Source organism: Rhineura floridana, chromosome 11, assembly GCF_030035675.1.
Source record: "Rhineura floridana isolate rRhiFlo1 chromosome 11, rRhiFlo1.hap2, whole genome shotgun sequence".
Lineage (NCBI taxonomy): Eukaryota > Metazoa > Chordata > Lepidosauria > Squamata > Rhineuridae > Rhineura > Rhineura floridana.
Genome location: NC_084490.1, coordinates 31,914,197 through 31,986,285, shown reverse-complemented (window position 1 = coordinate 31,986,285; position 72,089 = coordinate 31,914,197). Strand labels below are relative to the sequence as shown.

The window sequence follows — 72,089 nt, the reverse complement described above, 5'->3', positions numbered from 1 at the left end:
CGCTACTGTCACTTTTGATCACCACCTACACACACCTATGTACTTCTTCCTGATGAACTTGGCCATCCAGGACCTTGGCTCTGTTTCTGCCATTATACCCAAAGCCATGGCCAATTCTTTCAACAATACTAGAAACATTTCCTATTCTGGATGTATCGCTCAAGTTTTCTCTTTTGTCTTCTTTGTAGGATCTGATTTCTTTCTCCTCACTGTCATGGCCTATGATCGGTATGTTGCAATTTGCAATCCTTTACGATATGAAATGGTTATGAACAGGCAAGCATGCACACATATGGTTGCTGGTGTTTGGATCACTGGCCTTTTCTATGGTGCAATGCACACGGGAGGTACCTTCTCTGTCACTTTTTGCTCCAATATGGTCAATCAGTTCTACTGTGATATTCCACAATTGCTAAAACTCTCCTGCTCTGACTCATACTTAACTGAAGTTGTCATTCTTGCAATCAGTGCGGCTATAGAGTTTGGGTGTTTTGTCTTTATCATTGTAACATATGTGCTGATCTTCACTGCAGTGCTGAGAATCCCGTCTGTCCAGGGCAGGCAAAAGGCCTTCTCTACCTGCCTCCCACACCTCATTGTGTTTTCTATATTTATATTCACTATATGGTTTGCCTATCTGAGACCTCCTTCTAACACGCTATCTGATCTGGATTTGGCATTAACTATGATATATACCTTTGTTCCACCCATGTTAAATCCAATTATCTATAGCATGAGAAACAAAGAGATCAAGGTTGCCCTAGCAAAGCTATTAGCTGCTGTGTCCTCTTTTTATGTGTAACTGTGGATCTTGGGTTTCCTTAATTACCTTCCTTTATGTGGAAGAAAGTAAAAACAAACAAATAAAAATACTTCAACCAGGTAAGGAGGCAAAACCTGGCTTTATCATTCCAGAATCTGTTGACTTTTGTATTGGGAGAGTTTGAGACCACATAAATAGTGACCTTCAGCTATTGTGCTATGTAAATTTTGAGGCTGTGCACCAGATTCAGCTGAGTCCCAAACTGAGGTGATTTGGAGGGATCCAGGTACAGGGTCGAGTCGGGTTTAGAAAGCTTTGGATAACCACAGGTCATGTTGGGCAGCACAGTGTGATCTGTGGCTGGAATCATGGAGGCTCACTGCATATTTTAGAATCCTGGTCTTCCAAGGATCTAAAGCACAGAGATACATCATTAGTACAGGAGGATCCATACTTCAGTAGGGCTAAAGTCTTCAACAGACCTCAGTGAAAAGGTGATGGTTGCAAAGGCATTGTCTGGGCAGTGCCTACAGCAGTAACACACTCAATTGTGAACACTGTGAAGTGATTCTGCACAAAGAGAAACAGATTGCTTTCCCTTCCTGCCCCATTATCTTTGTGACACTGAGCTTCTTGTGTGCACTTCTACAGGAATGCAGTGGACATTTTACCAAATACCTAGCATTACGAAAAGATGTTCTATTACCTAGTGCTTATTGATATGATTAGGAAAAGTTTCGGGGAACTTTGTGGATGTTTGTGGAGTGTGGACTGATAAGAGGGGTTCATTTCCTTTCCTCTGAATAAATGAATTCAGCAATTCACTATAGTAAACTCTTACTAATAAGGCAGGACTAAACCAGTTCCTCCTTGCTGCAGCATTGATCAAATGTGTTCCTGCCTAAATTCTTGTTTATGGTCAGAATGTTGAAGTCCATGCAAATGCACATACTTGGTCATGTAAAACTAATTCTAAAATGATACATACAGAATATTGTGTCAAACTCTGAAATGACACATTAAATATAACCAAAGCTAAAAGATTTTTTTTCTTTTTGCTCATCCCCTATCAATATACTGGAGACATTTAACACTGAACTAGATTTGTGATAAACCCACTAGTGCCCCCTCCCTCTTTAGAGGAACTCGGCACATGTATATCAGTATACTCATGGAGCCCCTTCACATGCCAACCAAACACACAGATGATGGACAATGTAGTCATGGTGAATGCTGGGAGTGGGGTACAGGCTTAGCCCATATTTCTCCATAGCCCCCCCTCACATTTTCTTTCATTATGTAGGATGGGTTCATTGGATCTCCTTAATAATCTGTGAAACTGGTGGATTTAGACAAAAGGGGGTAACATGAAACATAAAGGGCAAGGTTTGTCAGTACCTTCTATTTTTGTTTTAGGAATGACTGATTGCTTTCAATAGCTGGATCTTCCTTAAGTCTTCTGTACATGGCAAAGACATACTTTTCCTTCCCCTAAACAAGAGTGATATAATCTATGTAAGTGAGGAAAAGAACCAATAAGAACTACAGTTTGAATTCAGATGTGAGACAAGCACATACAGGAAGATGTAGAGTTTGGCACTTTTTAAGCATTTTGGGGTTCTGCCTGCCTTTCTCTGGAGATCTTAATGGGGCTCAGTGGAATTTGCTGTTGCAGTATTTAAGTTATGTGCCTTCATCTCTATGCTTGACTTGTGTATTTATAAATAAACTCAATTATGACATAACACCTTAGTCAGTTTGCAATATTGGCATTCCTGGAACTCTGTGTCTTTTGATGCCAATGACAATGGCATTTTTTTGAATGCATTGGACTGGGAACACACAGTGTTATGGTGCCTCAGGTTCTTATTGAAAGGTTGGTCTCAGGAGGCAATTCCACTCAATCATCCTACTGGAGTGTTGGGGCAATGTTGGAAGTTTCATTTCAATCAATGCATTCTCTTGTTGTGTGCTCTGAATCTATTGACCATTAGGGGCAATAAATGCAGTTAGTTGAAAGGGCCCCTGCTTGAATTCTTGTTACTTTCCTCAAATTTAAGCATGCCTCTGATTGGTGAGACTGATATCCTTAGGACTATCATCACTTCCAATTTCTCCTACAACTTCTCACAATTCTCTCTCTCCCTGCCCTCTTGAATTCAGCTAGTGTAGAAGCTTAGGCTTTCCTATCCCTGTGTACTTCTTAATAAAATGAGTTCATCGTGTTTAAGATAAACACCAACTTTAATGCTGCACAAAGCGACTTTCTTTATAGGGTTATAGGTAGAGCTTGGAAAAGTTACTTCTTTGAACTACAACTCCCATCAGCCCAATCCAGTGGCCATGCTGGCTGGGGCTGATGGGAGTTGTAGTTTAAGAAAGTATCTTTTCCAAGCTCTGGTTATAGGCCCAGATATTGGAAATTTATAAAAGGAAAAGGAAAAAGGATTCTGTGGAGCCTGTAATACAGACAGATTAGGTAAGAAAGAATGGCTACTTCTGAATCTTCTAGGAGGTCTGATGCCGCTGAACTGTTAAATGACTCAAAGAAGATGGTCCTTTCACATAAAAATGCTGCTGAATACTTTGGGGTTAGCCTTTTCCCTCAAAGAACCATGGCCAGAGGTGTCTGGAAAGAAACAATGGGATGCTGCAAACAGGAAAGCCATGGGACATGTATCTCTAGCTTTAACTGATAGTTTAATTTACCATGTTGAAGATGAGTAAACAGCAAGGGAAATATGGGAATGGCTGAGACAAGTTTTTTCAACAAAACACAATTAATACTCAAGTTTCCTTGATGCTAAATCTCTGTAACAAGAGGCTTAAAGATCCAAATAATCTGTCAGAGTTTATGAGCTCTTTCCCAGAAATAGTAAGAGAAGTGGAGCAACAGGACATAAATTTACCTGAGGCAGCTAAGGTTGACCTTTTGCTCAGTACTTTGCCTCCAGAATGTGAAGAAATAATTAATTTACACTGAGTTAGGAAAATGTACCTTTGAGTTTTGACCAGGAAGTTTTACAAGAATTTAAGCCATATACAGAGTGAGGAAATTAAAAACCAAGCCTACAGACTGATTCAAGGTAAGCATTGTTTCTTTTGTGGAAATAATTAGCATTGGAATAGCTATAGCCCTTGCCTAAGAAAACCCCTTAAGGGCAAATTCCAAGGAAATGAGTCAGCAAGACTAAAATACAAAGTAAAGGGGGATGCCTCTCCATGAAATAATTTTGGAAAAGGAAATAACGTATGTACTGCAAAAGAAAAAAAATGTAAAGTTGACTCAAACCAAGTCCACAACAAGGCTTACATAGACATTTCTTCAACAATTTGGATGTATTCTCATATATAGATATAGATTGTAAAGTCCCAATTTATCTTGCTGATTGTCAACATATTTATATATGTAAAAGGGACAGTCCATTTAAAATGCAAACTGGATGAAAAGAACACCAGTGAGGTGTGCATTCCTGAAGCTTACTATGTGTCATCTCTACAGAACAACTTAATGAGTGTGAAAACAGCCACAAGGCGAGGATGCAGAGTTTTCTGTAGGAGAGATTGTTGTTATGTATTCAAAGGCAGAGAACTACTTATGAGAGGGGTTTTAAGTAATGAAGACCTTTATGAAGTAGACTGTGTGAGACAGTAAGCTAAGGCTACTAAAGAGTGTCTTCCTAAAGACTGCATGGGCTTGTGGCATCACAGATTTGGCCACATTAATCTTGAAAGCATTTCAAAACTTGTGAAAGACAATTTAACAATGAATTTAGACATAAAATATGCAAACTTCAGTTCAGGTGGGTTTATTGTGTTAAAGCAAATGCCACCAATGAAGTGCAATCAGAAAAACACCTGGATTTAATCCACAGTGACATCTGTGAACCTACCTGTAATGGCATCAGGAAGGAATGTTTAGTTCCTTACTTTTATAGACGATTTTTCAAGATATGTCTACACTTACCTCCCACAAGAGAAAAATGAAGTGTTACAAAAGTTTAAAGAGCATGTGACCAGAGAGAGCAATTTGGGAGAAAAATCAAGTCTCTGTGCACTGACACTGGTGGTGAATACTTAGGAAAAGATATTGAAGAATGCCTAAAGGATGATTCCTCATATTAAATGCACAGCACTGTGATTGCAAATCTTTCTCTTAACCACTTCTGCTTTTTAGCAGACACAGTATTGGCTTGCACAGGATGTTCCCTTGACCCCTTCCTTATGTCCTAATCAAGTGCAATAATAAATGCTTAACTGCAAAACATTTCAAGCTGGATTAATATGTAATGCAATAATTAATATTTAGGGTATGGACCTACAGGAATGTCGAGGCTTCCTTCCTCAATTCTGCCCTTCGAGGCCATTCTCAGGTTTCACTGAGGGTCCCACTTGCAATGGACAGGTTCAGATTGGAATCTGCAAATTCTAGTTCACCTCCTCCTGCTGGGAGAAGTCATATCCTTCTCATTACCAAATGCACACCCACCTCTGATTCATCGTTGCTCATTTTTCCTGCCTGTGCAACAGATTTCTTCAAATGATAAGTAAGGCAAACCCAACATAAGTAAATAGAGAGCAAAACCGGCAAAAATCTTAATAAGCCATGGATTATTGTTGAACCCAAGGAGCCAAATATGTTGGTGAACCATTCTCCCACATCCCAAGACTCTTCTCCATCTGTATGTACCTGTGTCTCAAGGTCTTTTATGTGGTTAGCCAACTCATGTATCTGGGTAAAATTATTTGGGATGTATACACAACAATGGGCTTTAGTAATTACACATATCTGCCTTTGGATGCCAGAATAAAATCCAGAAGCCATTCTATTCTGTAGGATCATTGTCCTCATTGCAATCATTTCAACACTTATAACATCCAAAGCATGGGCAGTACTATTAGACATGGCTTCCATTATATTAGAAAGTTGCTGAATCTCATATAAACCATATGGCAGACCAAGATTTGGAAATAAGAAACCAAAAAATGACTCAGCTATGAGAGAGACCTCTGTCTGTTTCTACCCACCAAGAGCAAAGTGGGTACATGTATCATGGCCAGTATGATATAGCCCTCATAACAAGAGCCACTCCACTTTACTGGAAACCATTAGTAGGCATATTGACCACATATGAAATAAATACCATTCCATGTTTTGAGACCATTATATTCAAAACTACAGTTCCCCTCAACCAATTTTAAGTCCAATTATCCATTTTCCTTTGAATTTGAATTAGGAAAGGATACAATGTTGGAGCAATTTAGATAATAACCACAGGTAATTTCCCTCATAAATTTCTGTCATTTTTAGGTGAAACATACCAAACTCTTGGTTTGTTCACCCAACCTAATTGGAGATGAAGGTAACTAGGGAAATGTGTATAAGTTCAAACCAAATTCATCCCACCAGTTGTCTCATTTTTTTTTTAAATCAGGGTATGGATGTGGGAACCACGGGCAGCCATCCCATGCGGTTCAGCATCTATCCATATTTCTTAAACATTCTATCCCCAAAATTTAGAATTTTATATATATCAATTCAGACAAACCCACTCTACTTGAGTTCACTTAATCATATGGCTACAAGACAACTAAGACACTACACAAAACACAAACCATAAACAAAATCTCTTTCATTGATCTTAAAACAGGAGACCTACAACAGGAAATCATGCAGGTCAATAACCCCCCCCCCCAAAAAAAGATAGTCTTCCCTACTGACCTACACGTTCCTTCATCTTAAACAAAACAAATACATAACATAAAACACAAAGCATAAAACACAATAATACCAATTCGTCTTAAGCCTTCTAGTACCACTCCTGATGACATTCCAGTTTCCAGTTTTTTTCTCTTTCTAGTTTCCTGATTTTATACTTTAATTGTTCAATCTCTTCTGACATCCTTTCATATGCAAGAAAGGGTATGCATTCAATTTCAGTCGAGCACTCTGATAAATCATCCATGGTCTTACTATGGAGAATAAAAATCTTATGAATACTATATACAAAAGAAAAATAAGCTTCTAATATCCTATATACAATAATTACAATTCCAATGAATCTATCTGATGTTATACCTTTCATTTTAACTGTAGGAGCCTTTACCCTTTTGTTTTTACCAGTATTTTACCATTTTCCAGATCTTCAGGCTTGGCACTCTATCTCTATAATCTTGTTCATCAGTTGTGACCACCCACCTAGGGTTCAACCCCATATTATTTTCTCTAATTCATTGACCTCTTGAGTCAATTGAGCTAGCTGGCTACGCATGTTCTTGTTCTGAATCCTCAACTGCTCATTAAGCACAGCTGAATACCTATCTCTAGATGTTTGTTTCTGTATTGGAAACAAAGATATAAAAATGCTTTGTCAAAGTTGTTGGGTTTGAGGCACTCTTCGGGGTCATTTACAACGTTGCAAATTGGTCTTCTTGAATTCCTTCAGCTCAGTTACATGATTCACATTTTTGTTGGTCACGTCACATGGCTTGGATATCAATCATGTATGTATTTATTTATTTTGAAGTTTATACCCCACTGTTGAGTTCAGTGATTCTCAAGGTAGCCTGCAACAGGCTGAATACCCACGTAATATAGCAACCCTGAATCCTCTGGTTGACGGATGATGGATACGACTAGGCTGATCTTCCCACTGTGCTGGTGTGTTTTCTGGGTGGCAAATGCTACCTCCCACAAACAACTTACATATTATACTAAGAAGAAAGAAAGGAAAGAAGGAAGAAAGGAAGAACATTTGTGGCCGAGGATTGAAATAAAATGCAGACATAGCAAACTGGGTTGAATAAAGGGCCACTTTATTAAACTTCAAACAAGCCCCTTAAACTAAACCTGCAGACGGGAAACATAGGTGTGAGAACTGTTTATAAGCAAGCAGTTGCAATAGAGCTATCAGGAGACAAGCCCCTACTCAGCCCTGAAGTGACACCATAGCAACGGGAGGGCAGGGTGGGCGACATGCACCAAGATGAGGATTAGGGGGCAGCACATGCTTAAATAAGACCCAATGCCCTGCCCCCACACAGATACCACAGACGCACTCCACATGAGATATGCGACTGTTGCCCACCTCCAAAAATGGTGGCCAGGGTTTCAATCCCTGGCTGCAACTATGCTCTGCCCGCCTAGGCAGAGTAGGAGGCACAGCCACTCCGTCCCCATCTAGCAACCTACCAAAAACAAAAATAATTGCAAACAGTTAGTCTGCTAGACCTCCAGGCTCACCAAAGGGGTGAATATAGCTCTTGTATGCCCCAGATTTTCACCTTCCAACAGCCTGCACCAGCATCTGCAAAAACCCAAGATTAGCTGCCCTGAAGCTCCAATTCTAAAACAGTGGGTCCCAAACCCCATGGGGTCCACTCCCAGGCCTTGAAGTGCTAGTTTGGTGATTGCCCAAAATTGAAATTTTGTGAGGGGAGACCCCCAATTCATGAATAAACAAATAGCCTAGCCCCAAGTCCCATGCCTCCAAGAATCATTGGAACACCCTCACTGGGCAGATGTCCGGTGTTGGGGAAGGAGATAACAAGATGGTGTGCCCCTTGCACCTCTGCTCCATCTTGGACCATCGGAACCTATTAGTGACACAAACCCCATAAACGCAAACATTGGTAGTATGACAGTAAAGTGTATAACTAGAGGAGGGCACACAAGGAAGGGGCCAACTTGGACCCAGCAACCACGTCCCCAATCCAGAAAGCTCCAAAAAATAGCATGAGGGCCACTATGTGAAACAGCTGAACCTCATAAGGTGAAGAGCATATGGCAACCCACTGACCTAATAATCCCGTTAGCACCTCCCTAATCTTGATCTGCAAAAGGCCATACTTTTCCCTGGACAGCCTGCAGCACTGGACCTGAGTCAATTTCAATACCCAGGATGGTTAATACAGGGGCAGGACCCTTCATTTTCTCCATAGTGAAGGAAACCCCCAGCTCCCCAGCCAAGCTATAAAATTGTGACATCAGGTGCTGGCTTTCACCAAGACCTGCCCTCCCCATGAACAGGAAATCGTCCAGATAGTGTACCACTGCTTTCAAGCCTGCTCATCTTCTGACTGCCCATTCCAAAAAGGAGCAGAAGCACTCAAATACCGCACAAGAAATAGAGCAGCTCATAGGTAATGCTGTATCTGCATAGAATTGGCCTAAAAATGCAAAACCCAGCGGCTTAAAATCTGCCAGGTGTACAGGCAGGAGACAAAAAGCAGACTTGATGTTACACTTGCCCATAAGGCCAACTCTGCTGCAGGCACACACCATGTGCGCTGCAGAGTCAAATGAGGTATAGCAGACTGCACACAGACTATCTGGTATGAAGTCAATAGTTGACTGAGCCCATGGGTATGACAGGTGGTAAATCAGGTGGAATTCACCAGCTGCCTTCTTGGGGACTATACCAAGGAAGGACACCCAGAGAGCTGAGGTAGGGGGTGATGGGAAGGGGCCAAGAACCCTGCCCACCTGTAGTTTATCCATTTTTCCTTGGACAATCACCTCTATGCCCAAGACAGAGTTAAGCTTGTGGGACATGAAGGCAACCCGGAGGCCAGAGTATGGTATCCTGAAACCAAAAGAAAATCCTTGTATAAAAAAAGGCCTTCCCATAAATGTGTAGCCTGTAAGCAAGTTTAGTAGTACCTCCAGCTTAACTGGGGAGGGACTCATTTCCTTGAGCAGCTCCTGCTGGGGGCTGCTTCTTACCCCTTGGTGGTCTCTGGCTCAGCCCCTAAAGGGCCTGCCCTAAGGGCAATTAGTACATGAGTGTGAGGCACCACAGATCGAGCATTCATACCTGAAATGGCAGGGATTGCAATGACAGATGCCCTGGTAGCTAAATTCCCAGCATAGCAGCTGATGTTGAATCCCTGCCCTGTGTTCAAGTGGGGAAGGGTAGCTGTTGACTTCCTGCTGAATAAATGCCCACTGTTGCTTCATTATGGCCCAAGCCGCTATCATAAACTACAGCCATAACTCTGGCTCCTTTTTGTTCCATGGCAAGGCTTCATCAATTGCTGCCCTCATATGGAAGACCTCATCATATGATAGCCATGCAGGGCCAGAAAATTCCATGTAACCCCTGTATATTATGTCAAAGTATTTCAAAAGCAGCTGCCGCCTCTGTGGTTGTTTTTGCATTATGCCTCCCGCATAAATCAAGGAGGGTGGCAACCAGTTGGCCCATGTCCGCTCAACTTTCTTGTGCCTGGGCCTATCCTGATCCTTATCTTCTCCCTTCTCCTTACCTTTTTTGGGGGGGTTCCAATAAAAGAAAGATTTCTGCTTGTGGATGGAACCTTGTGACACAGCGGTATTGTTTAGCCTATATCTGTGCTGATTAGCATGGTATCGTGGCTGACAACCCTCTCATTATCCTTTGTCTCTGTCTGTAAGATAAAGAATGGGGAGTGGGCAGTGCAAGGATTTTTCACTCTGCTAAAGGGCACTCCTCCATACTATATGTACATGTATTATGGTAATAGGGCTTGCAAGTATTTGGATACTTTGAATTTTTTGATGATCCATCCAAACAGTTCCCATCTATAGGGACCTTTGATTTAGACAAGGTAGCACATTTAAGAGGCACCTTGGAGTCTAGAGACAGCAAGACTCCTGATGGACAAAGGCAGGCCTATTTTCATTTGTAGGAAGAGACTTCAGAGAGACTCCATCAGTCTCGAGTGAGGAGTATGAAGGACTCCCAAGACAAACTGAAGTCTCAAGTGTGAAAATTAAAAACTAAATGTACGATAGTGGGCTGCCTTAATTCCCTTCCTTCTGCTCCCTTATATCTCAGATTGATAATGAAGGCTGAAAGTAATGGGGAAATAGTGGAGGATGTTGTTGATTTCTTGAGTCAAACCAGTCCCTCCACTGCCTCCGCCACCTCCACTGCTGCCCCAGTAGCCACTACTAGTGGCAGAATTAAGAACAGGAGAGATACATGAGGACCTTCCACTTACCAGCAGTCTGGTGCTCCTTATGGGTCAGACATTTTCGGGACTCTTAGTCCATCCCATACTAGGAATATTTGGGACTATTCTTCAGGGGTGATTCAAGTCCCCTTAAGACAATTACTTGGACAAGGTGCTAAGTCAGAAACATGTGGGCAAACATTGCTTACTTTTTTAATATAGCACAGCTCTGGATGCTGTGGTAGCTGGATTTCCCCCTTGCCTTCGAGCTGTAGTGGCAGCAGCTTTGGCTGTCAAATAGCCTGATTCCATAGCCTAGAGATCCCCTCTGACTGTTACAGTTCCTCATGCTGTGGCTGCCCTCTTGCTTGAAAGTAAAACTCAACACCTTTCTACTGCTCGCCTTACCAAATATGAGCTACTTTTGTTGTCTTCTTCACACAGTACCCTAACTCATCCCATCTTGAATCCAACCATTCTCATGCCTAGACCTCAAGATGGTGAGCTCCATGATTGTGTGTCTGTAACATCTGCCCTCAGCTGTATGTGTTACAACCATTTTGATATGCCTTTGCAAAACCCTGACCTTATATATTTTATAGATATCTCCTGACTCTGGAATCATAAAAGTCAACTGGTTGCCAGCTATGCTTTTTGCACCCCACATTCTATTATTGAAAGTGTCCCTGTTCCCTCTGTGTTCTCAGCCCAAGTCGCTAAGCTTATTGCCCTAACATGAACTGCACTTTGGCACAAGGCCAAACTGTCACCATTTAAACTGACTCCAGTTATGCCTTTGGAGTGGTGCAGAATTATGGCCACATCTGGACACAAAGAGGTTTCCTCACTTCCTCTGGTTCCTCTATCAAGAATGGCCCCTATGTGCGTGCTCTTCCAGATGCATTTCTGTTGCCTAAAGCTATTACTGTTGTCAGGGCCAGCTCTAAAAGCAGCCAGGTGGGGCCCTGGCTGAGGGCCCCATGGCCCACAGGGAACCTTAAAGGGCCCCTTGTTATGGTGGGAGAGTAGCACTCCCCTTCTGCAGCAGGCTCCCTGTTGCAGATTGCAGGGAGGGAGCTTCCCGCCCACTCACCGGGCCACCCGCACTCTCATAATGGTGGGGGAGTAGCACTCCCCTTCTGTGATTGCAGGGAGGGTGCTGCCCACCCACTCACCAGCCCACCCATGCCCACTTGCTCACTTGCCAGCTCCCTTGCTCGCCTTCCCCCCACCTGCTTCCTCACTTGCCCTCCCCCGCCTACTTGTTCGCTCACCCTCTCCCCCCACTTGCTCGGTGGCCCGCCATCCTGCCCCCACTCATTTCCTCACTCGCCCGCCATCCAAAGGGCCCTCATTATGCTGGTGGTGTAGCGCTCCCCTTCTGATTGCAGGGAGGGAGCTGCGCACCTGCTCACCGGCCTGCTCACCCTCTCCCCCCACTTGCTCGCTCGACCTCCCACCCAACTTCCCACTCCTCCACCTGCCTGCCTGGTAGGTGGGGCATACTTGAGTATGCCAGGGCCCAGGGCAAGCTGGTGGCCAAGGGCCTCGGCATGCCTGGGGCCTGCCCTGGCTGTTGTGAAGTGCATTACTCACCAAAACTTCATGATGAAGTTACACATGGAAATGCCTTGGCTGATTCTGCAGCCAAGGCTGCAACCCTTTCCCACACTCCTCAGGCTATTTACACCATTCCTTTGATAGAGCAACCTCCACTGACCTCTCTAGAGGACCTTGCAAAGCTTCAGGAGACTGCTTCAGAAATAGAAAAAAACATTCGTGGAGTGTTGCTGGGTGCATTTTGCATCCTGATCACCTGGATGTGCCTAATATGCTCTTCTCATATCTTCTTTATGTGCACCATGGAGTGGCACACATGAGCAAAGGGGGGATGATTGCTGTCATCAAATGTGAATGGTATGCACCAAAATTCTCACAATTAGCCCAACAGTATGTATGTATGCATGTATGTATGTATGAATGTATTTATTTGATTTATATCCCACTCTTCCGTCCAACAGCAGCCCAGAGAGGCATTGTCAACAGCATTGTCAACACTGTATAATTTGTCAGCAGCAGCATGTTGGGAAAACAGTTAAAGCTAAGAGCACAGTGCATCCTCCTCCTTGGGAACCTTGTGTAAATATTCAGATTGATGTTATACAAATGCCAAAATGTTGTGGTTTTGAATTTGTTTTAGTGTTAGTTGACATGTTTTCAGGATGAGTCTATCAGGATGACCCATCCGTGTAGGAAGGCTGATGTGAAAGCTGTTGTTAAGATTTTACTTAAAGACTTTGTACCAAGAACTGGCATACCTATCACCATTAACAGTGACAAAGACACACACTTTACTGGACGGATGGTTAAAGAATTGTGTGCAGCCATGCAAATCCAACAGAACTTCCATTGCCCCCAACATCCACAGTCCGCAGATGCAGTGGAACCTCAAAATAGAATTTTGAACGATTTGGACAAGATTTGTGTAGTGACTAGTTTACAATGGCCAGAAGCTCTTCCGCTGGCATTAATGAGTATGAGAGCAACCTCAAATTGAAAAACTGGACTCAGCCCTCATGAGGTTCTGACTAGGCATACAATGTGCCTCCCAGCATCACCTTCACTGAATTTGGCACAAGTGGACATACATTTGATGGATGATGTGATGCTACATTATTGTCAAGCATTAATGAAATGTGTTAAGTCACTGTATCCACAGGTTAAAGAAGGATTGACCAAAGACCTTGAGAGGCCATGCGACTCATTGAAACCTGGGTGAGACTGGGTGTGCTTGAATGTTCACCAGCCAAAGACAGCCTTAGCCCCTCATTGCTAACCACCAATTGCTGACCACCAATACTGCTGTCAAGTGCCAAGTATTGCCTACTTCGATCCATGCATCCCACTGCAAGAAAACCACTGCTCCAAGAGATTTCTCTCTCAGGATGATGATGAACCTGTTTCTCCTTCTGGCGGGACTCCTTCATCTACTGGACCCCTTCAAATTCAGCAATGAACAGGGTGAAGTGCTGGTAACCTCTCCCCTGTGAGCTCCATGAGACTGGAGAAATAGCCCAGCCCTTAATTTAGCCACTTTCAATCCTGACCCAGACCCCCTTCAAGCTCAATTAAGAGCAGGCAAGAATCAACGACTATGACATACTTCCCCCACCAAGAAGTATTTGACCACTGCAGATGTACAAAATTTGCCTTGGTGGAAGAAAAGAAAAATAATTAGTTTGCAAGGAGAGAACTGTGCATATGAAGGAGCATGGCCATGTGAGATAGACTGGATTTTAGGGTTTATATCATAGAAAGCCCAATGCTCTTTTGGACAGGTACCCCCTTGGGTGTACAGCTCTCCCTAATTGGATATTGGATGAAGAGTATCAAAAGATGCTCATTACTTCTACCCCACCTCCAATCCCCACTATTGGAACAGTCACCATTCCTGATACTTTGAAACCTTTGAACGTGTGGTCTATGAGAATGATACTAAGTGACTGAGGCCATCCCACCTCACCAATTTGCTTAAATATTGTTCTGAAAATCTATTCTTTCAAGTGTAAGGGATTATTAGAATGGAAAATAGATGGGTCTGTAAAAGCTGAAATGTACAGATTACCCACCAAGTCTACGCCCTCTCAGGAGTTTATCAAAATAATAGATGGATGGCATATCGACCGAGCTACAATAGCCATTTTAGGTCTGAGATCCACAGGGTTTCAGAGGTCTGAGATCCATACGGCTTCAGTATTACCTTGTTACCCAACTAATGAATAATCAGACTCACCAAGAGGGTGTGCCTTGATGGTACCTGTATAACATGTACAGAAAAAAATCCAGTAACCAATAATATAGCTTGTACATTGTTCCAATATTCCCCGTCCAATGATGTTGATATCACCAGTTTTAAGAATCTCATAAGCAACATTTGTGGTATACCACACCTCTGCAAACAAATATACTAGGACAAAAATGGACAGTGTTAAATGGTACTTTGGGGACAATTAAGTTTTCCTTGCCCTTTACCAGTTTTCAGATTACTCCTCACTACCCTAATTGCTCCCAGGGAGCCACCATCCACCTAGGTCAACAAAAGTCTTGGGTCTCACGGAGAAAGAAAAGAGATTTAGTTGGACATCTGTGGGATGGAGCAAATACTGCTGTTGCAGCATGGAGCACATAAAAGAACAAGTACATGCTGAAAGATTAGATCAGTTGGAAAAGTCCACAGGTTTTTTAATTGGGGCACAGTTGACCCACATATAGGCACGACTTGGCAAATTACATCTTGTCTCTGCCTTGTGTACAATGACCAGAGATTTGTTAACAAATGTAGTTTCTAACATTTCCTCTCTCGCCAAGAAGATTCAGTGGGAATGCTTAGAAGTCCAGGACTTTCTCAGTGATCAACTGAGAGCCCTACATAATGACATTGAGTATCAGGCTTAGCCTAGAGTACTTATAAAGGATACTGGAGTCCCAAATGATCTATGGTCATGGTGTCACCCCGGAGATTCTCTGGATGGGAATATGGACACTTACATTGCTCCTTTCAAGCTTATGGTCTGGTAATATTGCTAGGACCTTTTGTGGGATGCCTGTAGGATTGGGTAATGCACCAAGACATTTGGGAAATTAACCTGCCCAGTGGTCAAAGCTGATTTATGGTAAGTGCTCAGGGATAATGCCTGATGTCTAGTTCTGTTTAGGAAATCTGAGAATTTTGGCCCATGGAACCCTTCAACTACAACTAATTTGTAAGTTAAATCAAGGAGGGATTGTTACTGTATGTGATGTTTGCTGGAATGGGCCAGGAAAAGGAGTCACCTTAGTAGGGGAAAGAAATATTCAAAGCAAATAGCAGTTGTCTCTGGCCCAGAGCTTGGAAAAGTTACTTTTTTAAACTACAGCTCCCATCAGCCCCAGCCAGCACGGCCACTGGATTGGGCTGATGGGAGTTGTAGTTCAAAAAAGTAACTTTTCCAAGCTCTGCTGTGGCCCTTCAACACCATTATAAGGGATACCCATTTCACATTAATTACAGAGTCACAAAACAACACCATTTACAAAGTCACAAAGTCACAAAGCAATACCCTTTATTGGTCTGCTGATCAAGTTTGGCAGTCCATCATCAGTAATCATGTTCCATTTAATAGGACCTCCTAAGTGCCTAACCAATTCTGAAATCTCCTTGTTTTGCTACCAGAAATACAGACAAATTCTAAATTGATCACTCAGGTACATGTGCTTCAAAATATATATCAAGCTGAAGAACATGCTTTCCAAACTGCCTATAAGACTGCCACAATATGTACCAAATATGATGTGCTATGCTGTGTAACTAAAACCATAGAAGAGCCACACTATATAATATAGCCTGTTTCACTTGCAAAAATATTGTTTCTCATTATTATATTCTATTGTTGCTGTAAGAAGTGTTGTCATAACAAACATGCTGTGCATACCCACACTAACCATACAATACCCTCATCTCAAAAATTGCAGAAGTACCCTAAGGCTTGGACTGAGTATACCAAGATTAGTTTTACAGATGTGGAAACACAAATACAAACATTGATGGATATAGGGATGTGAGTATGTTTGTTGTGCCAAAAGTACAAAAGGGAGGACTGTGGAAGTAAAAGAAAATGAATTAACTAGATAAAAGCCATCTTGAGTGCATGTAAAAATGTAGCCATGTTGGTAAAGGAAGTTCATGGCAGAAACTGGGTGTTTGAGAGGACGAGAAACAAACTGTGTATATCAGAATGTTCAAGGATGTAGGGAAGTAATGGCCAACTAGATGTGTGTTATTAGTCACTAACTGTCTTTGTGTTTAATAGTTGCATAGCTCACTAAGGTATAAAGTAAATACTTGCTGAAATCCTCTTTTGTTTGGAGATCTACCCAAGGACTGGGGGCTCTCTGTCCTGTTGCTGTCTTCCCTTGCATTTGCTCAAAAAAACTTGTCTCTGACATTGCAAGCTACCTTTCCTACGCTACCTATGTCAGTTGTATAGGAAGCATACTTCCTGGTAATTTACATAAGCCTCACCCCCTTCTGCTTAATGACATTACTATATTCCCCATTCCAGATGTTCCAACCCTGAATGTGGATTCCTGGACAAGAAAGGCATGTTTCCCCTCTATGAGCATGTAGTCCCCAGTGAACCCATGAGGTTTTAGTTCCCTAAGTCAATATGGGGTGCAAGATATGGAAGCCAAATAATTCCATTTCCACTCCTTTCTTCAGATTGTCTCCATAGAGATATGTGATCCCTCTAAGGATACATCACCCAACAGTGGAACAATAAGGAGAGGTTATAAGCCCTTAAACCACAGATATGAGTAGACATGGTCCCTGAAGTAATCCATTTCCATCCTCCTCATTAACTATGTGTCACAGTGGACAAATAGGCTTAGGTTTGACTCCCAGAAATGTTCCCTAGCCAATCAGGAAAGGGGACTAGGAATAAAAAAGGGGACATTGTTTATAAATACGGATAAAAATCAGTAAAATGTTTAAATTTAATACTTAAGGATTTTTTAAAAAAAAATACATGTTAAAAACAGTCATTGGGAAGACAATTCTGTTCATGTGTGCTTTGTCATTCTCATGTACCTACAAACACTGAGCTAGTAGCTGGCTACTACTATTAGCAGAAGTAGAGTCCAGAAAGTTAACTTTGCTCAGCATGCCTTAATTGTTAATTTGTCTTGGACTCCTGAGTCTGTCTCAAGGAACACAATTGTTGTGCTGGCTTGGACTCCTGAGACCAAGCCACTGGGAACGAAAAATCTTATATTCTCCACCCCATTGTAAAAACTTCATATTGCAAGGGTATACAAACATTTCCAGCTGCAAGGGTTACACAAACCTTTTCATGGTCTCAAAAAGAAAAGGACTTACTTATTTGTTCATTCATTTAAAAATAGTTTCATTGGTGACTTGAGGAATGCAGAGTACTCTAAAGAAGCTGAAGCGTAAAGAAGAAATTACATTTGGAAATGTACTTTCCATGAAGAAAAAAAGTAAGTTGTTTTCAGCATTATAACGTAAGTGGTCACCTGGGTAATATTCTGAGGATTGTATGCAAACAACAGTACTACATTACATCTGTGCAGGCAAGGACATCCTGCATGTTATATGGTCGCTCCTGGAATCAATATAATCCACACCTGGTGTACAGAATGGCTTAGCAAGACTGCACAAACTCCCTGCCTATTGACATCAGGCAAGCCCCTTTGCTGTACTTTTTCCAGTGCCTGCTTAAAACATTTTTGTTTAGAAAAGCCTATCCAGGCATACAGAAGCTACATGTATATATAACTGTTTTTAGCTTATTATTGAAGATAATCAGTTTTTGAATGTTTTTAAATAGCTATGTTTCTTTATTTATAATTTTAATGTTTTATTTGATTGTAAACGGCTTTGAGGTTTTGTTACAATCAAGAGTTATATACATTTTGATAAATAAATTTAAAAAAATTATTCAGCAGTTTTACAGCATCACTGTTTAAGGGCAGTATTATATCTCTTCCCCCAACAAAAATAGGGGACATTCTTTCTTCAGTAGCTTGTGACAACTGAGTAGACATACTGTTGTAAGAAAATGGGCCGTGCCTTGCTCTGGTCGGTAAGGAGAAGCCAGACAGCAGTTTAGAAGAAAAATGCAAAACGTTTATTAGAAAAGGCACTCACATGCATAGCTTGCATGGTGGGTGCAGTTGACAAAAGCAACTGCCTTTGTGTTAGGGTTTTCATACCCCCAAGTAAACAAGTTACAGGAAGAACTCCACATATGGCAATACTACAGTAATTCACATTCTCATCGGCTAACTTCTAGCTTACAGCAGCTCTGTCTGTTCAGAAGACCTGGCACACTTCTGGTCATACACGGATCACTCCCTGATCACTCCCTGAGTACATGACCAGCTTGTTCTGCTGAGATGGTGGATACAGAACATCCATTGCAAATGGAGGTGCTAAGTCAAAGGAATAGCCCTCGGGGGCGTGTGCTGTGTTAGAGAGGAAATAACTTCTAACAATACTGTAAGTTTGTTCTGGCCATTAATTTCAGTGGGTTTGCTCTAAGGAGAACTGAGTAGAGTCAACACATAAAACATAAAATAAAAATCATATTCTACCTACCTACCTACCTACCATCTATCTATCTATCTATCTATCTATCTATCTATCTATCTATCTATCTATCTATCTATCTATCTATCTATCTATCTATCTATCTATCTATCTATCTATCTATCTATCTATCATCTCTCTCCTCTTTCTCTCTCTGTCTCTTACTGCATTTTAGACTGCATTTCTGCCAAAGGCAGTTTACAATTTCAAAATGTAAAATGTATATATTTCAACAATTTAAATACTGCTTGACACCATAGCTTCTGAATGCTCTGCAGTATGTCTGGAAAGTCTCAATGAAGATAAAGTAAGTTAAAACAAAACCAGGAAGTTAATTAAAATCCCTGCTGAAAAAAGTCTTCATTAGGTGCCACAGGTTTAATAGGGAGGGGGGCTCTCTGATCTCAGCTGGAATGGGGCTCAACAGAATTGGGCCTGCAGTACTGAATTCATGCCCCTTGGTGGATATGAGCCATGCTTCTGAGTCATGGGAAACTCTCCTGAAGATTGCAGGGATCAGACAGGGATTTAAGGAATTGGACATCCTTAATGTATCCTGGGACCTTGTATCTTGTAAATTAGTAAAATGATAGTTAAACTGGCCATGAAGCAATGAGCTGCGAGGTTTCCCCTTATACTAAAGACCTAGTTACTTTAATTCTTATGGTGAATTACCATTTAAAATATTTGTCCTCCAGTCCTGAGTTCAAATCCATCTGCCATTATAGTAGTGGAGTGACAAATTCAGAAGTGCAGGGTCCTTTCATGATAGTCACAGCCACATACTCTCCCCCCCTTTTTTTGTTTTTGCTAAGTTGAGAATGACATCCTTGTTAATGCCTTCTTCCTCAATAATAAACACCTCTAGGAGCCATAAGCCCTCTTTTCTCACCCTTCCTTTGAAAACCAATTAAAAATGTATTAAATAATGGTAGAGATGGTGAAGAATATACAAAAAACTGGATTTAATACAGAACTCTGATTCAATCCTCATTCCCAGTTTTCCTTCAGATTAGCTCTGCCTCTTTGCATGCATTTGCGACTTTCAAAAATACCAGCTTTTTTTTTTAAAAAAAAGTCTACCCTGAAATTTACGTAATTATCTTTGTAATCAGCTTTCCTCTGAACTGCTGAGGTGTTTACAATGTCCAACATCCATTAATCACTCTCTAACTTTTTCTTTGTTTTGTTAATTATTGCTGTAATGGCCTTTCAAATGAACGTGTTTTTTTTAACTTGGTCTATTTCTTTTCTGCCAGGTATTTGCCTCTCTCATAAACCCTAGAAAGGTTGCCCAAAAAGCCTTTTATTGAGTATATATTGAAATGTGATAACTCTTTTTTTTTGGTGGGGGGGGTGATTTGAAAACCTTTCCATTTGAACTGATAAAGTTGATTTTTATATCATTTATAACATTTGTGCCAATGAGACTGTAATGTTTAGCTTTAATATTTCTGTATATAAATAAATTGTTTATTTCATTTCCATCATATATATGGGTATGAGTTATTATTACATTAGTTCTCAATCAATTCACAAGCACTGCAGAATACAGAATATTTATTTTTCCAAAAGCAATGTATTTCTTTGAATATGTGTTAGGTTTAACTTATTAATTAAGTAATTGGAAGCACAGCAAATGCTTTATTCCTGTCCTCAACAAACTACAAGAATTTGTGTCGGTTCCTTGGGGAAATCAGAGGGGCCAGGTAGTGTGGTGTTTGTTCCATCAGTGGTGCCTGCCTGCAAGTTCCTACTGCCTAGACTATTATGCAATCCAATACACACTCACTGGGAATAAGTGCCATTGGACTCAATGGAGTTTACTTCTGAGTAGACATGTATTGGACTGAAGCCTTAGTCAAACCACATAGCTTCATTGACCAGAAGGACTCTTTTCCTCCAGGCCTCTTTTGCCTTTACTTCCCTGCCAAACTGACCATGTGAGTTATTGTCTAATTTCGATGGATGAGATTATTTCCCCAACCCTGTGCTTTGGCTTTAATCCTGTGTTTTCATGCTGCTTATATCTGAAAGTATGTGTTCCTCCCTCTCCACTCCCTCCTACCTCCTGCACCCCCTCTCTTGATCAAGCATGGCTGTAAAAAGGTTGCACAGCAGAGGAGACTTATGTGTCCCTTCATAACCATTAATTGGTCTCTTTTGAAGAGTACTTTATGTGATTGACCTAAATATTTTTAACCAGAAAATCCTTGGTTAAACACTAAGGAAAAGCAGCAGGCCAAAGCAATCTATGACGAGCAATGAACAGTAACTAAATACATAGATATTAACATAATTAGGATTCTGCTAGCAACACCTTTTCTGCATTTTACTTCTGGCTGCAAAGCTAGCAATACTGCTCAGCAACCACACTTGCCTTGGTGTGGTGCTGCTGTTTACGTTAAACTTGAACTAGAAATATGTGTGCAGCATTGTTTAGCCCCTCCCAGCCCATAAAATCTTACTTTGAGAATGCAAGCATGTCGGAGCTCAGTGAACTAAGAGGCTTGCACTTCAATGGCTTCCTCACAGATTTAACATCATCAACAACATGGCAGAATTAGGTTCATTTTAATTGAAATTGATGTCTTGGGTGCATATTCGTCATGCTCTCAAACCCAGACCCTAAGACCCAGACCCACTCCCACACCTCATCTTAAAAACATACAGCAGCACCGTCCTGGATGGCCAGTGGCTGAGTGAGCATTTTCTACACCCCAAATTGGGCTTCATTAGATTGTGGGGCAAGCTGCTGTCAGTTACAGCAGCTTGACTTTCATCTCACCATATCTTTTTTTAAAAATAATAGTCACGTATTTTAAAACATTAATTTTAAAAAGACTAAATTGCAGCAGCTTGTGCTTGTCTAGTGGTCTTATAATAATAATAATAATAATAATAATAATAATAACAATAATAATAATAATAATAATAATTTAAAAAAAAATTTAGGCCGCCTATCTGGCCGAATAAACGGCCACTCTAGGCGGCGTACATAATTAAATTAAAATACAACATACATAAATTTATTTAGCTAGAATTTGACCATAAAAATATTAAGCACACAGTATAGAACAGTCTGTTTTGGCTGAAAATCTATCAGACTTGTCCAGACTTAAGGTACCTGTGAGCAAGCATGTGTGTGTGACTGTGTGTGTTGTGTGAATCTGTGACTGTGCACTTTGGGATAGTCCTTCACATTGACATCATTATGAAATAATGGAAGGAAATGTGAAATTCAGTGAGTCAAATGAAAAGCAGATGTTCCTGTGTGGGCATAACTACACAAAAGGTTTATCTCTCCCCCCCCCATATTAATTGTGGAAAACACTGCAATTTTTGGAGGGTACTGAGAATTCACCAGTGGAATAAACAGACAAAGACTCAAACATCAATTCAGCAAGCAGGCAGGAGAAGAAATAAAACCTTACTCCCACTCCCTAACGAATCATTAAGCAGCACATCTGTTAGCCCAAGGCAAGAGATAGGCTCAAAGAACGATGGACTATCAGAATACAAGTGGACCTGAACTAGGCAGAGAACCCCATCCCAAAATATGGGTTACCAGAACATAATTTGGTTTAGCATTCATTGTTCTCTTTTCTTCCACAGGCAGGAAGCACTTCAGTAATGAATGAAAATGTAGACAACAAATCCTATGTCTCTGAGTTTCTGCTCCTTGAATTCTCAGCAATCCGGGAACTGCAGATTCTACACTTTCTTCTCTTCCTGGGATTGTACCTGATGATTGTATCAGGGAATCTTCTCATCATCTCTGCAGTAGCCATTGATCATCACCTTCACACTCCCATGTACTTCTTTCTGATGAACTTGGCCATCCAGGACATAGGCACTGCTTCAGTATTTATTCTCAAATCCATGGTCAATTCCCTGATGAATACTAGGCACATTTCCTATGCTGGATGTGTGGTCCAGGTTTTTGCATACGTCTTCTTTGCAGGCTCTGATTTCTTTCTCCTCACAGTCATGGCATATGATCGGTATGTTGCCATTTGCAATCCATTGCAATATGAAATGGTGATGAACAGGACAGCATGCATTCAAAGGGTTGCTGCTGTGTGGGTTGCTGGCTTTCTTTATGCAGTGCTGCACACTGGTGGAACTTTCACAACTCCTTTCTGCTCAAATGTTATCAATCAGTTTTTCTGTGAGATCCCCCAGTTACTTACACTTGCCTGCTCTAACTTATACCTAGAAACTGGGGTTGTTGTGATGAGTGTTATACTTGTGTTTAGCTGCTTTGTGTACATTGTTGTCACTTATGTCCACATCTTCAGTGCTGTTCTGAAAATCCCTTCCATTCAAGCAAGGAAAAAGGCCTTCTCTACTTGCCTACCCCACCTCATTGTCTTCTCCATTCTTTGCTTCACTGCATCTTTTGCTTACCTCAGGCCTCCCTCTAACACTCCATCTCATCTGGACTTTGTATTAACTGTGATGTATACTATTGTTCCTCCCATGTTCAATCCAATAATCTACAGCATGAGAAACAAAGATATCAAAAATGCTTTGTCAAAATTGTTGGGTTTGAGGCACTCTTCTGGGTCATTTGCAACATCCACAGGTATGTACTACAGATAACTTCTACATTTTACTCAGAGAGAAAGCAAGAATATATATATATTATTGAGTTCCTCAAATGCCAAGATGCATGGCGTGAATTCAGTGTTTTGCCATTTCTTTCTTTTTATGTTTCCTATATTGTTTCTTCCTTTGATCATGGCAATCGTTTTTAGGGAAATTCTCTAATATGCATATTTGTATTTGACTTTGTATTAACTGTGATGTATACTATTGTTCCTCCCATGTTCAATCCAATAATCTACAGCATGAGAAACAAAGATATAAAAAATGCTTTGTTAAAATTGTTGTGTTTGAGGCACTCTTCAGGGTCATTTACAACATCCATAGGCATGTAGATAACATATACTGAGAAAGAAAGAAAGAAAGAAAGAAAGAAAGAAAGAAAGAAAGAAAGAAAGAAAGAAAGAAAGAAAGAAAGAAAGAAAGAAGATATATTTTACTGAGTTCCTCAAATGCCATGATGCATGGGGTGAATTCAGTGTTCAGAATAGCTAGGATAGGCCCTATTCCCCTCACAGAGATACAATCCACAGAAGAGCAGCTGTCTGTTAAACCACTCTGGCCACTGGACCTCTGTCAGAGGAGCAGGACTCTCCTAACAACTCTCAGCACCCTTCACAAATGACACTTCCCAGGATTCTTTGGGGGAAGCCATGACTGTCTATAGTGAAATAAAGGTCTGGTGTGGGTGTGGCCCCCTGATTAGCGAAGACAAACAGGTTTGAGTCTTGCTTTTAGGACAGTGACAGTTGGTTCTTACTGAGCATGCCTGATTTTATAATATACTTAATGTTAAATTTCTTAAATTAATTAAAAATCAGCTAGGCATTTTTTTAACATTTAAACTGCAGACGATGAAGGTCAGAATATGAGGCAAGATCAGTAACAGGATTACAGGTTGTCTGAGAACATGGCTGTTTTTTAATTAATTTCAAGAAATGAACTCTGACAAAAAAGTCCCAAAAAACAAGGGTCTGTTTTTTCTCTCTCTCTTTTTAAACTTTGAACTCTCTATTCTCTCTGACTGTTTTGTGTATCACCATGAAAACATAGAGGGTTGTTAAGCAAGCATTTAAAATATGCTTATGGGAAGCAGCAGCATGGTATAGGGGGTATTTTCAATTTAACATTGCAGAATGCAACAAATCCATGCTGGTTATAATATACAGCCACTCAAGTGGCACTATAATAAAAATCACATACATGTTTTAAATTCAACACTAATACTGTTTACAATTCATAGCTCCTTATGAAAGGATAACAAGAATGAATGACGCCCCACTCGTCGCACAGCTGACGATCGGGGCATAGTTGCAGATGGGGGTGAAGCAGTTGCGCCCATCTCGAAAGAGGGCAGAGTCGCGCGTCGTGCCTGTGACGTGAGCGCGACTTGGTGAGGGGAGGGGGTGGAGGCTGGAGAGCTTATTTAAGCCCGGCAGCCCCTCCTACCTTCCTCTTTTCGTCGTGACAGACAGCGAGGGACGTTGGCAGAGACAACGAGAGCGGTGGCCATTTGCATCGCGGCGTGTTCGGCGCCATTTTAAGGCGCTTTGTGGCTGCGTAGTCAGCCTCATTCTAGGCTGTGGCCTTTGAGTGTGGGCTGTTTCAGCCCTCAGATCTCCCCGGATGGGGAAGATTATAGAGGCTGTTCGCTGGTGTAGCAGCCAGACTGTTTCGACTACCCCCCCCTTGGCTGGTGGAAGGGAGGAGGTTTTCCTAGGCCTCCGGCTGCGCTGCCTCCTGGTGGCTGCTGCAGCCATTTGAGTGTGGTTTAAGCAAGAGCCAGTTTAAGCAAGATTTCATCATTAAGCTCCTGTTATCCCCTTTTACTGTGCAGTCATAATCATATTGATAATATAATCATATTGATAATTACTTGGGGGACCTATATTATTTGGCAAGGGATTCATTGATATTACCATTAATAATATTGATAATATTCTCGAATAATAATGCCATCAAAAAAGGGAAAAGGGGGTGCAAAAGGTAAAGGGAAGGCTTGTCAGCCTCCACCAAAGCACCCCTCCCGCCACCTGGCTCTTCAGATGATGATGAGGCCCTCCCTTGGGCAGCTATTTTTGCTCACCTGGAGGCTTTGGAGTGGGGGAGGAGGGTTTCACCCACTCCTGGGATACCCACAAGGGAGTTAGTGGGGGCTCCACCCCGAGAACCTGAAGCCAGCACTGGACCCTCTGCCGGGGTTATGGCTGGGCAGCGACGCACCTTGGCTAAGTCTCGGGGTATGTCAAGTTCAAGGCATCAGGGTACTAATACTGATGTGCTTATGTTGATTTTAGCGCGACTGGATGCTCTGGAGACTCCCACTGACACAAGCCAGATAGTGAGCGAAGGGCCAGCTGCTACTTTAACAGCAGCAGCAGCAGCAGGGACTATATCACCTGCAGCTAGCGACAGCCAGGCTCCATGCGCTCCTGGGCCACTGACGGGTGCAGGTGAGTCTGCCCAGCCTGCTCAGTCTGCTGGGGGGTTAACCTGGGGGTTGAGGCCATGGGGGCCATATGTTAACACTCCGCTGACAGTATCATCTACTCCAGGAGGACCATCCCAGCCACCACTCCAGGCTGCATGCAACCAAGTCTGGCAGCATGCCGGCACTGGACAAGTGCTGACATCAGCTATGTCAGCTGAGGGACTTGAACCCGCAGCCACACTTTATTTATTATTATTATTTATTATTTCAATTTATATACCGCCCTTAGCAGAATAGCTCTCAGGGCGGTGAACAAACAAGATAAAATACAATATATCATAATAAAAATCATAAAAACGTATACAAACAAACAACAAAAAACACTACAAAAACACAATACGACAAAAATTAAAAATACGGATTAAAATATTAAAATGGTTAAGAAAATTAAAATGCCTGGGAGCATAAAAAGGTCTTTACCTGGCGCCGAAAAGATAAAAGTGTAGGCGCCAGGCGTACCTCTTCGGGGAGGCTGTTCCACAACTCAGGGGCCACCACAGAAAAGGCCCTAGATCTAGTAACCACCCTCCGGGCTTCCCGATGGGTTGGTACCTGGAGGAGGGCCTTAGATTATGAACGAAGTGAACGGGTAGGTTCGTATCGAGAGAGGCGTTCCACAAGGTATTGAGGTCCCACGCCGTGTAAGGCTTTATAGGTAAGAACCAGCACCTTGAATCTCGCCCGGAAGCAAATAGGAAGCCAGTGCAGACGCGCCAAGACAGGTGTTATATGCGAAGACTGACTGGTCCTCGTCAGTAGTCTGGCAGCTGCGTTCTGCACCAGCTGAAGCTTCCGAATTGTCTTCAGGGGCAGCCCTACGTAGAGCGCATTACAGTAATCCAATCTTGAAGTTACCAGAGCGTGAACAACGGAGGCGAGGTCGTCCCTGTCCAGATAGGGGCGTAGTTGGGCTACCAGATGAAGATGGTAAAACGCATTCCGTGCCACCGAGGCCACTTGGGCCTCGAGAGACAGGGAAGAGTCGAGAAGAACCCCCAAACTACATACCTGTTCCTTCAGGGGGAGTGTAACCCCATCCAGAACAGGGTTAACATCCACCATCTGAGCAGGGAAGGCATTCACCAACAATGTCTCGGTCTTGTCTGGATTGAGTCTCAGTTTATTAGCTCTCATCCAGTCCATTATCGCGGTCAGGCAACGGTTCAGCACATCAACAGACTCACCTGAAGAAGATGAAAAGGAGAAATAGAGCTGCGTGTCATCAGCATACTGATGGCAACGCACTCCAAAACTCCTGATGACTGCACCCAGCGGCTGCATGTAGATGTTGAAAAGCATGGGGGACAAAACCGACCCCTGAGGGACTCCGCAATGGAGAGTCCATGGTGTCGAGTGATGTTCCCCAAGCACTACTTTCTGATGACGATCCGCGAAGTAGGAGCGGAACCACTGTCAAGCAGTGCCCCCGACACCCAACTCCGCGAGTCTCCTCAGAAGGATACCATGGTCGATGGTATCAAACGCCGCTGAGAGATCAAGGAGAATCAACAGAGTCACACTCCCCCTGTCCCTCTCCCGACACAGGTCATCATACAGGGCGACCAGGCTGTTTCAGTGCCAAAACCAGGCCTGAAACCGGATTGAAACGGATCTAGATAATCGGTTTCATCCAAGAGCGCCTGGAGTTGGCTGGCAACCACCCGCTCCAAAACCTTGCCCAGAAAAGGGACATTCGCCACCGGTCTATAGTTGTTTAAATTATCTGGGTCCAAGGAGGGTTTCTTTAAAAGAGGTCTCACTACTGCCTCCTTGAGGCTACCAGGGACCACTCTCTCCCTCAAGGAGGCATTAACCACCTCCTTGGCCCAACCGGTGGTTCCAGCCCTGCCAGCTTTCACTAGCCAAGATGGGCAAGGATCCAGAACAGAGGTGGTCGCCTGAACCATTCCAAGCACCTTGTCCACTTCCTCGAGCTGCACCAACTGAAACTCATCCAATAAAGAAAGACAAGGCCGTGCTCCGGACACTTCAATGGATTCATCTGTCACAACATCAGAGTCAAGGTCCTTGCGGATACATGCAATCTTATCTTGAAAGTGTCCAGCAATTTCATTACAGCGGGTCTCAGATGTTTCCATAGTATCGTGGGGGCCAGAGTGTAAGAGCCCACGCATGACTTTAAAAAGCTCCGCTGGGTGGCTTAAAGATGATTTAATAGAGGCAGCAAAATAGAGCTTCTTTGCTGTCCTTACCGCTTTTGTATACAACTTATTGGTGGCACTTACCAAGGCATGATTGTATCCACTGGGAGTTTTCCTCCATCTGCACTCCAGCCTCCTCCTCTCATGTTTCATCGCTCTCAGCTCCGGGGTATACCACGGAGCTGTGTGAGCTCTACAGCAAAGGGGGTGCGTGGGAGCGATCGTGTCAATAGCCCGGGTCATTTCTGTATTCCACAGTGCGACCAGGGCCTCAACAGGAGCACCAGTCCTATCAGCCGGAATATCTCCCAGAGCCCTCTGAAAACCTACAGGATCCATCCGGCTCCGGGAGCGGATCAACTTAATAGATCCTCCACCTTTGCAGAGGGAAAGAGCCGCTGTAAGTCTAAATCTCAGCAAGCGGTGATCTGTCCATGACAATGGGGTAGATGAAAAACACCCCACCGTCAGATCACCATCTCCATGTCCAGTGGCGAAGATCAAATCGAGAGTATGTCCCGACACATGTGTTGGGCCAGTAGAAAATTGAGACAGCCCCATTGTTGTCATGGAGGTAATGAAGTCCTGAGCTGCGCCAGATAAGACAGCCTCGGCATGGACGTTGAAATCCCCCGGTACCAAAAGTCTAGGGGACCTCAAAAGGACCTCCGAGACTATCTCTGTCAGCTCAGCTAAGGAAGCTGTTGGGCAGCAAGGTGGACGGTACACCAACAGTATTCCTAGTCTGTCTCCCTGGCCCAACACAAGGTGGAGACATTCCAAACCAGTCGCCGTCTGGACAGGGTGCTTGGTGAGAGGAAAATAACTCCTATAGACCACAGCGACCCCCCCTCCCCAGCCCTCAGATCTACCACAGTGCTGAACCAAATACCCGGGTGGGCACAGCTGGGAAAGAGCAACTCCTCCCTGATCAGCCACCCAGGTCTCGGTTATACATGCCAGGTCGGCACCCTCCTCCAGAATTAAATCATGGACAAGTGAGGTTTTATTATGTACTGACCTGGCATTCAAAAGCAGCACTTGGATATCCAAGAGCTGGCTGATAGGACAACCAACAATCCTGTGGATATGAGGAGAACCGGAACAAGGCACAGACACAATTTGTCTGGGATGAGTTCCCCTTACCTGGCCTGTTCTCCTCCTAACGCCATACCTCCCATTACCCGTCACTATGTTAATCGGGGGCCCCGAGAGCCCCCCCACGAAGGATGGAATCTTATCTCCCAGGCACATGTTAAAAATACACAAAACCACACAAACAAGCAAACATACCAATCATTCACCCCACATTAGCCCCCCCACACACCCAAACAAACGTTAAAATGAGTTAATCCTCATCAAGCAGCGATGGCAGTCTCAAGTCCCATCCAAAGGCAAGCCGCAGCAAGGACACCAGGACAGCAACACAGCCCCAAGCAGCAACAGAAGCGCCACACGCGAGCAAGAAAGCGGCGAGGTGGCAAAGATATACGCCGCAGTGATAGTGTCCTGGGCAATGGCACGGCCCTCAGTGATGATGGAGACGCCCGCAACCAGTGGCGGCGATGGCGGCAACACAGTCCGCAACAGTGAAGTCCACCGGCAGCAACGCAGCACCTCGGCGAAGATGACAACGCCCCGCGTGTAAGCGGGCAGGCAGCAGCAGTAGCGGCAGCACGGACCACAGCAACGGAGTCTCCAGCAGCGATATCTCTTGAGGCCTGAATCTGTAATGGTTAGCCAGTATCAGCTGAAGCAGAAGAAGAGCAGGTTTTCCACAGAATCTCATTGATATAATCCAGCCAAGCAATGGCCGGAGTAAAGCAATGCAGCTGTCCTGTGTCGGTTCTCTTGTTGGGTGATATTAAGTTGGCTTCCTCTTCCACTCAAAGTTGCTGAGTCATAGATGATAAAATATAGGCTTACAGAAAAGTTTCTCACAGATATTTTCTCACAGATATTCACCAGCAATGTTTACTTCACAGGACAGGAATAGTCCAACAGTCAAAAGGTGGATAACAAACTTATATTGTCTTATTTCTCAAATGCTATGACTGTAGTTGTCGCTATGACTAATAGTCTTATCCCATCGCTTGAGATACTCCATATAATGCTCCTTTTGAATTGCGTTCAGTTGCAATTGCTTTTCACTTGCTGGGGAACAGCTACAACCTACAGCAATGGCTAGTCTGGGTGCTCCCTCTGACCCTTTGGGGTCTGTGGCTGCTAATGCCATCCCGTTTGGGGACACATCAGTCACTTTAGGTTTTCACTTGCTCGTTTCCACGAAAGAAAAATTTTGGCAAGGGGAGTACGTGGACCTGTTTTCCTTGTTATATAGGGAACTCCCCAAGCGGGATAGGGACAAAGATGCTGATGGTGATGCTGAGAAACCTAGACTCCGGAGGGTTGACAGTACCTGGGCCAACTGGCTGCCTGCATTTTTGATATATGCTGGAGTGCTGATGGAAAGGCAGCCCCATAGGGGGCTGTCTCTCTTGAAGTACTTGGACATCATATATCGTGGTTATGTAGAGTTCTCAGGGATGGCCTGGCTGTCTTACGATGAGGCCTTTCGTATGCGGGTGGCATGTGACAGGTCCCTGCGGTGGGACAAAAAAGAACACGAACTATGGCTGCAGTTTATGGCTGCTGCCAGGGCTATGACTGGGGATAGGTGTGACAGTGGGCATCTTCTCAGCAGGCAGCCGGCTGCTACCCTTCCCCGCGCTAATGCGGGGCAGGGGGTTCAACCACGGCAGTTGTGCTGGGAATTTAATGCCCGGGGGGTATGCGCACGCATCCCCTGTCGCTATCGACATGACTGTGCCGTTTGTGGAGCTGTGCACCCTTCCAATGCCTGGCCCAGGCATAGTTTCTACAGGGGTGGTGGTAGGGACCAACAAGGGGGCAGAAAGCAGCCCCCACCTGGAGTTGCTCCAGGAAAAGGGCCCCTCCCCAATTAAGCTGCATGTACTGCGGACCTTACTTGCCGGTTACCCGGCAGTGGGGGATGCCAGTTTTTTATTACAGGGGTTTTTGTCAGGCTTCCGCATTCCCTACGATGGCCCAGGAGTCGTCTTCATGTCCCGCAATTTAAAATCTCTCCTGGGCATTGAAGCACTTGTGCAAATGAAAATTGATAAAGAGGTACAGGCAGGGCGAGTACTTGGTCCATTCCATTCACCCCCCTTCCCTCACTTTAGGGTATCCCCATTAGGTTTAGTGCCTAAAAAAGCCCCAGGGGAATTTCGATTAATACACCACCTGTCATATCCTCATGGACAGTCGGTTAATGATTTCATTCCCGACAGTCTATGCACAGTCCGTTACACCTCTTTTGATGCTGCGATGCGCATGGTGCGTGCTTGTGGCCCAGGTGCGTACATGGGCAAATACGATATTAAATCCGCCTTCCGCCTTTTACCCGTCCACCCCGCAGACTTTGGACTGCTGGGTTTTCATTTTGATGATAAATTTTACATGGATCGAGCATTGCCTATGGGATGCTCTATCTCGTGCGCTGTTTTTGAATGTTTTAGCACCTTTTTAGAATGGGCTCTTAAAAGGCGGACTGGGCTAGATTCGGTGGTGCATTACTTAGATGATTTTTTATTTGCGGGGAGCGTGGGCATGAGCGTTTGCCAACATTTAATGACAGTTCCATGGCTTAACAGAAGAACTTGGGGTTCCCTTAGCCACGGAAAAGACGGAGGGTCCAGCGGCTGTTTTGACCTTCTTGGGCATAGAAATGGACTCCAACAACCAATGCTGCAGGCTGCCACATGAGAAACTTCTTATTCTACATAGGAAGATCTTAGAAGTCTCAGGTGCCCAGAAGGTTTTTCTCTCCACACTCCAAGAGTTAGCTGGGCACCTTAATTTTGCATGCCGGGTCATAGCACCTGGCAGAGCATTCTTAAGGTGAGTCTATGATGCCATGGTGGGGCTTTCGCGGCCCCACCATAGGTTTCGGGTTACAGCGGCATTACACGCTGACCTGGCAGTGTGGTCCTCCTTCTTACAGGACTTTAATGAGATATCCTTTTGGAGACAAGACCGTCTATTAGAAGCTGAATTACAAGTGCAGTCTGATGCGTCTGGAGGTTATGGTTTTGGGGTAGTATTTGGATCTTCCTGGTGTAAGGGACAATGGCCACAGACATGGGTGCAAGAAGGTCTAGTCAAGGATCTGACCTTTCTGGAATTCTTCCCAATAGTTGTGGCAGTCCATTTGTGGGCTGGGGAGTTGAAGAACTCTACCGTCCACTTTTGGTGCGATAACATGGCCACAGTCCAGGTTATCAATTCCCTTACGTCTAGGAACACCAGGGTTATGGGTCTCATCCGTTCCTTTGTTCTCCAATGCCTGCGCTTTAATGTTTTGTTTCGGGCACGCCATGTTCCTGGCATTAATAATGATGTTGCTGATGCTCTGTCACGGAATCAGATGGATCGTTTCCGTCAGCTGGCACCGTGGGCCAGGGCTCAGCTGGAAGCACTGCCCCTTGCGATTTGGGAGATTGGAGAGCTGAATCGGAGAGGGCCATAAGCCTATCCATTGCCCCCAGCACGCTTGCCAGTTACCGGAGGGCAGGTAGGGCGATGCACGATTTTTGGGCTGCGAAGGGCTATGCTCCTGAGTGGCCTATTCTGGTGAGTCACATCATGGAGTTCCTTGTGGACGGTAAGCGACACAGCATGTCAGTCCGTGCTCTTCAAGGTAAGCTGGCAGGGCTTTCCTTTTTAGCGAAGGCTGGTGGCTTTGCGGATCATGCTGGGGACTTTAGGGTCTGCCGCATGTTGACAGGGTGGGCTCGCAACCAACCCGTCACACCGGATTCCCGTCGCCCTATTTCACCAGACATGTTATTGCGCATGGTTGAGCAATGGGAAGCAATTTGCTCCTCCAGCTATGAAACTAAGCTATTTCATGCGGTGGCCCTCACACTGTTTTTTGGGGCTTTCAGGATTGGTGAGGTAGTGGCGTGCTCTAAGCGTGACGTATCTGGATGTGCCCTCCAGTTTGCAGACATCTCCATAGAAGGAGGTTGTGCCTGTATAGTCCTGAGAAGGTCTAAAACAGACCAAAAGTGTAAAGGACGACACGTGCTTTTGGCCCCAGCGTCAGTGCCCAACCTCTGCCCTGTCCGGGCTTTGCAAGCATATTTGAGAGATAGGGGGCCCGGCACAGGATATTTATTCACCCATGCAAACCAGGAACCCCTTTCCATTTACCAGTTTTGGGTTTTAACAAAAAGGGCTTTACAGGGGATGGGCTACAACCCTGCACAGTTTGGTACCCATTCGTTTCGAATTGGAGCTGCTTCTACAGCGGCAAGTTTTGGTTTTCCCCAAGCACAGATACAGGCTGTTGGGCGTTGGTCTTCTGGCGCTTTTAAGGGCTATATTCGCTCTTTTTAGACGGATGGGGATTGCGGAAGCTTAACAATTACATTTATGTTGACAGGTTGCTGGTCGGGAACGGAGCAGACATGCATCTTAATTTGCGGCCACAGCATGGTGTTCTGGGCAGCTCGAAGGGCAGCGAACTCGAGTGCCGGCTCACAGTTGGGCCTGAGCAGATGGGCGGCGATACAGTGGCTTGGCTGGCAAGGAATGTGTTGGGAGGGGCTCCTACCCGCACTATTCCAGCAACACGCGACGCGGATTACTCCTCATGTATTGGTCATACACCTTGGTGGGAATGACCTTGGCTTGATGAAGGGTAAAGCCCTCATCTTTCAAGCATGTGCTGACATGCAGCTCATTAGGCAATGGTGGCCTGGCGTACGTCTGATATGGTCAGACATGCTCCCATGGAGGGAGTGGCATGGCGTATGGGATCCACGGGCTATAGACTGGGCGTGGAAGATGGTCAACTGATGGATTCGCTTGGCCCTTCTTCCACGCAGTGGGTAAATAATCCCACATCCCCGCATCTGGCACTGGCAGGGTGAACTTTACAGGGCAGACGGTGTTCACCTGTCTGACACAGGTAATGATATATTTCTTGGGGACCTGCAGGGGTGTCTGCGAGAGGTGCTCCTTGGCAGTGGGGCAAAGGGGGACTAAATAGAGATTTGTCCCCCTTTTGTGGCAGGAAGGTGTGGGAAGGGAAATAGTTAAGGACAGCTAGGTGGCTCCCTTAGGCACCTTTGGAGGTGATTGGTGATTCCGGAGGCCTGTCCAGCAAGGATTTGTGGCTCGAGGACAGGATATGGGCTGCCTCTGGGGCTAACTTATCTCATCTACCCAAGAGTTATGCAACCCTGGGTGGGGATGATGTGGGAAGGCCCCCCTACTCACCTACAAGGTGTGGCCGGGGTAAGGGGTAAGCAGATGGGCTTGCCCTTGCCTCAGCAGGGACTGGTCGCGCAAGAGCTGTATGGCAAGCTACTTGCTTAGAGATAGTCCCGCACCTAGATTTTCCCTCTGCAGGTCACTTTAAATTGGGTTTGTGTGTTATAATTTAATAAAGTGGCCCTTGTTCAACCCAAGCTGAAGTGTCAGTGTCTTATTTCACCCTTCAACTGCAAATTCATTGAAAGAAAGATTATGTTTGTGATCTCTTTGTACTTTGGTTGGATTGACTTTTCAATGTTATTGTATACCTGCTTTACTATGAAACATATGAATAAAATATTTTTAAAACTCTGAGCCAAACCATGGCTTAGCATAATGAAGCAAATGTACAAGTTCCCAAAGTGCATATCACAGCCCTTGTGATCCTCTTCCCTGAGTCTTGCTGTTGCTGCACTACCCTGGTAGTCCACATCTGAACTGCTGTTCTGAAAATCCCTTCCATTCAGGGAAGGACCAAAGTCTTCTCACCCCACCTCATGGTCTTCTCTGTATTTTGTTTCACTCTATGTTTTGCTTCCCTCTAACACTCCATCTTATCTGGACTTTTTTTATTAACTGTGATGTATACTATTGTTCCACCCATGTTTATTTATTTATTACTTATTTATTATTTTATTTATACCCCGCCCTTCCTTCCAGCAGGAGCCCAGAGCTGCAAACAGAACTACTAAAAACACTTTATAACATCATAAAAAGACCTTAAAATATATTAAAGCAAAACAACGTTAAAAACATTTTTTAAAAAAACTTTAAAAACATCTATTTTAAAAAAGGGTTAAAGACATATTAAAAGACATATTAAAAGCAATTCTAACACAGATGCAGACTGGGATAGGTCTCAACTTAAAAGGCTTGTTGGAAGAGGAAAGTCTTCAAAAGGCACCAAAAAGATAGCAGAGATGGTGCCTGCCTAATATTGAAGGGGAGGGAATTCCACAGGGTAGGTGCCGCCACACTAAAGGTCTGTTTCCTATATTGTACAGAATGAACCTCCTGATAAGATGGTATCTGCAGGAGGCCCTCACCTGCAGAGCGCAGTGATCGACTGGGTATATAAGGGGTAAGACAGTCTTTCAGGTATCCTGGTTCTGAGCTGTATAGGGCTTTGTACACCAAAACTAGAACCTTGAACTTGGTCCGGTAGCAAATGGGCAGCCAGTGCAATTCTTTCAGCAGTGGGGTGACATGTTGGCGATACCCTGCCCCAGTGAGCAGTCTGACTGCTGCATTTTGCACTAGCTGCAGCTTCCGGACCAACCTCAAGGGCAGCCCCACACAGAGCGCATGTTCAATCCAATAATCTACAGCATGAGAAACAAAGATTAAAAAAAAAAAAGCTTTGTTAAAGTTACTGGGTTTGAGGCACTCTTCAGGGTAATTTTCAGTATCCATAGGCATGTAGATTCAAAATTCCACCTATATCACATATTGGCCTTCTTGAATTCCTTCAGCTCAGTTACACCATTCACAGTTTTGTTTCTCAGATCATATGGCCTGGCTATCAGTCATGTATGCATATGTTATTTTGAAGTTTATACCCCACTGTTCATTTGAGTTTCCCAAAGTAGCCTACAAGAGACTGAATATACATACAATACAGCAACCCTGAATTCTATGGTTGATGTATGATGGATCGGACTAGGCTGACCTTCTCACTATGTTGATCTTCTTTATGGGAGGCAGATGGTTATGAATTCACTTGTGTTATTCATCCATTTGACTCACTCAGATACTCCACTCCTTTTCTTTTAATGATTATTTGATTATTATATTTGTAATTGCCAGAGGTCCACTGACTTGAACATCCTGCTACGCTAAGGGATGTATTTCACATGTTCAATAAAAATATGTTCTATATCATTTTCAGTAGTTGATTTTTTTTCAAAATGCACAAAAAGAAACGCATTAAATTGTATGCATTTCCCCATGTATGGATTTTCTAAACTGCACACATCTTAAAATACACATTTTCTATATGCTTACTCATAAAATATGAGGTTTTTTGGTACTTATATGTGTTTTTTATGAATTTTCCCCAAATATATATATATATATATAGAATTGTGTTAAATGTGGCATAACCTAGGAGGGCTCACACCTATAACTTTTCTTTGTATTTTGAGAAATACATTTTCTAATCTTAATATTTTTGAACTAACCGAGTAGGCCTATACAGCTCCAGCAAATTGCGGAAGGGGAAACATCTAAGAATACAGAAATGTGGAATACAGAAATGACCCAGGCAGTTGACATGATTGCTCCTGAGCGCCCTCTCCTGTGTAGAGCTCGTACGGCTCCATGGTATACCCCAAAGCTGAGAGTGATGAAATGATATAGGAGATGGTTTGAGTGCAGATGGAGATGAACTCCTGGAGGATGCAATTATATACAGGTAAGTGCCTATGGTAAGTTGTATTTAGAGGCAGTGAGAACAGCAAAAACCCAATATTTTGCTGCCACTATCAAATCATCAATCTGCCGCCCAGCGGAGCTCTTCAGAATTGTCCGGAGGCTATTACACCCTGGCCCCAAGGACATGGTAGAATCATCTGAGGCCTGCTGTAATGAATTTGCTAGGCACTTCCAGGATAAAATCTTTAGCATCCGCCAGGACTTCTTAGCCAATCAAAGCTAGCAGGGATGGAACAGCTGGCTGGGCCAAGGAAGTGATTAATGCTTCTCTGCAAGAGGGAGTGGTCCCTGGCTGCCTGAAAGAGGTGGTAGTGAGACCACTCCTGAAGAGACTTTCCCTGGACCCAGAAAATCTTAATAACTATAGGCTGGTGGCAAATGTTCCATTCCTGGGCAAGGTTCTTGAATGAGTGGTTGTGGGCCAGCCCCAGACACTCTTGGATGAGACCAATTATCTGGATCCATTTCAGTCGGGTTTCAGGCCTGGTTTTGGCATGGAAACAGCCTTGGTCGCCCTGTATGATGACCTCTTGTAGGCCATGGGCAATTATATAGTCATTGTAATGCATATGTATAAATGCCTTTAGAAATGAAGGTTTGTAAATGGAAGCTTGTATCGCTTTCTTCTCAGGGTTTAGCACCTGCAGTAGTTTAGCATTTTAGCATTTCTCTGGCAGCTTAGAAAGATAGGTCAAGAAACGGTCAATGTGTAACTCAGCTCGCTGTTCACCTGGCCCTTATCTAGCTAATAAGTTGCCCTTGCTGGGGAGTGGCTGGACCGTTTGATGCACTGCCAAGGATAACAGCCCTAAGTCTTATCTAAAAGACCTAATGACCAAAGGCTGCCAATAGTGTAGTTGTCAGGGGTCAAGATGATCTGCTTGCTAGTAGTCTTAATTAGGATGATGTCTTCTCACTTTGAATGTATAATCAATCAAGTGCCTTGATGCTTTGGATCAAATGCTGTGATGCTTCAAAGATAGTAGCCATAACCTATTATTCATAGAATTGCTTTGATGCAAGAAAAAATGGTTAGGTTAGATTTAGTTTACTCATTTTGTCCATCACCCTCAAAAAAAGGTGATCTCCAACCAAAGTTTTAAAATAAAATACAGTTAAAAAATCACATAAGTATTTTAAATTCAACACAAATGCCATCTATACTTTAAAGTTACTTATGAAAGGATAACAAGAATGGCTACATGGGAAAAAAAATTTTGAGAGCTCTATGTACCTCAGTTTGATTGACTTTTCATTATTATGGCATACTTGATTATACTATGAAAAATATGGATAAAATATTTTTGATACTCTGAGCCAGTCCATGACTTAGCATAATGAAGTAAATCTAGAGATTCCCAAAGTGAGGATCGCAGCACCTGTGCTTCTCTTCCCTGGGTCTTGCTGCTGCTGCACTACCCTGGCATAGCATTGCATCTGAGCTTGGGCTCCTGATTTGTCTCATCCGTATAAACCATGAGCTGTGCCTAAGGTTTGTTCTTCAGTGGTTTGGCTCATTGTTACATGGGAACAGAGCCACTATCTTTTAGAGTGAAGTTGCCCCCTCAAGGTAGTATACAAAATTTTACAAGATATAGTAAAAGAAAAATCATCCAAATTTAAATTTAAAATGGGGTTGGTGGAAGCATATTTATTTTATTTACTGATTGATTTAAAAAATCTATTTCACCCTTCTACCCTATAAAGGGGCACTTATCTGTATGTTTGTATGCCACCATGAGTTCCTTGGAGGAATGGTGGGATATAAATGTAATAATAAAGAAATAAGTAGCTGTTAAAAACCGTAGCAGTGATTAATAAAAACAAAATAACTAAAATTGTTAAAAACACATTTACAGGACAATCTCAGTACAACACAAAATATCCTTTGGGGTAGCAGATCTCTGGCATGAGAGGCAAAGGAATTAAAATGCTTTGTCAAAGACATTGGATTTGAGTGATTCTACTACCAAAATACATCTGTGCCAGCTACAACTTAGATAAATTTAGCTCTGTAGCTTCAAATTTCCTCCTATTTCACATAACCAGCCTTCCTCCATTCCTCCTGCACACCATTCATACTTTTGTTTGTGATATCACATGACCTGGTGATCATTAATCCATTAATTTATTTTAGGTTTAAACCCCACTGTTCAGTTGAGTGATCCTCTGATCAAGGATTTGGGACAGACCATGTTTCCTTTCTGCTTTGTCATCCCACAACAGGCAATTGGTAACTGGAGCAGATTTTTGGCAGGAAGCAGGAAAGAAAGATCCTTGCAACTGCCCCTCCTCTGGCTAATGGATTGGACTAGGTTGCTCTCACCTTGCTGTGACTCTCTTTTTGTGAAACAGCTTCTTGGTGTTCTTTGGTCCTTTGGCATATGGTATAGAGGCCAATTGTTGTCTCATTCAGCTCCATAACCATTTTCATTCTTGATTGAATTTAGATTTATTTATCTTCTTCTATGCCTATGGAAGAAGACTGTGGAACCAAATGAATGTATTTATTGTGGCTCCTGCCACCAGTCAGAGCACTAAGGGTCATTCTATGTCTAAACTCCCTGCCCTATAAAGTAAAGCATGGCAATTGATAGACTAACATGGTCTTGTCCATTGACCAGTGATGCTTAATTTCCTCTTCCCTTAAGAATCCCTTGGGTAGTGACTTCCGGGAAGGATTGCTTCGCTTGTGCCTGCCTCTGAGATGAGCTCTCGTCTCAGAGGAAGCTTTTTCAGTTTTAAAACCAGTCAAAAGGGTTTTTTTTGACTGGTAAAAACTTTCTCCCAGGCAAGGGAGAAACGAAGAGATCATCCACAAGCTTCGTTGTGTTTGTTGAGGGACTTGAATTCATTAGGATTGCCTATGAACGAAGGTCCAGCCAGCAAGTGTCGGACGGAGCCAGGGAATTTCAAGCAAGCTCAAACTGATTAAGCGAGATGTTTTTCTTTTCTTCAAAGAAAAACAGATTTTAACAGGCAAGCATTCTTCTGTCTATCCTTATCATTTGGCTTAAATTGTTGCAGTGAAAGAGATTTGTCAAAAGAACCAGCAGTAGAGAATCCCTGGGTGAGTTATAACTTTTCTCTTTTATACACGGAATTAAGGCGGAAGGAAATCGAAATAGCTTATCTTTGTTTTTATTGCAAAAAGCTGGCCTGGAATTGAGCATTATAAAGATACAAACGGATGAGGGGCATCTAATCTGAGGAAAACTTTTTTGATTTATATGAACTTTTGAGTATTATATGTCTGGGACTATTTTTTCTGGTCTACTTCATTTTGACGAATCTGCTTGTTCTTTATGCCACTAACTATTTGAATGCTGTGAACTAAATTTGTTTTGCATTCTTGGACACATAAGAGATAAGGCAGTTTGTGCTGTCTACATTATGATGTCATCAGGTTTGGAATATTAACTCCTTTGTTGCTGGAAAAAGAAATAAATTGCTCTTTGCTTGGGAATAGTGCTATATTGGAAATTGAAGGGTTTTTCTTCTTCTTGGTTTTAAGAATGACAATCAAGAAAGTGGCTGAGACCCTGGATGTAAATATGTTTCAGAAAATAATGGATGAGATTGAGATATCGAAACAAGAACTGAGACATGGCAAACAAGAGATGAAAATTGAATTTGGCAAAATGAAGCAGGAGCTGAAAGAAATAGGGGATTTTATGAGAGAGGAGGTTGATGAGATCAAAGATATAACTAGACAAGCAATAGAAGAAGAAAGAAAAATTAAAGGGAAGATGCAAGTCCTGGAGATTGGAACAGATATATCAAATGTGGAACTGGAAAAAGATTTGGAGTTTATGGATCCTGGAGATAAAGATTACTGTTTGGAATTCAGCGTTGTCCCTGAAGAAATTGATGAAGATATCAGACATAAAGCTATCAATGTTTCGATAAAATTTCTGGACTGGAATGATGTGATGGAGCTTGAAATAGAGAAAATTTATAGAATTAATTACAGATATGTGACAATGGAAAAATTCTCAAGAGATGTGCTAGTGCATTTCGTAAAAAAGAGGAACAGAGATGACTTTACAACAACATTTCAGTAACACATTCAGAATTGATGGCAAGGAAATATTTGTGAGGAAGGAAATTCCCATCAGACTCTTATTATATGACTATGACTATGATAGCAAGATTATTATGGGTGCAAGGATGGAAGATGGAAGATGGAATTAACACTGATAACGGAAGAATGGCTATTGAAATTACTGGACCTAGCAGACTTGATGAGATGGATTAATTGACATGTTTATTTGGAGAAAAATCGATGGATATATTTCTCAAGGAGTGGAAACCTCTCTTTGACTTTTTGCGGAAAGAATAAAGTGATGTTAATGAGATTTGATGATTAATTAAGATAACTACTGGAGGAAAGTGATTTTGTAATATATTAAGAGACAGGTTTGTTATATATTATAGACCTATAACTGATCTGCGACAAATTGGAAGTCAACATTTTATTTTATTATATTAGTTATTAATTTGTTCTTTTTTGTTTTGTTCTGTTTTGTTTTTTGAAACTTTGAATAAAAATTAATGATAAAAAAAGGAAAAAAAAGAATCCCTTGGGTAGTAAGTTAGTAGTATAGGAAACATACCTATAATTTACTTAATTTACTTAAACCTCACCCAACCTTCTGTTTGATGGCATCACTGGATTCCCCACCCCACATGTTCCACCCCTGAATGTAGGGTCCTAGACAGGGTAGACATGTTTCCCCTTTATGAGCATGTGATCCTCAGCGAACATGTGATGTTTTAGTCCACTAAGTCAAAATGGAGTGCAGGAAATGGAAGCCAAATGGTCCCACTTCCAGTCCCCTCTGCAGATTTGCTCCATAGAGGCTTGTGATCCCTCTATGGGTATATCACCCAACTGTGGACAAATAGGGAGAGGTTATAAGCCCCTAGGTCATAGAGATAAGTAGCAATGGACCGTGAAGTGGTCCATTTCTATCCTCCTCCCTGGATATGATGTGCCACAGTGGACAAATAGGCTAGGTTTTGAATCCCAGAGATGTTCCCTAGCCAATCAGGAAATGGGACTAGGAATAAAAAGAAGACATTGTTTATAAATAAGTATAACTCAGTAAAATGTTTACATTTAAAATTGATTTATTTTTTTTAAAAAAATCCATTTTGAAACAGTAGTTGCGAAGACAATTCATGTTTGCTTTGTCATTTTTATATAGATACCAACACTGAGGTAGTGGCTGGCTACTGCTACTAGCAGAAGTACAGTCCAGAAAGTTAATTTTCCTCAGAATACCTTGATTGCTGACTCCTGAATCCAAGTCTCAAGGGACACAATTATATTGTTTTGGACTCTTGAGACCAAAGTACTAGGAACAAAAAATCTTATATTCTCCACCCCATGGTAAAGCTTCATGTTGCAATGGTACACAAACCAACTGCTGGTCTCAACAAAAAAAGAAGGTACTTATTTGTTCATTCATTTAAAAATAGTCTCATTGGTGACTTGAAGAATGCAGAACACTCTAAAGAGGCTGAAGCGTAAAGAATAAATTACATTTGGAAAAGTTCTTTCCACCAAGACAAATGCCAAGGTATATTCAGCATTATAATGTAAGTGATCACCTAGATAATTTTCTGTGGGTTGAATGCAGACAACAATACTACATTAGATCTGTGCAGATCAGGACATCCTGCTTGTTATATGGTTTGTCTAAGAATCTATATAATCTACACCTAGTGTACATAATGGCTTAGCAAGACTGGACAAACTCCTTGCCTATTGACATCAGGCAGATCCCTTTGCTGTACTCTTTCCGGTGCCCGCTTAAAACATTTTTTGTTGAGACAAGCCTATCCAGACACATACAAACTACATGTGTTTAGAATTGTTTTTAACATATTGTTGATTTTAATTAGTATTTGAATGTGTTTAAATAGCTGTGCTTCTGTCTTTTGTGATAATTTCAAAGTTTTATCTTATTGTAAACTGCTTTGATGTTTTATTACAATCAGGTGTTATATACATTTTGATAAATAAAAAAGATTGTTCACCAGTTTTACAGCATCACCATTTGAGAGCAGAATTACATCTATCCCTCCCCCACAACAAAAATAGGAGACATCCTAACTTCAGTAGCTTGTGACAAATCAAAGAGTTGTACCCAGCTCCAAGTTCTACTCTGAGTAGACATAAGTTTGTAATGCCCATTACTTTCAGTGGGTTTACTCTAAGCAGAACTGAGTAGAGACAAGACATAAAAATACAGTGAATGGAGACCCACTAACACTTTAACACTCACCTCTTAAAGGGGTTTAGTTTTGAGAGATACTTAACCAGTGAGGGCTCAAAAAAAAAGGAGTTAGATTATCTTTAATCAATTTGTTAATCACTTCCCTGTAAAAAAATCTGAAAGTAATTTACAAAAAAGGTTCAAGCATCAAATAAAAAATCATATTAAAATCAGATCTAACAGTACAATATAAAAGGTACTTTGCTGAAACAAATAGACTGCAAAGACGATGTTCCTATGCTCATGAAATACAAATCTATTGTGATCAAAAGCTGAGGGCTTGAGCAAACTGGACAGCAGATATATTTGAGGAGGAAGACAGGCTCTCTCTCTCTCTCTCTCTCTCTCTCACACACACACACACACACACACACACACACACTTCATTTTAGACCATGTGTCTGCCAAGGCACCCAAGGCAGTTTATAATTTCAAAATGTAAAATATATAAATTTCAACAATTTATATAAATCTCGACACCATAAGTTCTAAACAATGTACAGTACGGTTGAAAACTCGCAATGAAGATAAAATCAGTTTAAAACATCAGAAAATTTAATTAAAATCCCTGCTGATATAGAGAAGTCTTCACTGGGTACCAAAGGTTTAACAGGGAGGGGGGCTCTCTGATCTCAGCTGGAAGGGAGCTCCACATTACTGGGCCTGCAGTACTGAATTTATGGCCCCTGGTGGATATGAGCCATGCTTCTGAGCCATGGGGAACTTTCCTGAAGATTGCAGGGATCAGACAGGGATATAAGGAATTAGGCCATCTTTAAGATATCCTGGACCCAAATGGTTAAGCAACTTGTAAATTAATAATATAATTATACAGCCAAGAGAGTGGCTGTATACTATTGCCAGCTTGGATTTTTCACATTCTGCGATGTTAAATTGAAAATGCTCTTCATGTCACTCTGCTGCTTCCTATAATAATAATAATAAACTTTATTTCTACCCAGCCCTTTTTCCAAAAGGACTCAGAATGGCTTACAACTAAAAAACAACACCATTAAAACACACAGAAGTATACAATTAAAAGTAGAATTAAACTATCAGAAAAAGTAAAACCATAAAATGTACGTTAAAAACAGCGGACTATTTAAAATAATAAAATCATATAATGTAGTCAACCAGTCCTATGACACTTAATCCTGGTCGTTCTCTATCCCAAATGCCCATTGAAATAAAACAGTCTTTACTTGTCGCTGGAAAGATGGCAAGGAGGGAGCTAATCACACCTCACTCGGAAGGGAGTTCCATAGCCTAGGGCCGGCCACCAAAAAGGCCCTATCTCGTGTCTGCGTCATATGTACTTGCGAAAGTGTGGGGAGCAGAAGAAGGGCCTCACCTGAAGATCTCAAATCCTGGACAGATTCATGTAGGGAGATACGATCTGTCAAATAGCTACAAGCTCACTTCAAAACAAAATTAAATTTAAAACGTATAGTCCTAAATGCAGAAATGCTTGCTTAGCAACCTTCTAAGATTTCAAGGCAATACCCAAAACACTCAGAGAGAATCTAGGGTTTAAACTGTAAAACAAGAGGGGGGGGAATCTAGACTGCTATTGCACTTATTTCTGTTATAACTGATTGGAATTAATTAAAAAATACCTGTAATCTATTACTGACATTACCCCATGCTTCATCTCCTGCAGTTTAGAAGTTTATTTAAAAATGTATGGCTGATTATACAGCCATGAGAGTGGCTGTATACGATAGCTATCATGGATTTTCCACATTCCAAAATGCTGAATTGAAAATACCCCATGCCATTCTGCTGATTCCCATAAATTCATTTCAAAACCTTACAAAACATAAAGTCCTGAACTCAGAAACACTTGCTTAACAACCCTCTAAGTTTTAATGGTGATACACAAAACACTCAGAGAGAAAAGTGTAAAACAAGATAAAAAAAATCCAGACCCCTTTTGGATTTTTTTCTGTCAGTGGTCTCATAATTTGTTGAAATTAATTAAAAATCAGCTATGTTCTCATAGTACTTGTAATCCTATTACTGACCTTGTCCCATACTCTGACCTTCATCCTCTGCAGTTTAAAAGTTAACAAAATGCTTGCTTGATTTTTTAATTAATTCAAGAATGTTAACATTGGACTCAATGATAAGCACGGGTATGCTTAGTAAGAACCGAGTATCAGTGTTCTAAAAGCCAGGCTCACAGCTGTTTGGCTTGGCTAATCAGTCATACCCACGCCAAACATATATTTCACTTTAGGCAGTGGTGGCTTCCCCCAAAAAATCTGGGAAGCGTAGTTTGTGAAGGGTGCTGAGAGTTTTGGGAGACTCCTGTTTCTCCTATTCCAAAATTTTGCAAAGCTACAGAGGAAGTGGATTGGACTGTGAAAGACCAACCCAAATTGTGTTTGCATTTGGACAACTTTATAGGGCAGTACAATATCTCAGAGAGGAGGTCAGGTCTCCTGCTCCCCTGGTGCATTTACTATAGCTGCCCAATTTCCCTGCTTTTTGAAGTTTGATATAAATATTTGTTAGCTATAGGTATGTTCTTAAACTAAACTTTTTTTGTGTATTAGTGAATGTGTCTGAGTTTAAATCTTGGAGGTAAGAAATGGTGTCCTGTGCAAGTTTGCTGAGAATGGGTTGATCATTTGCATGCTTACTGAGTTCACAGCATTTTACTGCCTTGCAATCATGCTTAGGATAGATGATACTGACCATAGGGAAGGGAGAGGGGAGGAGGAGGGAGGGGAAGAGGAAGGACATAGTTAAGGAGGAGGGATGGAAGTAGGCACGAGGGGGAGAGGAGGGCAGATTTGATAATTTGCATCCTTTATGAGTTCAGTGGGATTTACTCTAGTGCAATCATGCTTAGGATATGTGTAATTGACTATGGGGGAGGGAGGGGAAGGAGGGAGAGCTGGAGTTGGCAGGGGAGGAAGAAGAAGGAAGAAGGGGAGGGTCGGGAGGGAGGGAATAGGAGGGAGGAGGAGTGTAGGGTAGGTTCGATCATTTGCATGCATATTGAGTTCAATGGGATTTAGTCCTGTGCCATCATGCTTAGGATAGGTGAATTTGACCTAGGGAAGGAAAGGGGAGGGGAGAGAAGGGGGAGTTGAAGGGGAGGAGATTGGGTGGTTGGACACTGGGCAGAGAGAAAGAACTTTTCCTTTCCAAAAGGAAAACATTGGGAACAGTATCATTATTTTTCAGGCTTCCCCCCACCTATTAATTCTATATCAGACATATGCAGTCTCCCACCCAAATTTAAAACAAAGCTGTCCCTGGCCACAGCCACAACAGACTTTTATTCCAATTTAAACAATCCTAGCTTCCTCCAAAGAATCCTGGGAAGTGAAGGGGGCTTTGAGTTGTTACGAGACTCCTATTCTCCTCACAGAGCTACAATCACGGAAATATCTGGAAAGAGAGACTGACTGTTAAACCACTCTGGCCACTGACACTCTATCAGTGGAACAGGAGTCTCCTTTCAGCACCCTTCACAACTACACTTCCCAGGACTCTTTGTGGGAAGCCAGGACTTCCAGGTGAAATAAATTCTGTTGTGGATGTGGCCCCCTGATTAGCCAAGCCAAGCAGCTATTAGTCTGGCTTTTAGAACACCGACAGTTGGTTCTTTTTGTGTATTAGTTCATATGTCTGTGGGAAGTAAAAAATGGGGTCCTGTGCAAGTTTGTTGTGAATGGATTGATCATTTGCATGCTTATTGATTTCAATGGCATTTACTCACCTGAAATCATGTTTAGGATAGGTGAAATTGTGGGGGAGAGGGAGAAGAGAAAAGGCAGGAGTAGGGGTGCAGGAGGGTGTGAGGAAGAAGGGAAGAGGTGAGGAGGGGGAGGGGAGCAGGGGAGGGGAGGAGGGGACAGGTTTGATTGTTTGTATGCTTATTGAGCTCAGTGGGATTTGGTCCTGTGCAATCATGCTTAGCGTAGGTGAAACTGACCACAAGGAAGGAAGGGAGAGAGGGCAGGGGTGGGCAGGGGAAGAGGAAGAAGTAACAGGGAAGGGGATGAAGAAGGGAGGAGGGGGAGAGGAGAGAGAAAGGAGGGGAGGGGAGGAGGGGAGTAAGGGAGGTCTGATCATTTACATGCTTATTGAGTTCAATGTGATTTACTCCTGTGCAATCATGCTTAGGATGTTGAGCAAGATCCTGATATTGATCTCACCATGCCTCCTTCCCCAGGTAAGGCACGGAGCTGGATTGGACCCAGAACCAGGCTAGGAAGGAAAACACATTTACACAAACTAGATCTTTGGCCAAAGGTTCTACCAGGACAAAGCAGCCCTCAGTCCAACAGAGCAACAGCAATGGTCAGATGGACAAGTTTATTTAGGAAGCACCAACATTTTATAGACCACCAGGGCACGGTAAACAGTAAACAGATGAAAGACAGAATCATAAACAAAGTCGTAAAGAGATGTAATAAAAGAACAAAAGGTGCTTTTTCATCCTTCCTGTCTTCCTGTTCTTCTGACAGATCCTATCATAAAGTTATCACCCCCTCTGAACAGACCCTTCATGACTAGTGTATTGGAAAAGGACAAACATGTTTTGTTCTTTTCAGGGTTAAATACGTCTCTGCAGGGAACACATTCTTTGCCTTTGCCCTAGATACAGAAAGGCAATTTCAACAGATTCTAAATGCCAGTACTTTACAAAGAATTAACATATACTTAGCACAAGCCTGAAAGGCTAGGGAGAGATATACATTTAACAACAAACACAAGCCAAGAAGGGGATGGTTTAGATCCAGTGGAGTTGTTTCTGAGGTACTCACGTCAACAGGTAAACCTGACAATGGGGGAGGAAAAAGGAGAGAAGGAAGAGAAGAGGAAAAGAGAAAAGGACAGGAGAGGGGAGGTGAAGGTTGGGAGGGGAGGGGAAGGATGGGAGGGGTAAGGAAGGGGAGGGGATTGGAAGAGGAGGGGGAAGGGAAATGAGTGCAAAGAAAGGGGAGGGAAGGGGCAACAGAGAAGTGGGAGGAGGGTGGGAGGTCAGAATTGTCCATTTCCATGCTTTCTGAGTTCATTGGGATTTGCTTCTGTACAACCATAGTCAGGATATGTAAAACTGACTTGGGGAAGGGACAGGAAGGTGGGAAGAGTGGGACGGGGGAGGGAATGGGAGGAAGGGGAGAGGGAGGGGGGAGGGGAGGAGATTGGGTGGGTGGGTACTGGGCAGAGGGAAAGCCCCTTTCCTTTCCAAAAGAAAAACACTGAACAATATCACTGTTTTTCAGGGTTTCAACGACCTTTTTATTCTTCAGCATGCACATGTAGCCTCCCACCCAAATATAAACCAAACCTGTACCTGGCCACATCCACACCAGACCTTTATTTCACTTTAGACAGTCATGGCTTCCCTCAAAGAATCCTGGGAAGTGTATTTTGTGATGGGTGCTGAGAGGTGCTGAAAGAGCTTCAGTTGAGTAGAATAGTAACACAGAAAGAAGCAAAGTAAGAAGAACATCAACAAATATGCAAAAATTTAATTCTCCATCTTGGGAGATGACAGGTGTTGCCACCACTCACCATATGCTCAGAGGCACATTACCAAATTCTTCCAAGCTACACAGGAAGTGGATTGGAATTTGTGAAAATGGAAATGGAAATGGACTGCCTTCATGTCGATTCCAACTTATGGCGACCTATGAATAGGGTTTTCATGATAAGCAATACTCAGTAGGCAGTACAATATCTCAGAGAGGAGGTCAGGTCTCCTGCTCTCCTGGTGCATTCACTGTAGCTGCCCAATTACATTGCCTTTTAAACTTTGATAGAACAATCTGTTGGCTACAAGTATGTTCTTAAACCGCAAGGGTTTTTTGCCTATTAGTGAATCTATAATTTGTCCATATAACATATGGGCTGTGATTCTTACCCCTTATATTTAAGAGCTAATTACTACAATTCTGGTGCTGTTACATTATAATTTAAAATATTTGTACTGTAATCTTGGCAGAGTTTGTATCTATCTGCTATTACAATAGTGGAGTGGTAAATTCAGAAGCGCAGGGTCCCTTCGTGATAGGCACAGCTGCATCCTTTCCCCTTTTTTTTTGTTGTTGCTGGATTGAGAATGTCATCTTTGATAATGCCTTCTTCCACAATAACAAATGTCCTAGGAATCATAAGCATGAAAGGTGAGAGTGTTAGCTACTGAAAAGAAACTTTTCAGTGACTGATTCACCTCCTGTCACATTGAGTGGCTCCAATCATCAGGAAAGGACAAGGAAAGATGTTAGAAAACTCTTCTCAGTGGCTAACACACTCCTTTTCATGATGATTGGTCCGTAGGTTGCTTGAGACATTGGGACTCAGCTCCCACATAATGTAAGTAAGGGCTCTTTGGCTCTCTGAGATTCTGGATGACTACATCCAGAATCTCAGAGAGCCTGGATGACTACATCCCCTGTCTCCCAATATCAAAGCAGTGCTATAGGTTTTTCAGAAAATCATGCATTATATGTATGGAAAAATGGAAATGGACTGCCTTCGATTCTGACTTATGGGCAACCCTATGAATAGGGTTTTCATGGGAAATGGTATTCAGAGGTGGTTTTATCATTGCCTTCCTCTGAGGCTGAGAGGCTGTGACTGGCCCAAAGTCATCCAGTGAGCATCATGGCTGTGTGGGAATCCAAGCCCTGGTCTCCCAGATCATAGTCCAACATTCTAACCACTACACCACACTGGCTCTCTATGGAGAGGAGTGCTATAGCCCTTCATAAGATGCAGATTTATTATTTGTCTTCCCTTTCTATTTGTTCACCTCCTTTCTTCATCTCTTCTCTCCCTTCCATTGAAAATCAATTAAAATGTATTAAATATTTGTTACCAGAACATAATTTAATATAGCATTCATTGTTCTCTTTTCTTACACAGACAGGAAGAATTCCAGTAATGAATGAACATTTGGCTAACAAATCCTCCGTCTCTGTGTTTCTGCTCCTTGAATTCTCAGCAATCTGGGAACTGCAGATTTTACACTGCTTTCTCTTTCTGGGATTGTACCTGGCAATTGTATCAGGGAATCTTCTCATCATCTCTGCAGTAGCCTTTGACCACCATCTTCACACTCCCATGTACTTCTTTCTGATGAACCTGGCTATCCTGGACCTTGGTATTATTTCAGTAACTGTTCCCAAATCCATGGTCAATTCCCTCATGAATACTAGGCACATTTCTTATGCTGGATGTGTGGTCCAAGTTTTTGGATATACCTTCTTTGCAGGCTCTGATTTCTTTCTCCTCACAGTCATGGCATATGATCGGTATGTTGCCATTTGCAATCCATTGCAATATGAAATGGTGATGAACAGGACAGCATGCATTCAAAGGGTTGCTGCTGTGTGGGTTGCTGGCTTTCTTTATGCAGTGCTGCACACTGGTGGAACTTTCACAACTCCTTTCTGCTCAAATGTTATCAATCAGTTCTTCTGTGAGATCCCCCAGTTACTTACACTTGCCTGCTCTAACTTATACCTAATAGAAATTGGAGTTGTTGTGATGAGTGTTATCCTTGTGTTTAGCTGCTTTGTGTACATTGTTGTCACTTACATCCACATCTTCAGAGCTGTTCTGAAAATCCCTTCTGTTCAGGGAAGGAAAAAAGCCTTCTCCACTTGCCTACCCCACCTCATAGTCTTCTCCATATTTAGTTTTACTGGATGTTTTGCTTACCTCAGGCCTCCCTCTAACACTCCATCTTATCTGGACTTTGTATTAACTGTGATGTATACTATTGTCCCTCCCATGTTCAATCCAATAATCTACAGCATGAGAAACAAAGACATAAAAAATGCTTTGTCAAAGTTGTTGGGTTTGAGGCACTCTTCACTGCCATTTAAAATGTCCATATAGGTATGTAGACTCAAAATTGTGCCTTTGTCACAAATGGGTCTTTTCCATTCCTTCAGCTCAGCTTCACCATTCACATTTTTGTTTGACAGATCACATGGCCTGGTGATCATTCATTTACTGTATGTATTTCAGACCTGGTTTTGGCACTGAGACGGCCTTGGTCGCCCTGTGTGATGACCTATATCGGGAGAGAGACAGAGGGAGTATAACTCTGTTGATTCTCCTTGATCTCTCAGCGGCTTTTGATACCATCGACCATGGTATCCTTCTGGAGAGACTTGCGGAGTTGGGTGTTGGAGGCACTGCTTGGCAGTGATTCCGCTCCTACTTGGCGGGCCGTCTCCAGAAGATAATACTTGGGGAACATTGCTCGACCCCGTGGGTTCTCCAATATGGGGTCCCGCAGGGTTCGGTCTTGTCTCCCATGCTCTTTAATATCTATATGAAGCCGTTGGGTGCAGTCATCCGGAGTTTTGGAGTGCGTTGTCATCAGTACGCTGATGACACGCAGCTCTACTTCTCCTTTTCATCTTCTTCAGGTGAGGCGGTCGATGTGCTGAACCGTTGTCTGGATGCGACAATGGACTGGATGAGAACTAACAAACTGAGACTCAATCTGGATAAGACTGAGATGCTGCTGGTGGATGGTTTCTCTGGTCAGATGGTGGATACATACCCTGTCCTGGACGGGGTTACACTCCCCCTAAAGGATCAGGTTCGTAGTTTGGGAGTCGTTTTAGACTCTTCCCTATCACTCGAGGCCCATGTAGCCTCGGTGGCACGGAATGCGTTTTACCAACTTCGGTTGGTAGCCCAGCTACGTCCCTATCTGAGTAAGGAGGACCTTACATCAGTGGTTCATGCTCTGGTAACCTCACGTTTGGACTACTGCAACGTGCTCTACGTAGGGCTACCTCTGAAGACGGTTCGGAAGCTACAGCTAGTGCAAAATATGGCGGCCAGACTGCTAACAAGAACTAAGCGGTCTGAGCATATAACACCTGTTCTGGCTCACCTGCACTGGCTTCCAATATGCTACCGGGCCAGATTCAAAGTGTTGATATTAACCTATAAAGCCTTATACGGCGCGGGACCACGATACCTGCAGGAACGCCTCTCCCGTTATGAACCGGCTCGTACACTACGGTCTACTACGAAGGCCCTCCTCTGGGTCCCGACCCATAGGGAGGCCCAGAGGGTAGTAACAAGATCTAGGGCCTTCTCAGTGGTGGCCCCCGAATTGTGGAATAGTCTCCCCGAGGAGGTACACCTGGCGCCGACACTATTATCTTTTCGGCGCCAGGTTAAAACCTTTCTCTTCTCTGAGGCATTTTAATCTAAGTTATTTATGTAAATGTTGTAATTGGTATTTTAGATGATGTACTTTTATATTTGTTATATTGATCTTGTAATTTTATTATTGTATATGTTTCTATGTTTGCCGCCCAGAGAGCTGTTTGCTAGTCGGGCGGGATATAAGCTGAATAAAATAAAATAAATAATAAATAAATGTATTTATTTATACTGAAGTCTGAAAACATTGTCTAGTTGAGTGATTCTCAAGGTAGCCTACAACAGGCTGAATTCTCACTAGAGGTGGCATCTACTGCTTGTTGCCATATCAACTGTATTTGATTGAACTTACAGGTGGTTCCTTTCTATATTTGTTTATCACCGTCTTGTGCTGTTCCTGGTTCTATTTTTTTCTACTGAATAATAACAATGTTATTATTCTAACAAAGGAAAGGAGAACGGCTGCCTGTCAACCTACCCAATTGCCCCCTCCTCTTTTGATGGAGAGTGCTTTTACTTACACACACAGCCATACACATACCAGGAGAGAGAATTGGCGGGTGGGGGAGAGGGGGGAGTGGCTAAGTTTCTAGGAAACTTTGTTTCCCTTTTCTAAAGCAGCATCACTTTTCCCCATGCAAAAAAAAAAAAAACGTACAGAGAACCCCCAAATCCTCCCTGCCAACCACTTTGGAAAGAGGAGAGATGAGTCTAACATAGCTGCATCTATAGACACTTAAGTGGAACTCAGTACCACTGAACTCATTTGGGCTTACTTCTGAGTAGGCATGTCTAGGATTGTACTGTTGAATGTATGGGCTCTAGCTGACATTCTTGTGCCCCTTTTCCCTCCTGCCTTCCCTCCGCCCTTCACATCCTCCTTCTTTGACTGAGAGCCCTTTTACATGCACACACACAGAGAGAGACAGAGACAGAGCAGAACGGGGACAGAGAAACTTCTGAAGAATCAGCCTTTGCAAGAGAATATGACCGAGTCCCAATGTTTTCCCATTTTCTCTTCCCCCCCTCCTTTCTCCCTTCTTTGCCTCTGTTTTTGATCCCCCCCTGCTCCAGGCAGGTGAAAGCAAATAGCATGCTAGTTTCACAGGCTCTCAGCAAACTGCAAAGCAAGGACAGTCTGAAAGACAGGCTCATCAGTCTCATTTAGCCTTATAATCTATGCATATTTTTTTAAAATAATATGGTGTCTAGAACAGCTGCAGATGTTTACAGCAATCAGGATCCATCTGTTAGTGATAGCAAACTTGCAAACTATTAGGAATCCTGTGTCAGTGATGAATTTGCAGGAATCCTCACCCATCCCTAATATTCACACGAATCCTCACCCATCCCTAATATTCACACTACGGAGAAACCCTGAATCCTCTGTTGATAGATAGTGGATGGGGCTAGGCTGATCAACCCATTGTGGTGTTCTGTCTGGAGACAGATGGTGCCTCCCAGAATCAACATTATGCAGCCATGAGAGAGGCTGTATACTATAGCCAGCATGGATTTTTCACATTGGCAATGTTAGATTGAAAATACCCACCAGGCCATTCTGATGCTTCCCATAAGCTCATTTTAAAACAAAACCTTACAAAACTATAGTCCTGAACTCAGAAACACTTCCTTAACAACACTCTAAATTTTCATGGTGATACGCAAAACAGGCCATATTCACACCAGACATTTATTCCACTTTTATTCCAATTTAAACAGTCATGGCTTCCCCCAAAGAATCATGGGAAGTGTAGTTTGTTAGGATGCTGAGAGTTGTTAGGAGACCCCTATTCTCCTCACAGAGCTACAGTTTGCCATAGTGGTTTAACAGTGTTTTCCTCTTCCCAGAAAACTGAGAATTGCAACTCGAGGGGAACAGGAGTCTCCTAACAGCTTTCAGGACCCTTTACAAACTACACTTCCCAGGATTCTTTGGGGAAATCCATGACTGTTTAAAGTGGAATGATAATGGAATAAATGTCTGGTGTGAATGTGGCCACAGTCAGAATTGAGACTGTGCGCATGTCCTCCTAAGATGCATATGTTGTGCATATGTGCTTTCTCATACTATATGCATTCATATGTATTTATGTGTGCTTATGTAAATTTCCCCCCAAATAAAAATAGTCTCCCTGAATTCTATTGAATATGGCCTGGACTGCCTTCAAGTCAATCCTGACTTATGGCGACCCTATGAATAGGGTTTTAATGGTAAGCAGTATTCAGAGGGGGTTTACCATTGCCTTCCTCTGAGGCTAGTCCTCTCCAGCTGGCTAGGGCCTGCTCAACTTGCCACAGCTGCACAAGCCAGCCCCTTCCTTGTCTGCAATTGACAGCTGGGGGGCAACTGGGCTCCTTGCGACTATGCAGCTTGCCCACAGCTGCACAGGTGGCAGGGCACATAACCCCTGAGCCACTCCCTGTGGGGGTGATCATTAGCTGGCCCTTGACACCCAGGGGACACGAGCAGGGATTTGAACTCACAGACTCTGGACTCCCAGCCAGGCTCTCCTCCTCACTGAGCTATACTAGCTAACCTGGGATGACTCACACCCATAACCTTTCTTATATTTGCAGGTGGAACAACTATAGCACTAGGGGACTGAAGAAGACCTTTCCTGGGAGTGAGTATCTGAGCATCTGGATGCTTGCTGCTTGCTCCTTTGGGTTGCTGTCTTTTGAGACAGCTACAATCCCTGGTAAGTGCAGCAAGGACTGGCTCCAGAGAGAGGCTGCAGTTAATCTTGCAGCCTTTTGCATCAGCTGCTGGCTGGGGCAGGAGGCATAAAAGCCCAGCTGCCCTTGGGCGGTGGGTCTGCCATTGGCAGGGTCGCCACTGAAGTAGTGTCACCAAAGGGAGTTGCCCCTTGGGGAACCCCTTAGGGAGTCCCGAGGGTAGGGGCACTACCCTCCTTCTATTACCTTTTTACTTTTTAAATTTGTTTTCTGTTAAACCAATCTAGAGGAGATTGGTGGTGGGGAGGGTGTGTGGTGCATGTGTAGTTCCTGCACAGCCTGTGCAGTGAACTGAATTATAGGAGAAAGTCACCAGATGCCTTCAGAGTGAGAGTTTATAACTGGCAGAAGGCTGGCCCTCCCTGGGTGTGAGACAGGAGGGGATGGGCCCTGTGTGAAAAAGTTTGAATTCGTATTACTGTTCCCAATTCTTGCAGAGGCCTACTGGGATAACTGGCTCCAGCAGGTTTTGTTGGTGGGCTTGTGTTGGGTCCATATCAGGTGTTTAGGAGGAGTTTTAGTATGGAGGAACATGGGTGATGCCAGCCCAATTTCAGTGATCATGGGTAGAGGGAAATATAGCCATGGGGGTGTGGTGAATTACCAGAAAAGACAGGGGCAAGGCTATCTGAACCTTGTTCCTTGCTGCCATTCCTCTCATGGATGGGTTCCTCATTGCACATCTGCTGTGCCTGGCCTGTATGTTGCTGTTTAACACCAGATTGGTACACAATAAGACCATTCTTATCCATGATTTGATTGTGGATGAAGGTGCCGATTTGGTGTACATTATTGAGATCTGGGTGGGTGAGCTTGGAGGAATTGATCTGACCCAGCTTTGCTCACCTGGGTACTCGGTGCAACACCAGCACAGGCTACAGGGAGGGGGGGAGTTGCTATGGTCTACAGAACTTCCACCTCTGTCACCAGGAAACCACTCTGTCTTGAAGCTGGCTGTGAGGGCCTGCACCTGATGTCAGGCCGAGGAGACAGTAAACTAGGGTTGCTGCTGGTGTATCGTCCACCCTGCTGCCCAGCAGCTTCTCTGACTGAGCTGGCAGAGGCTGTCTCGGCTGTGGTGTTGGAGGAGCCCAGAACAATAGTGCTGGCTGATTTCAATGTCCATGCTGAAGCTGCCTCTAGTGTTCTGGCTCAGGACTTCATGGCCTCCATGACGACCATGGGGTTGTCTCAAGTTGTCACTGGCACCACACATAGGGCAGGGCACACCCTCGACTTCATTTTTGCTCCAGATGGAGGAAGGCGTGGTCTGGAGATAGGGGAGGTGGATGTCACCCCATTGTCATGGTCAGATCACTTCCTGGTGAAGTTCAGACTTAACCTCTGATCCTTCCCTGCAGGGTTGGTGGACAGATTAAGATGGTCTGCCCCGGGACCTTAATGGAATCCACTGAATTTCTGAGTGCCCTGGGGGAGTTCCCAGCAGATAGAGCATGTGACCCTGTTGAAGCCCTTGTCACGCTATGGAACAGTGAGGCACATCGGGCTCTTGACACGGTTTCCGCTGAGCGCCCTCTCCAGCACTGTGGAGCCCAGCTTACGCCTTGGTACACCAGTGAGCTAAGGGCAAGTGAAACAGGCTGGATGTTGGCTAGAGCGCAAGTGGTGAAATACATGCTGTGAGTAAAACATCATAACCGTGCCTACTGTGTGGTGGTGAGGGCGGCAAAAAAGTCCCACTTTTCTACCTCCATCGCATCCTTAAGTAGCCATCTGATGGAGCTTTTCTGTATTGTCAGAGGTCTGTTGACATCAACTCCAGGAAATGGAGTTCTAGATCCTTTGGAGGATCACTCTGTATTGTTTGCTAGGCACTTTGAGGGTAAAGTTGCTAGCCTCCGAAGCAGTCTTGATGCCCCATCCACATCTACTGTAGTCCCCAATGAGGTGTCCAGTGCAACGTCTACTGCAACTTCTTGGGAATGGTTTCAGTTGATGCGGCCTGATGACGTAGACAAGGTGCTTGGGATGATGCTGCCAGTAAAGTGTCCTCTCAACCCTTGCCCTTCTTGGCTTATTAAAGCTTGCTGAGGGGGTTTGACTGAGTGGATCCAGGGTGTGGTCAATGCATCATTGTGGGAGAGAGTGGTTCCAGCCACCTTGAAAGAGGTGGTGGTCCAACCACTCCTGAACTGGACCCATTGGTTTGTGACAACTACCGACCGGTTTTAAATACCTTATTTTTAAGGTGATTGAGAGGGTTGTAGTGCAGCAATTGCAGGTACTCCTGGATGAAACAGATTATCTTGACCCATCCCAGTCTGGGTTCAGCTTTGGTTATGGGACTGAATCAGCCTTGGTTGCCCTGATGACCTGTATCGGAAAAAACACGGGGAGTGCGACCTTGTTATTCTTACTTGATCTCTCAGCAGCTTTTGATACCATTGACCATGGTATCCTTCTGGGCCGACTTGGTGAGCTGGGTTTTGGAGGCACTGTTTTACAGTGGTTCCGATCTTATCTCCAGGGTTGCTCTCAGAGAATAGCATTAGGTGACTGTCTTTCGGCCCCCGGCAGTTGTGCTGTGGGGTGCCGCAGGGTACCATCTTGTCCCCCATGCTGTTCAACATCTATATGAAGCCCTAGGGAGTGGTCATCAGGAGATTTGGTGCAAGGTATCTGCAGTATGCTGATGATACCCAGCTCTATTTCTCCATAACATCTGAATCAGGAGAGGCCATGCAAGCCCTGGACCACTGCCTAGACTCGGTGGTGGGCTGGATGAGGGTCAATAAACTGAGTCTGAATCCTAGCAGGACTGTGGGTTGGGTTCCTGAGTTCAGATAATTGGTCAGTTGCCTGTATTGAATGGGGTTGTATTCCCTCTGAAAGAGCGGGTCCATAGTCTGGGGGTGCTCCTGGATCCATCTTTGTTGCTAGAGGCCCAGGTGACCTCAGTGGCTAGGAGTGCCTTTTATTAGCTTCAGCTGGTAAGACAGCTGCAGCCGTTACTGGACTGGGGTAGCCTGACCACTGTTGTCCACACACTGGTAACCTGCAGGCTGGATTACTCCAATGCACTCTATGTGGGGCTGCCCTTGAGGTTGGTCCGGAAGCTGCAGCTGCTGCAAAATGGGGCCACGAGACTGCTCACAGGGCAGGGTATTGCCAACATGTCACCCCACTGCTGAAAGCATTGCACTGGCTGCCCATTTGCTACTGGGCCAAGTTCAAGGTTCTAGTTTTGATGGACTTCCCGGAAGGAGTGCTGGCTGGTGGTTGTCTCTGAGGGAGCTCTGCCTCAGAGGAAGCTTTTTTCAGGTTAAAAGCCAGCCAAGAGGAATCTTGGACTGGCTTAAATGTTCTCCAAGGTATAGGAGAACCGATCAGATTTTCCACAAGACTTCGTTGAGCTGTCAGCGGCTGGAATTGATCAGGAAATTCCTGAGATAAGAAGGCATGCCGATCGGCTGAAGACGGAGTCAGGATTTCCACGCAAGCTGTACTGGAAATAAAGCGAAGCGTTTTTTTTTCTTCTTCTTAAAAAAAACGTTCTTAACCAGCGAGCCTACTTCTGTCTAAATCTTATCATTTGGCTTAAATTACTACAATAAAAGGGATTTGTTTACGAATCAGCAACTGAGAAACCTGGGTGAGTCATACTTTTTCTCTTTTAAATATAATTAAGGAAGAAAAAATGTAAACAACTTATATACTTTTTTTATGACAAAAAGCTGGCCTGAATTTGGAGTTTTAAAGTTTAAAAACGGATGAGAGGTAATTATTATATTTTGGACTATTTTTCTCTTTGGAATATCTCTTTTTGGACGAATCTGCTGCTCGTATATGTTACTAATTGTTTGGTGTTGGCAACCAGAATTGTTTTGCATTCTTGGATGTAGATAAGAACTGTGCTGTGCTGGCTGGACTTCAATAACAGGCCTGGAATATTAACTTTTTTGTTGGTGGAGGAAAAAAAAAGAAATAGACTGCCTCTAGGTTTTGGAACAGTGATTAATATCAGAAATTAAAGGCTTTTCTTGAAAATGACAACTAAAAAAGCAACTAAGACCCAGGAGCGAAGAAGAAGTTCTACTGATCCACAGGAAGGGGTCATACCCCCAGATATGTTTCAAAAAATAATGGAAGGGATTAATGATATAAAACAGGAAATGAAAACTGAATTGACAGATATAAAAGACTATATTAAAACACAAGTGGATGAGATTAAAGGGACAATTGGGCAAATAAAGGAGGATGCAAAAAACACTAAAGAAAAGGTACAAATCATGGAGAATAGAACAGATATATTAAATCTGGAATTAGAAAAAAACTTGGACTATATGGCTGTGACTGAAATGAAAAATAAAGAACATTGTTTGAGATTCCGTGCAATTCCTGAGGAAACAGGTGAAGACATCAGAGATAAAATTGTTAATGCTCTAGTAAAATTTCTGGATTTGAATGAAGATCGGATGGAATTTGAAATAGATAAAGTGTATAGAATTAATTCCAGATATGCAACAATGAATAAAATTCCAAGAGATGTGCTTGTTCATTTTATAAAGAAGACGACCAGAGATATGGTATTACAGCAACACTTTAAAAATACCTTTAAAATTGATGGTAAGGAAATACTGGTGATGAAAGAAATTCCTATTAGACTTTTACGTAAGAGAAAAGAATATGCTTTCCTTACAGAGAAACTTAAGCAACGCAAAATTCAATTTAGATGGGATGTTCCAGAAGGAGTGATCTTTACATTCAGACAACAGAAATATAGATTGAATACTGTTCAAAAAGCAAGGGACTTCTTGAGAAAAGCTTCAAAAGATATGGATGAAGATAAACTCAAAGATATGGATATAATTCCTGGGGAACAAAGTCAACAAAGATATGCAGAGGAAGGAAAGGAAGATGATGGATTAAAAGGAGCATCAGGCACATTTTAAAATACACGCTTAAAGATGGATTACAAATATCTAATTTGGAATATAAATGGAGCTAATACGGCGCAGAAGAGAAAGAAAGTGTTTCACTATTTGAAAAAATTAAAATTGGATATAATTTGTTTACAAGAAACTCATATTAAGAAGAAAGATTCCAAATATTTGATTTGTAAAAATTTGGGTGAAGAAGTTATTTCAGCTGGACCCAAAAAAAAAAAATGGAGTTGTTCTCTACATTAACCCACAATTGCTTCCTAAATTGGTATTACTGGATGATAGTGGTAGATTTGTGGGGGTTGAAATTACTCTACAGGGTACAAACATTTTGATAGTGGGTATCTATGCCCCCAATGAAGATAAAACAAGGTTTTACACAGGACTTATGGAAAAATTGTCAGAGTTTTCATATGACCATTGGTGCGTTATGGGTGATTGGAATGGGGTAATCTCACCAAAAATTGATAGGCTTTCTGAAAAAAATATCAAAGAGACACAGGGTAAATTACCGAAGATTTGCTTTGAACTGATGGAACATTTAGAATTGGTGGATACCTGGAGATATATAAATGATAATGCAAAGGAATTTACTTATTTTTCAGAAAGACACAAAACATTCTCGAGGATTGATATGATCTGGATGTCTAAAATTTTAGCGAAGGACACTTTTAAAATGGATATATTACCAAAAACTTTTTCGGATCATAACCCTGTGATATTAACTTTAAAAAAGAAAAATCTTGGATTTAGATGGAGACTAAATGAATCTTTATTACAGAATGACAAAGTAGTACAAGAATGTAAGAAGAAAGTAAAAGAGTTTTTTGAACATAATTTACATAAAGGAACAAGTGAAAATATTGTTTGGGATACAAGTAAGGCATTTATGAGGGGATATCTTATTAAATGTAACTCTGAATTAAAAAAAAAGAAACAACAGAAAATGCAATTAATTTTGGAAGAAATAAAACAAAAAGAGGAAGAATTGAAAAAGAATCCAACTAAAGTTTCTATTGTAAATCAAATCAAAATGTTACAGAAGCAAGTATCAATGCTGACAGTTAGAGAAATTGAAAGAAAACTAAATTTTGCTAAACAAAGGACTTTTGAATTTGCAAATAAACCTGGGAAATGGTTAGCATATAAATTAAGAAAAGAACGTCAAAAAAATATCATTTTAAAGATACAAGAAGGAGATGAGACGTTGACAGATAATGTAAAAATTAAAAAAGATTTTTCATCAATATTATTCAACATTGTACAAATGTCAGGAAATTCCATCTGAAAAAATAGAAGAGTATATATCTAAACAGAATTTGCCTAAAATTACAGACTTTCAGAGACAAGCTATTAATGGCCCTATTACGTTAAGAGAGATATCTGAAGCTATAAACAAAATTAAATTAGGAAAGGCACCAGGACCAGATGGGTTATCTGCAATGTATTATAAATGTTTGGAGGAAGAACTCTTACTACCTTTACAGTCTACAATGAATCTTATTCTGCAAGAGGGAAAGATACCGGATAGTTGGAAAAATGCTAATATAACATTAATACCTAAAGAGGAGCAAGATTTAACTAAAACAAAAAATTATCGACCAATGTCTCTATTGAATAATGACTATAAAATTTTTACAATGATCTTGGCAGAAAGATTGAAAATAATATTGCAACAATTTATTCAGGAAGATCAATCAGGGTTTTCACCTAAAAGACAATTACGTGACAACGTCAGGAATGTCTTGAATGTCTTGGAATATTTAGAACAACAAAATGATAAACAAGCAGCTTTGATTTTTTTAGATGCTGAAAAAGCATTTGATAATTTGAATTGGAAATTTATGTTTCAGGTTTTGGAGCAAATGGATTTTGGAGACAATTTTATAAAATGGATTAGATCGATTTATACATCTCAGAAGGCTCAGATAATTGTTAACGGAGATTTAACGGATTCATGTGAAATACAAAAGGGTACAAGACAGGGATGTCCTTTATCTCCTCTTTCATTTATTCTGGTCTTAGAAGTGCTGCTTAGAGATATAAGGCAAGATAAAAGAATTTCGGGATTAAAGATAAAAAAAGAAGAATATAAATTGAGAGCATTTGCTGATGATTTGATAATTGTACTAGAAAATCCTTTGGAAGGAATTAATGTATTGATGGACAAATTAAAAGAATTTGGACCGTTAGCAGGATTTAAGATCAACAATCAAAAAACAAAGATGTTGGTGAAAAATTTAACTTTAAGGGAACAGAAAGAGTTAATGGACAAGACAGATTTTACAATAGAGAAAAAGTTGAAATATTTAGGTATCATTATGACAAATAAAAATTCAAAGTTGTTTCATAATAATTATGAAAAATTATGGACAGAGATTAAGAAAGACTTGCTAAAATGGGATAAACTACAACTGTCATTAATGGGTAGAATATCTGTGATAAAAATGAATGTATTACCGAGAATGATGTTTTTGTTCCAAACAATACCTGTAATATCCTCTGATTTACCTTTTAAACAATGGCAAAAAGATATCTCTAAATTTGTATGGCAAGGAAAAAAAACCAAGAGTCAAATTTAAATTACTACAAGATGCCAAAGAAAGAGGAGGACTGGGATTACCAAATCTGAGACTTTATTTTGCTGCCTGCTGTCTAGTCTGGATAAAGGAATGGATCTTATTGAGGAATAAAAGACTATTGGATTTGGAGGGCCATAATTTGAAGTGGGGATGGCATGGATATCTATGGTATGACAAAGTAAAAGTAAATGTAGACTTTAACAATCATTTTATACGACGTCCTCTGTTGAAAATATGGAATAGATATAAACCAAGGTTTTATTTGAAAATACCATTATGTGTCTCAAGTCAAGAAGCTTTTTATAGAAGAGAAATGGCTGGAAAAGAGAAATCAAGAACTATTAGAAAATGTACATGGAGAATATACAATGAAAGAGAGAGAACAACTGACAAAGGAAGGATATAGTTTTCAATGGTTTGCCTATTTACAATTGTTAGAAAGATATAAAATGGACAAGAAAATGTATGGGTTTGAAATAAGTAAATCTGATTTTGAAATAGGACTGTGTACAAATGATGAAAATATAATTGCGAAAATGTATAAACTCTTGTTGAAAATGGATATGGAGGAAGAACAAGTAAAAGAGTGTATGGTAAAGTGGGCAAAAAATTTTGGTTATAATATACAAATGGATCAATGGGAAAATATGTGGAAAAAAGGTTTGAAATTTACACTATGCTATAATCTTAAAGAAAATTTTTATAAAATGATGTACCGTTGGTATATGACTCCAGAAAAGTTGTCAAAAATGTATAGTAATGTTTCTAATGTTTGTTGGAAATGTAAACAACAAGAAGGATCATTTTATCATATGTGGTGGTTATGTAAAAAGGCAAAATCATTTTGGGCACAGATAGGTAGGAAGATGCAAAAAATTCTAAAGATAAATATTCAGTCAAAACCAGAATTTTTTTTATTGGGTTTTATGGATAAACAAATAGAAAAGAAATATGGAAGAATAATATTATATATGATTACGGCAGCAAGATTATTATATGCACAAAAGTGGGAAATGGAATCAACACCAACAATGGAAGAATGGCTATTGAAATTAATGGACTTAGTAGAAATGGATAAATTGACATGTTTACTTAGAGAAAAATCGACGGATACATTTCTTAAGGAATGGAAGCCTCTCTTGGACTTTTTGTTGAAAGATCAAAATAAATGATGATACTGGGATTTGACGATTAATTAAGACAGCCTATGGAGAAAAGGGATTCTGTATGTATATATTAAGGGACAGGTTTGATGTATATTATATACTTATAGCTGATCTGTGACAAATCGGAAGTCAACTATTTTATTTTCATTTTTTGTTGTTGTATTGTTATGTTTTTTTGACTTTGTTTTGTTTGTTTTTGGAAAACTTTCAATAAAAATTATATTAAAAAAAAGGTTCTAGTTTTGATGTACAAAGCCCTATACAGCTAGGGACCAGGATACCTGAAAGACTGTCTTACCCCTTATATACCCAGTCGATCACTGCACTCTGCAGGTGAGGGCTGTGATGTTCCTGTATTAATGTAAATATGGTAAGTGCTGTTTGTATAGAAGATATGTGGTAAGTGGAATGAAAGAGGAGGGGGGAGTAAATGAGCAGTAGAATGCTGGATGATTGGCTGAGTGTTTGGATGGCTGAGAGTATAAATGGAAGGATGACAGTTGAATCTGGGTGGACATTAGTGGGTTGTTTGAGAGGTGTTTGGTGGGGGTTTTGAGAGGAGATTGTGTGGAGAGTTGGTGGATGTGGGGAGAGTGTGGAGTTCAGATTAATACTAAGACAAGTATCGCAGGAATAGATGAAACCATATGCTTATGTGCCTTTATAAAGTAATCTTGTTATTTCTAATATTTAATAAACACTATTTTGGTTTACCAGAGGCCTGATCCTTGGCTGGGGAATATACAGACCAGAGGGGAGGGCAAGGTACTTACCAAGGCTGAAGGGAAACTGTAACAATTGGTGGCAGCGGTGAAGGGAAGAATATAACACCACAAGTATCCACAGCAAACCAGAATTATATGCATTCTATATAGATCAAAGGGATAGGGACAGCTTAAGCACGCAGTCACAGAGGTAACCTGATTGAGAGAGACTCAAGCAGAGTGTCTGGGAATACTGGTTATAGGACGTGACTGGTGGTGCTGCCTAGCAGGGGGATCTGGTGAGGTCTGTGCTAGAGCGGAGAGAGAAACCATAAAAAAGGACAGTCCGGACTGGTGGAGTCCCTGGTGGTGCCTAGTGACAGGCAGTAGCCACGAGCAGGTAGGAACCTGACAGGGAGAGTCAGGGAAGGGCGTCACATGTGGTGGCAGTAGCGGTGGGATACGAACAACAGAGAATACGAACACAGGTGTTGACAAGAGAGTCCAGATACGAATACTAGAGAATCCCTAACAGTGGTGTGGCAAACAGAAATAACAAATAAAGATTACTTGTGAGAGTGACTGGCAAAGAGTGTGTGGCAAAGAGGGAGTGAACTCCAACATCATGGCTGAATACATAAAGATGAAAAGAGAGGAGCTGGTGGAGAAGTGCATAACATTCAATTTACCTCACGAGGGTTAAAGGGGTAGATGAATTGAGGGTGGCACTAATAGGATTTACAACTGTCCAGCAAAAACAACCTGTCAGGGAAGAGACCCCAGAAGGATACTTAAGCAATCCCGCTTACATAGAGTATTTGAGAGAGAAGTTAAAATGGGAACGTGAGGAAAAAGATAAGCAGAGGGAGTTGGAATTTGAGAGAATGAGAGTGGATGCTGAATTACAGGTGGAAAAGTTAAAATTTGAAAGAGAGAAGTTTCATTCTGATGAAACAAGAAAGGACAGAAATGAAACAAAGATAAAGGTTACACCAAAAGACTTTGCAGTGTTTGAGCCTGGACAAGATCCACAGATTTACCTCAGCACTTTTGAAAAGGCAGATCAATTGTGGGGGCTACCAGAGGATAAATATATGCAATATTTATCAAACCTGATCAAAGAGGAATTGGCTGAGGTATACCAATATTTCCCCTCAGACAAGCCCGTCACATATGCCGAGTTTAAAGAGGCAGTCTACAAAAGATTCAGACTGGGACCTGACTATTTTAGAAAGTTATTCTGAAATTGTCAGATCCAAGCAGGGAGGTCTTTTGTTGAACTGGGAGCAAAGTTGATGGATATATTTGGAAAGTGGATGAGTAGTGCCAAAGCTCAGTCAGTGGAAGAGGTGAAAAGCCTCATGATACTGGATCAATTATTCCATCAGTTACCACCAGAAATAAGGCTCCTTGTCAAAGACCGTTCCCCTACATCAGTGCAGGAGGCCGCAGAGTTGGCGGATCACTTTGCCTCCAATAGAACTGGCTGGGTGGGGAAAACATCAAGAGAGTTTAAACCCAGACCATATAATGGCGTCAAAAGGGATGTGGTGCCACAGCGAGTGAGTCCTCCAGTAAAATCTGAAGGGCACAGGACACCCCAGAGTAGATCTGTGTACCCTAAAATGGAGGAGAAATTATGCTATAAATTTGCTAGACCGGGGCACCTACGTTTTCAATGTGAGGTTGCCAACCCCATTAGTAATCCTGCTCAGGCAAGGGCAGTAAAAACAGAACCAAAAGATCTAACAACAAAAAAGGTTCAGTTCTGCCAGATAAACTGGACAGAAGTGAAAGACTTGGATTCGAGTCTAAGAGAAGAAGTGTGTGTTCAAGGGGCAAATTATTGGGCATTGCTTGATACTGGTGCCGCTCAGACGTTACTGAGGCCAGATTTAATAAAATCTGAGGAAATATTACCTCAGGAAATGGTGACTATCCAAGGAGTGAGGGGACAACCAGAAAGCTTACCCATGGCCCTAGTGAAAATGCAGTGGAGAGGCCGAGAGGGAGAATATAAAGTGGGTATTAATGCCCAACAACAAGAACCAGTGATACTGGGAAGAGATGTTATGGGGGCACAAGGGAAAATATATGTGGTGACCAGACAGCAACTTGGCAAAGAAGCAGAAGCCATGTTAACACAGGCTGAAGAAAATGGTGGAATCTGTTATCAAGCCTAAGGTCACCATAGCAACTCCTAGGAAGCCTGCTGAAAGAAACAACTTGTATCAAATGGTCTCTAGTCAAGAAGAGACAGAGCAGTTCAGGGAAGAACTGAATAGGGATACAAGTTTGAAGCAAATAAAGGACCAAGCCCTGACACAAAAGATTCCCTTTACTGACAAACTGAGGAATCAAATTGTGTGTGAGAATGGGATTTTATATAGACTGTCGATGCCTGCTGAGAGAAAGGATGAATGTGAACCAGTGAAGCAATTGATAGTACCTAGCAAATACAGAACCAGATTTAATGGGGTTCTGAAGGGCATGATAAGAAGTTATGTTCAAGAACACCCACAAGACTGGGATGAACGTTTGGGGTGCTTCTTATTCACGTACAGAGAAGTCCCTCAGGAGTCAACAGGCTTCTCACCCTTTGAACTGATGTTCACTAGAAAAGTGAGGGGACCTTTGGAACTGTTAAAACATTCATTTGAAGGAACCCTGGAAGAGTACAAAACATCTGTAGTAGATTTTGTATTAGACTTCCGCAGCAAATTAACATCAATGATGGAAGCTGTACAAAAGAATTTGAGTCAAGTTCAGGAGAAGCAAAGTTACTGGTATGACAGAACAGCCAGGAAACATGTGTATGATGTGGGAGATATGGTTATGGCGTTCATACCCAGGAAACATGATAAATTACAGGCTAACTGGGAGGGACCATATACCATAAGAGAAAAGCTTGACACAGTGACGTATGTAATTACCACAAACCAATTAAACAAAAACAAAGTGATTCATGTAAATATGTTAAAGCCTTACCATACCAGGGATGCAAAGGTGTTGCAAGTTACCTTATTCCCTGAGGGAAGTGGGCCTGAACTTCCGGATTTGGTACAGGAAAGCAAAGACAAAGGAGGGGTAGATCAATTGGAATGGTCAGAGGAGGTGAAGGAGGAAGTAAAAGAAGAGATTCTGAGAGTTTTGAAAAACTATGGGAATCTCTTTAGCAATAAACCTGGCCGAACCAGTATAGCCAAACATTCCATTGATACTGGAGATCATGCCCCGATCAGATCTGTTCCGTACCGTGTGAATGGGAAAGTTTTGAGTGAAATCAAAAAGGAGGTGGAAGATATGCTGGAACTAGGAGTGATCAGGGAATCCATCAGTCCCTGGGCCTCAAGTATTGTCCTGGTTCCAAAAAAAGATGGAACGACAAGATTTTGCATTGATTATCGGCTAATCAATAAAATTACTGTCCCAGATGCGTATCCTAAGCCTAGGGTGGACGCAATGTTAGAGTTGTTGGGGACAGCAACCATTATCTCTACGTTAGACCTCTGTAAAGGATTTTGGCAAATGGAACTAGACGAGCAATCCAGAGCCAAAACTGCCTTCAGTACACCAGATGGGTTATATGAGTTTGTGACCTTACCCATGGGACTAAGAAACTCACCAAGTTCGTTTCAGAGGCTAATCAATACTGTGTTGCTAGGCATGTCAGATTTTGCAGTGGCCTATATAGATGACGTGGCCATTTTTAGCAAGTCGGTGCCTGAGCATGTCCAACACCTGACCACAGTATTAGAGGCATTAAGAAAGGGAGGCCTCACAATAAAAGCTAAGAAATGCCAGTTTGGGTTGAAGGGGGTGGTCTATTTAGGACATAAGGTGGGGAGTGGGAAAATCACCCCCTTATGGAGCAAGGTGGAGGCAATACAAGCGTGGCCTATCCCCTTAACTAAAAAACAAGTTAGGACATTTCTAGGTGTGGCTGGTTTTTATAGAAAGTTTGTGAAAGATTTTGGGGAAATAGCAACCCCCTTGCATGAGTTGACAAAAAAAAAGTGTTCTGAGTGTGTGGTATGGACGGATGAATGTCAGAAGGCTTTTGATCTGCTGAAGCAAGCCTTGTGCCAAGGACCCATATTAATAGCAGCAGACTATGAGCAACCATTCACCGTGGCTACAGATGCGTCGGACCTCGCGCTGGGAATCATCTTGCTGCAGGAGAGAGAAGGCACCAGACATCCAGTGGCGTATCTGAGTCGCAAGCTGATGTCGAGGGAGAAAAACTATTCATCAGTCCAAAAGGAGTGCCTAGCGGTCGTGTGGGGACTGAACAAGTTGCGCCCATACGTGTGGGGACAAAGATTTATGGTGACGACAGACCATCGGGCCTTGTTATGGTTACAGACTATGAAAAATCATAATACTATGCTGCAGAGGTGGTCATGGGCCCTACAAGACTATCAAGTGGACTTCCAGTTCATAAAAGGCAAGGACAATGTATTGGCCGATGGACTGTCAAGGCAGGTGGCTGGGACTGCAGTGACGTGAGCAGACGGAGGAACAAAGAAAGACATTTTCCCCAGAGAGACTTGTTTTACTTGTTAACGCGACGTATGAATCCTAGAGCAGGAATAATACTCTGCCGTTATTTTTAAGGGGGGGGGGAATGTGATGTTCCTGTATTAATGTAAATATGGTAAGTGCTGTTTGTATAGAAGATATGTGGTAAGTGGAATGAAAGAGGAGGGGGGAGTAAATGAGCAGTAGAATGCTGGATGATTGGCTGAGTGTTTGGATGGCTGAGAGTATAAATGGAAGGATGACAGTTGAATCTGGATGGACGTTAGTGGGTTGTTTGAGAGGTGTTTGATGGGGTTTTTAAGAGGAGATTGTGTGGAGAATTGGTGGATGTGGGGAGAGTGTGGAGTTCGGATTAATACTAAGACAAGTATCACAGGAATAGATGAAACCATATGCTTATGTGCCTTTATAAAGTAATCTTGTTATTTCTAATATTTAATAAACACTATTTTGGTTTACCAGAGGCCTGATCCTTGGCTGGGGAATATACAGACCAGAGGGGAGGGCAAGGTACTTACCAAGGTTGAAGGGAAACTGTAACAATTGGTGGCAGCGGTGAAGGGAAGAATATAACACCACAAGTATCCAGAGCAAACCAGAATTATATGCATTCTATATAGATCAAAGGGATTGGGACAGCTTAAGCACGCAGTCACAGAGGTAACCTGATTGAGAGAGACTCAGGCAGAGTGTCTGGGAATACTGGTTATAGGACGTGACTGGTGGTGCTGCCTAGCAGGGGGATCTGGTGAGGTCTGTGCTAGAGTGGAGAGAGAAACCATAAAAAAGGACAGTCTGGACTGGTGGAGTCCCTGGTGGTGCCTAGTGACAGGCAGTAGCCACGAGCAGGTAGGAACCTGACAGGGAGAGCCAGGGAAGGGCATCACAAGGGCCTCCTGAAGATACCATCTTATCAGGAGTTTCGTTCTGCACAGTATAGGAAATTGACCTTTAGTGTGGCTGCACCTAACCTGTGGAATTCCCTCCCCTTAAATATTCATTCATTCATTGGGGAACACTCGTGGCCGAGTAAGATTGTCTTCCAGGGTAAGGTCTTTAACAGTGGGTACGTAAGTGACTGTGGAGGCCTATTCTGGATCCACACAGACTCCCACAGTGAGGAGATTTGCTTGACGTGCCTTCCACTTAGTTCGTTTGTCCCTTTTGCCATGTACTCATGCTTCTTCAAAGTCCATAGCACCTTTGATAATAGTCGACCTCCAATTGGGACACTCATGGGCCAAGGCTTCCCAGTTCTCAATGCTTATGTTACATTATTTTAGATTAGCTTTGAGAACATCTTTAAACCTCTTTTGTTGTCCACCGATATTCCGTTTTCCATCCTTAATTTGGAAGTAAAATAGCTGCTTTGGAAGATGGTGATCAGGCATCCGAACAACATGGCTGGTCCAGCAAAGTTGATGTTGGAGTATCACTGTTTCAACACTGGTGGTCTTTGCTTCTTCCAGTACACTAATATTAGTCCTCCTATCTTCCCAAGTAATTTGCAGAATTTTCCAGAGGCAGCGTTGGTGGAATCTTTCAAGAAGTTGGGAATGGCGTTTATAGATGGTCCATGTTTCACAGGTGTACAGTAAGGTTGGTAGTACAATGGCTTTGTAAATAAGCATTTTGGTCTTCCTGCGAATATACCGATCCTTGAACACTCTATGCTTCATTTGGGATAATGTGGCACTCGCAGAGCTCAGACGATGCTGAATTTCAGCGTTGATGTCAGCTTTTACAGAGAGATGGCTGCCAAGATAAGAGAAGTGATCTATGTTCTTCAGCATCGCACCATTAAGCTGGATTGATGGTGCTACAGAGGGTTCGCACTTGCTGATGAAGCACTTTGGTTTTTTTTATGTTAAGCGAGAGGCCAAGCTTTCAATATGCTTCTGCAAAGACATTTAGGATAGTTTGAAGATCTTCCTCTGAATGTGCGGAGACTACATTATCATTGGCATATTGAAGTTCTATGACAGAGGTTGTAATTACCTTACTTTTTGCTTTCAGCTTACTGAGATTAAAAAGCTTTCCATCTGTTCGATATGTGATTTCCATGCCAGTGGGAAGTTTCCCCTCAACAAAATGTAGAATCATGGCGATGAAAGTAGCAAATAATGTCGGAGCAATGACACATCCCTGTTTGACGTCTGATTCCACTTTGCATGAATCACTCTGAGAGCCATTGTTATCCAAAATTGTTGCTGTCATGTTGTTATGGAGGAGTCGGAAAATATTCATAAATTTATCAGGGCATCCAATTTTTAGAAGTATGGTCCAGAGAGCAGTTTGATTTACAGTATCAAAGGCCTTAGTCAGATCAAGAAACGCCATATATAGAGGTTGGTTTTGCTCCCGGCATTTTTCTTGAAGCTGTCGTGCAGTGAAGATCATGTCCACTGACCCCCTAGAAGGGTGGAAACCATTTTGGGATTCAGGGAGGATGTCTTCTGAGATAGGTAGGAGGTGATTTGTGAGGATCCTTGCAAGGATTTTACCCACAGTAGCTAGAAGAGAGATGCTTTGGTAGTTCCCACAAACTGTTCTATCACCCTTCTTGAAAAGAGTGATAATTATGGCATCCCTAAAGTCTTCAGGGATCTCCTCTCTCATCCAGATTTTTTCGATGAGCTTATGAAGTTGTTGTGTAAATTCAGGCCCACCTTCTTTAAAGACTTCAGCAGGAATCCCATCAGGTGCACTAGCTTTGTTATTATTCATTTGATTAATGGCTTTACTGACTTCATCCAAATTATGGAATACTGCAAGTTTATCTCTAATTTGTTATTGTGGGATCTGCGAGAAGACCTCATCAGCCATAATAGAGTTACGATTAAGGAGGTTGTGGTAATGCTCTTTCCAACTCAGTGCAATAGACTCTTTGTCCTTTAGAAGTTTGGTACCATCTATTGAACGTCAGGGACTTGTACCATAATTTGTTGGTCCGTAGATGTCTTTTGTGGCATTAAAAAAGCCCTGTGCATCATGAGCATCTGCAAAATGCTGGATTTCTTGAGCTTTCTTTATCCACTAGGCATTCTTAAGTTCTCTAGTTCTCCTTTGGACCTCAGCCTTTGCACTGGCATATATATTTTTTCTTAGTAGCACAGTTA

At 42.4% G+C, this 72,089-nt stretch overlaps 3 protein-coding genes across 3 annotated transcripts in view; all 3 read left to right on the top strand.

Moving 5' to 3' along the window:
- LOC133367772 (olfactory receptor 14A16-like) overlaps positions 1-802 on the top strand; it is a 933-nt gene extending 131 nt beyond the window's left edge. The window contains exon 1 of the mRNA XM_061591874.1: positions 1-802. This exon is cut by the window's left edge and continues 131 nt beyond it. Coding sequence (XP_061447858.1) covers positions 1-802 — 802 coding nt within the window.
- Positions 803-17,661: 16,859 nt separating this feature from the next.
- LOC133367771 (olfactory receptor 14A16-like) lies at positions 17,662-32,393 on the top strand. Its single transcript, XM_061591873.1, has 5 exons — positions 17,662-17,737; positions 19,109-19,155; positions 22,464-23,436; positions 25,754-25,909; positions 32,257-32,393. Exons 1-5 carry the CDS (start codon positions 17,662-17,664, stop codon positions 32,391-32,393), a joined length of 1,389 nt encoding a protein of 462 aa, XP_061447857.1.
- A 321-nt stretch (positions 32,394-32,714) lies between these two features.
- Positions 32,715-51,040, top strand: LOC133367770 (olfactory receptor 14A16-like). Its single transcript, XM_061591872.1, has 2 exons — positions 32,715-32,765; positions 50,063-51,040. The coding sequence occupies exons 1-2, from the start codon at positions 32,715-32,717 to the stop codon at positions 51,038-51,040; spliced, it is 1,029 nt and encodes a 342-aa protein (XP_061447856.1).
- Positions 51,041-72,089: the final 21,049 nt, after the last annotated feature.

What these genes read in the sequence shown, in the direction of transcription:
- LOC133367771 (XM_061591873.1), top strand. Translation starts at nt 17,662, where the DNA reads ATGCAGAGTACTCTAAAGAAGCTGAAGCGTAAAGAAGAAATTACATTT. An exon ending in ACTTTCCATGAAGAAAAAAA is followed by an intron (nt 17,738 to 19,108) that starts GTAAGTTGTTTT and finishes TTGACACCATAG; the next exon opens with CTTCTGAATGCTCTGCAGTA. An exon ending in GTCATTTGCAACATCCACAG is followed by an intron (nt 23,437 to 25,753) that starts GTATGTACTACA and finishes TGTTGATTTTAG; the next exon opens with CGCGACTGGATGCTCTGGAG.
- LOC133367770 (XM_061591872.1), top strand. Translation starts at nt 32,715, where the DNA reads ATGCACGATTTTTGGGCTGCGAAGGGCTATGCTCCTGAGTGGCCTATT. An exon ending in CTCCTGAGTGGCCTATTCTG is followed by an intron (nt 32,766 to 50,062) that starts GTGAGTCACATC and finishes TTTCTTACACAG; the next exon opens with ACAGGAAGAATTCCAGTAAT.